This window comes from Salmo salar, chromosome 18 (genome assembly GCF_965601325.2).
Source record: "Salmo salar chromosome 18, fSalSal1, whole genome shotgun sequence".
NCBI lineage: Eukaryota > Metazoa > Chordata > Actinopteri > Salmoniformes > Salmonidae > Salmo > Salmo salar.
This window is the reverse complement of record NC_138308.1, coordinates 15375371-15447459: the sequence shown is the minus strand read 5'-3', so window position 1 is coordinate 15447459 and position 72089 is coordinate 15375371. Positions and strand designations below refer to the sequence as shown.

General features: G+C 42.1%; 2 protein-coding genes across 2 annotated transcripts in view; one reads left to right on the top strand and one right to left on the bottom strand.

Annotated features, from left to right (window-relative positions):
- Positions 1–17567, top strand: part of LOC106576682 (cGMP-dependent protein kinase 2) — a 22025-nt gene extending 4458 nt beyond the window's left edge. The window contains exons 6-19 of the mRNA XM_014153986.3: positions 1353–1416; positions 1513–1590; positions 1782–1876; positions 2267–2335; positions 4257–4355; positions 4540–4690; positions 8138–8274; positions 9704–9793; positions 9914–10055; positions 10151–10314; positions 10619–10741; positions 11358–11420; positions 14471–14537; positions 14645–17567. Of these exons, the coding sequence (XP_014009461.3) occupies positions 1353–1416; positions 1513–1590; positions 1782–1876; positions 2267–2335; positions 4257–4355; positions 4540–4690; positions 8138–8274; positions 9704–9793; positions 9914–10055; positions 10151–10314; positions 10619–10741; positions 11358–11420; positions 14471–14537; positions 14645–14740 (1438 nt within the window). The 3' untranslated portion in view covers positions 14741–17567. The remainder of the gene's footprint in view (positions 1–1352; positions 1417–1512; positions 1591–1781; positions 1877–2266; positions 2336–4256; positions 4356–4539; positions 4691–8137; positions 8275–9703; positions 9794–9913; positions 10056–10150; positions 10315–10618; positions 10742–11357; positions 11421–14470; positions 14538–14644) is intronic.
- An 8921-nt stretch (positions 17568–26488) lies between these two features.
- LOC106576683 (uncharacterized) lies at positions 26489–60158 on the bottom strand. The gene is made up of 8 exons (XM_014153989.3): positions 59711–60158; positions 49051–49886; positions 40651–40812; positions 36470–36635; positions 35494–35627; positions 35184–35305; positions 28560–28664; positions 26489–28380 (listed from the first exon to the last, which is right to left on the bottom strand). The coding sequence occupies exons 1-7, from the start codon at positions 59787–59789 to the stop codon at positions 28598–28600; spliced, it is 1566 nt and encodes a 521-aa protein (XP_014009464.1). The 5' UTR covers positions 59790–60158; the 3' UTR covers positions 26489–28380; positions 28560–28597.
- Positions 60159–72089: the final 11931 nt, after the last annotated feature.

The following is a 72089-nucleotide window of genomic DNA, read 5'->3' as shown; positions in this document are numbered from 1 at the left end:
GTTTGAGTTGCGAACGCATATACAGTCGGGTCCAACATTTTTTGCACCCTTGATAAAGATGAGCAAAAAATACTGTATAAAATAAATAATGCAAACAGTAAGCTATATTGTATCCTCAAAAAAATTGGAAAATTATATTATTTTATCCTAATACAATTGCTCAGAGAAAGAGATTTTGTTATACAAGTTATTGCCCCCCTGTTTTCGAAACCTTTCAATATCTCATCTTGTGAGGATATTGGCACTGAGCCTTTTTATAAAATGTTCTATGAGATTGGAGAACACATTGGGAGGGATCTTCGACCATTCCTCCATACAGAATATTTCCAGATCCTTGATATCCTTGATATCCTTTGTCTGCCCTCTTCAATTCAAACCACAGTCCAAAGACTGAGATGGCCATTGATTTTTATTTTACCTTAATTTAACTAGGCAAGTCAGTTAAGAACAAATTCTTATTTACAATGACAGCCTAGAAACAGTGGGTTAACTGCCTTGTTCAGGGGCGGAACGACAGATTTTTACCTTGTCAGCTCGGGGATTCTATCTAGCAACCTTTCGGTTACTGGCCCAACACTCTAACCAATAGGCTGCCTGCTGCCCACATTTTGATGTGTGCTTGGGGTTATTGTCTTGCTGGAAGATCCGCTTGCTGCCAAGTGTCAGCCTCCTGGCAGAGGCAACTAGGTTATTGGCTAAAATGTCCTCGTACTGGGTAATGTTCATGATGCTGTTGACCTTAACAAGGGCCCCAGGACCAGTGGAAGCAAAATAGCCCCATAACATCAAAGATCCACCACCGTATTTTACAGTAGGTATGGGGTTCTTTCCTCATATGCATCCTTCTCACAAAGCGAAGCCCACCACTGGTTTGAATGGCCAACGAGCTATACTTTCATATAATCTGACCATAGCACTGGTTCCAATCCAAGTGCCAATGACTTTTAGAAAACTCCAGGCGTTTACATTTGTTGGAAGACATGAAAATAGAGCTCGTTGGCCACGCACACCAGTGGTGGGTTTGGTGTCATAAAGTATTGAAAACAGGAGTGCCAATTGTTTTGACCCCTATCTTTTTGAGAAAAAAATCTCTTTCTCTGAGCAATTGTATTAGGATAAAATAATGTAGTTTCCCAATTTTGGGGAGTATACGATATAGCTCAGTATTTGTAATATTTATTTTATACAGTATTTTTTGCTCATCTTTATCAAGGGTGCCAATAATTTTCGACCTAACTGTATCCTATTAACAAGGTTATCTTTGAAGTTGTTGGCACTATGTCACAATGCTAAATCCACATTATTAGCTGCATGTTTTTCCCAATAACTCTCTGTGTACTTATCTTGTACAGTGTATCTCTGCTGAGAGACCTGCCAGAAGAGAAGCTTGCCAAAATCGTTGACTGTCTGGAAATTGTGAGCCTTTGCTGTTTTTCTAACCAGACTTTTTCATAACTGGTGATTTGGGAAGATTTGTTGATGTAAAAAGTGAATATTCTGTCTCATTCCTAGGACTATTTTGATAAAGGAGAGTATATCATTCGGGAGGGCGAGGAAGGGAACACTTTCTTCATTATAGCTAAGGGAGAGGTAAGAGAAAGGACCCAAATGTCATTGTTCATCTTTGTTGCTGAAAAGAGCCACATTCCTCTCTGGCATTACAGAGACGTTAAAGCTCTTATCAAACCATGATAGATCATGCAATCTTATTGCAGACAAGTCAGCCATTTTGGATCGAGGGAAAAAGAGATAGCACTTAACATGCTGTGTTTTCTGCCCAGGTGTGTGTCACCCAGACTACAGAGGGCTGTACTGAGCCTCAGGAGATAAAAACTCTGGGTGTGGGCGACTACTTTGGCGAAAAAGCGCTCATAAGGTAAGATCTATTTACTGATCTCTTTAACCATCTCAAATTATTCAATGGGCAAAATCGCTCTGGCCTGGTTTGTCTTGAGCACCAAGTTCAAACACACTTGTAACATAGTACTTTGGGTTCCCTCTTTCTCCCATGTTAAAATGTATTTGTCCTGCAGTATATCAATCAAATTCTTAAGGCTAGCCCCCTGACTGACAACCCACACATTTTACCACCTCAGTTTCAATCAAATCCTTTCACAATATTGTAGAGTAGTGGGTCGTGGAATGTTAGTCTGGTGACAAAGACATGCATTATCAAACAGCTATTGTATGATTCTGTGGTGAATTTCAATTGGTTTCAGTTCTGTGTAGTTCTGCTGATTAAATGTGTCTGTCTGTCTCTTTCCAGTGAGGATGTGCGTTCAGCAAACATCATCTCCACTGAGAATGACACACAGTGCTTGGTGGTGGACAGAGAGTGAGTAGCTTCATTGCACACACACAGACACATGCACACATACACACACGCGCGCACACACACACACACAAACATTCATACACAAATACTAACATGAAACAACAGTCTTGTGTTGAAAACATTTTTATCGCTTTGGTACTATTTTCACAAGAACGTGGTGAATTTTCAAAACTCTTTGTACAAAACTCTAAACGGGTAACACTTGCAAGGCAGCAAGTCTGTCAAAACCTTTCACTATGCATTCATTTTGTTTGGAGACGTCTTTCACCACACAACCACTGATCCTAAATATCCGTTTACTGTGAAATATAATGAGTACATTGGCTTAATCACCAAAACAACACAATGACATCGTCTCAATTTAGCTGTTATATCCAATAGGGAAAGAATGCAAGATACATGTTTCAAAATTGCCCTTTGAAGTGCTGAAAGTAATATGCTATAGTACTGTAAATTACAGTACATTACACTGTTTTCACATTAGGAAATACACTTGCACTACCCATTCAAATTGATTGAATATCACATTTCCATCATTTCTATCCCATGTGTGATCAAAGGTGGGAAAATTGAAAACACCTTTAACAGTGTAATCAAATGAAAGAAACATCATGTTTAGCAGGCACTGGTTTGCATCAAGCCTGTCTTGAGCATTTGGCCAATGGTTCTCATCCACATTGCAGTGTATGTCCTCATTGTTCATGCACCTGGGGAAAAACCTTTTGGCATGGCGAATCCAAGTCTGACATTGATCAGGGTTGACGTCATCGCATGCCTCATCCATGGCCTGAAGGGTGGTGGCAGGCTCATGTGGCTGGCAGTCATACAGCTTCCACCTCCATGATGATCATAATTCCTCGATGGGGTTGAGGAAAGGAGAAAACGGGAGCAGGTAAAGGCTCAGGAGTCGAGGATGGGCCCAAAACCATGCCTGAACCTGCATGGTGGAACCTGACATTGTCCCACACAATGACATACATGACCCCTTCACCTGGACAGGCCTGCTCAATCTCATTGAGGAACTCAATGAGGTGTGCAGCATTGTAAGACCCAAGTAGAGGCCTACGCCCTACCACACCATCTTCAGATATGGCTGCACAAATGGAGATGTTTCCCCCATGTAGTCCAGGCACTTGAACGGTACAAGTAGTCATTATCTATGATAATCATGTATTGCATTTTAAAGAATGGTATTGTACTTATGTATTGTAGGGGTCCTGTGTGGCTCAGTTGGTTAGAGCATGGCACTAGCAACACCAGGGTTGTGGGTTAAATTTATACTGGGGTTAAATACAAAAATTTAGGGACTTACTGCTGTCACTTTGGATAAAAGCGTCTGCTGTGTAAATGGCATGTATTACAGTACTCTGTTGGCCAATGCAATTTGACTAAATCAGTGTAAAAAACCCTCCGCAGAAGACCCCAACTTAATGTATACTGTATAGGGGATGTATTTGTTACATACAGTACATCTCTGTTCTTGTCAATATCAGATTTTGTTTAGAATTAGTGTAGAGACTAATCATATTAGTCATGATCATAATTGTACATTACACTATATATCATCATGTATATGTTTATACTTTGCAAACATACATTTTAGTTATGTAGTTCTTAAAATCTGTATATAGTAGACAAACCAGTTTAAAATCTATAGGTTTACCCAACGGTTAAGTGATTATCAATTAAGAGCAGTTGGATTAAGTAATAGTAAAAGCTATTTTAAGAAATGAGAAGACAGTCATAGCAAAAGTGATATGAGAATTAAATTGTGAGAGGCAAGTACTTTATATGAACATGTGTTGCAATGCGAAACATGTATTTCTAGATGAAACACTGATTAAGTTTGAAAAAGTACCACATTATTTGTGAAAATTGCACCAAAGCAATTTGGGGGAAAAACCCGATGCTACCTCTCCAGCAACTTCAACCAGATGGTGGGCACTTATGAGGAACTGCAGGCATACCTGAAGGAATACGTTGAAGAGCTCTCCCGATGCGACGAGAGAAGAAATGCACTGTGAGTAGTGGAGGCCACAAAATTACTGTTACCACACATAATTCAAATAAGAAATGGCAGCTACATTTACAAATACCCACCCACCCCAGAAACTTTAGGGCCTCACTGTGTGCAGAAACAGATATTTAGGAGTGCACCATTAAACCCAAATGATTCCCCCTCCCTTTTCCCCTTCCTTCCACAGACCCCTTTCCCCCCTTATCGACTCGTCCCCAGAGGCCCAGGAGGTGTGTCGGCTCAGGGAGAAGATCGCCGTCATCCCTACCCATGACCCCTTCCAGGACTTGGAGGTCATAGCAACACTGGGCATGGGCGGCTTCGGCCGAGTAGAGCTGGTGAGTGCCTGATGTTTGGGTCACACCACCCAAAGCAATGTCGAAAACGACAGCATAGGGCATAGGCCTACAGTTGCTATAAAAACAATTTAACATATTCTGAGTGTACAAAACATTAAGAACACCTGCTTTTTCAATGAAAGCAATGATCCCTTATTGATGTCACTTGTTAAATCCACTTCAATCAGTGTAGATAAAGTGGAGGAGACCGGTTAAAGAAGGATTTTAAAGCCTTGAGACAATTGAGACATGGATTGTGTATGGGTGCCATTCTGAGGGTGAATGGCCAAGACCAAGATTTAAGTGTCTTTGAACAGGGTTCAATTCTCAGGCCGACTCCTTTCTCTGTATACATCAATGATGTCGCTCTTGCTGCTGGTGATTCTATGATCCACCTCTACGCAGACAACACCATTTTGTATACTTCTGGCCAGGGGCGAAAATCTGATATCAACTTTGGAGGGGACAATTACATTACATTTTCTCAAGAGCAATTCCTGAGGGGGACACCAAAAGTAGTGCTGTAACACATAGCCTACGTTTAATATGGTAAATGTATATTGAGGAACCAAAGAAATAAGGTGTTTGCCGTACTCCTAAGTACCGGTACCCAAAACTACACAACTAATCACAACAGCAATACCATTGCCTTTAACAAATCTTAGTTCAGTCACCAGTTTAAGTTGAGAGTGGGGGTATCCATGGCATTTTCCAATTATGTTCCTATTTTACAAGTAAAAAAAATTGAGAACCTTTCATAATGTTGCCAAACAAAGACTCAACAAACTTACCTGAGACTCCCTGTCTCTGCCAGTCTGTCCCTGCATATCTGTCCCCAACTCTGCTGTCTGTGTGCCATCTGTGGCCTGCTCTGCCTAATGACATCATTGTGAAACATTTCCATTAGAATTTCATTTCTTTCTTATGAACATTTTATCAACTAGTCTTTGAGATATTAGGCTACTAGGGTTCTTACTTTGCGTTTTGGTGTACTGAAAAATACTCTGATGTCCGTCTTTTTTCTGCCATTTTTCTGCCATTTTTCTACCTGGCTGGCTACACACACACAGTATGTAGGTTATTTACAGTAGGAGATGGGCTTCTATCATCTTATCTTCTATCATTCTATTTGGGCTTCGATCTAAAAGGTAGCTAGCAAATGTGAAACGGATTGCAGTGACAAGAGTTGACAGCTGTATGAGTTCACCATTTACACAACATATGCTGCAACCTTTTGTAATTTTAATCGTTTGTTTCATATTGGCTGGCTTCTAACAATAGCTGAATTTGCAAAGCTAGCGAGCACCAATTCAGTGGTGTTTGCTATAATCTTTGCTACCCGGGTTAAATAAAGGTGAAATAAAATATATAAATAAAAGTTCCCTTGCGACAATTTAGCTTTTGCAACGAGACCATTAAATATATTTAAAACAATGGTAGAAGAGAGTGTAGTTCTGTTCAGTTTATCGCTAACCTTATCACAGAGACTTTGAAGCACTAACTTACATGCATGCTGATCTTGGAATAAATTGACGATAGCAAAGATTCCATCTTTGACGACGCCACATAAATGGAATAGGTACTAGCTAGCTTAATACTTAATATTTGCGCGCTAGCTCTGCATATTCAGCTAGTGTGTGTGCGCGATTGACTGGATTAACCTCACGTCAGTTACGTGCATTGAGTGCCTTTCAGACAGTAGATACGACCTCTACGTTACCTCTCAAGCTAAGGAACTGGCAGTGGATCAAACCATTGTCAGGCAAAGGGTGGGGGGGTCGCAATCTTTTGAAACTTAAAAACGAGCTATTAAGTGTCTATAATCAGCACAATTGCTTTCATTGCGTATTATTAATATTATTTAAATTACATAGTTATGTTTCAGTGATATATTGGGGGGGACAAATCATATTTTTCCCAGGATGGGGGGGTCGTGTCCCCCCCGTCCCCCCCGGGATTTCTGCCCCTGCTTCTGGCCCATCTTTGGACACTGTGTTAACAAACCTCCAGACGAGCTTCAACGCCATACAACACTCCTTCCGTGGCCTCCAACTGCTCTTAAATGCCAGCAAAACTAAATGCATGCTCTTCAACCGATCGCTGCCCGCACCCGCGCGCCCGTCTAGCATCACTACTCTGGACGGTTCTGACTTAGAATATGTGGACAACTTCAAATACCTAGGTGTCTGGTTAGACTGTAAACTCTCCTTCCAGACTCACATTAACCATCTCCAATCCAAAATTAAATCTGGAATCGGCTTCCTATTTCGCAACAAAGCATCCTTCACTCATGCTGCCAAACATACCCTCGTAAAACTGACTATCCTACCGATCCTTGACTTCGGCGATGTCATTTACAAAATAGCCTCCAACACTCAACTCAGCAAATTGGATGTAGTTTATCACAGTGCCATCTGTTTCGTCACCAAAGCCCCATATACTACCCACCACTGCGACCTGTATGCTCTCATTGGCTGGCCCTCGCTACATATTCGTCGCCAAACCCACTGGCTCCAGGTCATCTACGTCTTTTCTAGGTAAAGCCCCGCCTTATCTCAGCTCACTGGTCACCATAGCAGCACCCACCTGTAGCACGCGCTCCAGCAGGTATATTTCACTGGCCACCCCAAAGCCAACTCCTCCTTTGGCAGTTCTCTGCTGCCAATGACTGAAACGAATTGCAAAAATCACTGTCAGTGCTGCTTACCGATCATTGCACCTGTACATAGCCCATCTGTAAATAGCCCACCCAAATACCTCATCCCCATGTTGTTATTTTTTTTTTTGCTCCTTTGCACCCCAGTATCTCTACTTGTACATTCATCTTCTGCACATCTATCACTCCAGTGTTTAATTGCTAAATTGTAATTATTTCGCCACTATAGCCTATTTATTGCCTTACCTCCCTAATCTTACTACATTTGCACAAACTGTATATAGATTTTTCTATAGTGTTATTGACTGTACGTTTGTTTATCCCATGTGTAACTCTGTGTTGTTTGTGTCGCACTGCTTTGCTCTATCTTGGCCAGGTCGCAGTTGTAAATGAGAACTTGTTCTGAACTGGCCGACCTGGTTAAATAAAGGTGAAATATTTATGTTTTTTAAAAACAGGGTATGGTAGTAGGTGCCAGGCTTACCGGTTTGTGTCAAGAACTGCAACGCTGCTGGCTTTTTCACACTCAACTGTTTCCCGTCTGTATAAAGAATGGTCCACCACCCAAAGGACATCCAGTCAACTTGACACAACAGTGGGAAGCATTGGAGCCAACATTTGCCAGCATCCCTGTGGAACGCTTTCGACACCTTATAGAGGCCTTGCCCCAACAAACTGAGGCTGTTCTGAGGGCAAAAGGGGGGAGGTGCAACTCAATATTAGGAAGGTTTTCTTAATGTTTGGTATACTCAGTGTATATGTAAAAAATATGAGTAATTGTTTTATTGCAGGTGAAACTGAGAGATGAAGACACCACATTTGCTCTGAAGTGTATTAAAAAGAAGCACATTGTGGACACAAGACAACAGGAGCACATCTACTCTGAGAAGAACATCCTTCAGCAGACCAACTCACACTTCATAGTCAGGTCAGCGTCATGTGCTCATGCTGCTCTCTGATCCTCAAGGTTTATCCTCAGACAACAATGCCCATTACAGAGTCCCCAAAGCATTGTAAACATTCGAAGCGTTTTATTCATGCTTTGACCTGGTTTGCCTAGAGTACTTTACATGATACCTGTTTGTAGCAGTGTGAAGGATCTCCAATATACCCATTCATCCAGACTGCTGTCACCTGGAATGAAACAGTGGAAATGGACCTTATGACAATCACGTTCACCCCAAGAGCAAGAGGGAGACAACCCATATTGATGTTTACAAGGCCTCCCATGTAAAACATCTCATAGGTTTTGTACTCTATTTTCTATCACCAATTGCTTTTTGAAAGATGCTCTTGTACTGTTTGAGGAAAACAACACAATATCATGCAATCGCAGTAGGTCGATTTATGCAAAGTAGGACCTCGTGTGTCCGCTGAATGCATAAATGAACAGTTGAGTGAAGGACAAATTCATTGTGGTTCAGATCTATGAAACAGAGAAGGGAGTGTTTGTTTTTAGTCACAATGGAAATTAATAAAGCGTGTATTGTATTCATCTAGTATATGAATAATGCATGTTTAGAGTGCGATTTCAAACAGAAAGTCAAATGTGTAATATAAATGAGGCAGTAGCTGCCTAAATCAGTCTTCCCTACATACTTTTGATTATTTTTAAGATTTGTACGATTTTTTACAAATATTATGCTCATGATCTTCTACAGTTTTTTTATTTTTTTCCCAGGTGATATGGCTCCATTGCCATGACTCCCATGACTTGAAAGTGAAAGGTCTCATTTCACTGAATAGCCAATACAGACAAGCCTTTGTATCTTAGGTCAGCCCTCAGATTGATAGGGGACTGTGGAAGTGAAGGGTGTTGACCTTGAAACAAGAAGTGGTTCATGAAAGAAAAGTTTGAACTTTTCCCTCTTAAGAGAGAGATGCCCCTCTGCATGTTCTATGGTCCGGGAGGAGATGCTAAGGAGTCCCTTTAAACAATGTCAGTTTGTCTGGGGTCTCAACGCTGAGTGTAGACTGAGGTTTGATTTATTTGCCCTCTGACATTCAAGGACAAAAGTCCTGGGCAAACACAGCTTCCAACTGCCACCCAAAAAAGGAAAGTTCCGTTTGATGGTCATAACCATCCTCACACGTCTCTCTTTTCCCTCTCTCAAAATGGTCCTTTCTCTCCGTCTGCTTTCCTAGAGTTGTTCTTTGGGCCTCAATTGACAAACAGATCCAAGGAGAAACAAATGGCAGCTTAACGGCTTGAAAGTACATCATCCAAAGGAATATACTGCAGAGCAGAAGACCTCTGTCAAGCACTCATGTCTTTAAGAACTCCAGAACAGTAACGTTAGTATTGTTCTGGTGGTCCTTGTGCACTAAGTCCTTTTAAATGTCACTTTGTGTTCCAGGTTGTTTCGGACATTCCGAGATGACAAATATGTGTACATGCTACTGGAGGTCTGCCTGGGTGGGGAGCTGTGGAGTGTACTACGGGACATGTGAGTGTAGGTTGTTTTACATCTGCTAAAACACCCAAAAGCCTGGAATCAATAATGCCAATCAATCATCAGTATTAAGTCCTAGTATGTGTCTGAATGTTGGTCTTGACCGTGATACAGGAGTTCCTTTGAGGAGCAGACAGCCCGCTTCTGCATTTCCTGTGTCCTGGAAGCCTTTGACTACCTCCACGCCAGAGGAATCATCTACAGAGACCTGAAACCTGAGAACCTACTACTGGATGCAGAAGGCTATGTCAAAATGGTAATAGACCTTAATTTGATCACTGCTCATTTTCAGTTGTTTGTACATAGTCATATACAGTATGTTCATGTTACAGTATCTGTCTGTTCCCTTAGGCAGACTTTGGTTTCGCTAAGAGGATAGGCCTGGGGAAGAAGACATGGACGTTCTGTGGGACCCCAGAGTATGTGGCTCCAGAGGTCATTATGAACAAGGGCCATGACTTTGGAGCTGACTGTTGGTCTCTGGGGATCCTCATCTTTGAGCTACTGACTGGCAGGTGAGTCACTATGACAGTCTGACATGTGGCTCACAGTACTAGTAAAAATGGTGCTGCTCTTGAATTTGTCTCTATGAACACTTCACTTTGAGAGGAACCATTAGGCATTAGGGCCCCATTCGGCAACCATGGTAACCAGCTTGACATGGAGAGGTTGAGTGCATGAGAGACTATTTGAGATAGCTTTTTGGGCTGCATTGGGCTGTCTAAGTGTTTCCAGCATGTCCATGAAAACATGATTTTTTTCTTCTTCTACAGTCACCATTAACAGGAACCCTAAGTTTCTGTTTTGTACCTCTTTTAGTCCACCCTTTTCCGGAACCGACCCCATTAAGATCTACACCATGGTCCTCCATGGGATTGAAAAGGTTGACTTCCCCAAGAGGATCAGCAAGCGCCCCGATGACCTTATCAGGAGACTCTGCAAGTATGTGGTTGTAGCATCACAAACTGCTGCTTTGCTAGCCAATAGAAGTGCTGTCAGGGACAGCTTACATACACACATACAAACACACACTTTTTGGGGAGATGGGAAATTTTTGATTTTAGGCTATGCCTATTAACCCAGTAGGGGTTTGTGCCTCTGATGATAAGAGGCTGTGGTTGAATGAACTAAGCAGAGTATCTGTCTGTCTACTTTGTTTGAGGTAAACGCCAACACACAAAAAAACAGTACTATGTAGTGCAACCCTTATTTGCATCACCATTTCAGATGACAAAATAACATGTTTATATTGTACCGATAGGCTACTGGATAATGCTAGTGAGCACCATGTTTCAAACCCTTTGGCCAGCTCAGTCACACAGCAATTGGGCCTGTAGTAATTGACCAGACAAAAACCATTGCGAGTAATTGGTCCATGAGTGGCCTGCATTGATGTCTTCAGGAAATCACATGTCAAACCAGACTGCGTCATGTCTACTGTACAATATCAATCTGCTTTCATGTGTATAGGGTATTAGCTGCAATCACATTATCAGCATTCTGTTTGTCCAGATGGTTGTCTACAATAACAGACCCATGCATCATTTCCTTCTCCTAGGCTTAACCCTGTGGACAGGCTTGGTAATAAGAAGAACGGCATCATCGACATTAAGAAACACAAGTTGGTCCACTTCTTATTAATGAAGCATCATTAACACCACTCCACACCTAGACAGATCCAATATCATAGACACTCATCAGCTATTGTGATACTAATTATGCACTATACAAGGATACAAGCACTATTGAAATATATAATTTGTAATTGGTGTTCTTTAACGGATTAATCCATTGATGGATTTCTGGTCCAATGCAATATGAATCCAGCTCAGGTTTAACAGCTTGCTCAGTGGTGCCTTCATAACCAGTAGGCTACCCAGCTAGCACATTTGGTTCCTTGGAAGTTGTGGGAATGTATGTTTTTGGTTTCCCATTGGTTCTCGGAACGAAGTCATGTGTTTCCTGACAGGTTAAAAAAAAAGAAAATTCTAAGAACGGAAGAAAATATTGCTTGTCCTGGGAACAAAAGTTGTAGGTTGCAGGGGAGGTTCTGAGAACATTTTACTATGGTTCCCTGAAAGTTTTCCTGGGAGATTTGTTTTATTAACCTTCCGAGAACAGAAAAAGTAGGTTATTTGAAGGTAAGTAAATAACATTTTAAGAACATTCTCAAAATTTTGTGAATGTTTTGAACAAAATGTTTAAATAACTCCCTTAAAATGTTCACTGAATGTTTCAATAACACTGCTATCTTAGTTTAGCTGTTTTGAACTCCAAGCAGAGAGTGAAATTAATTTGTAATGCAAACACATTTATTTTGTATTGTGACACAGCGTCAGTGAGATTCAAACTTATGATCTTCTGTCCATGGAATTAGTCCCCTGCGCCACCAGGATGGAGCTAACATACAATGTTTTTTTTATTCATACAAAGCTGTTCATTTTAGTCTATTCAAGCAGACCCCATTTTAAAGGAATCAAGCACTCATTAAGATCAGGTGTGGCCAATTAGGGGCGCAGCTAACACACCTGAACACCCTTAACAAGAGTGAGGATAGAGAGAGTTTTGCTGAGAGGGAAATGTATATGTTTTTAGCATTCTTAGAACATTCTTTAGAATGTTACTGTTTTCTTCTGGTTTTTATTGAAAGTTTTCATAAAGTTCTGAGAACGCAATTACTGTTTTTAAATAACATTCTTAGAATGTTCTCTGAACTAGAGATGTGCACGGTTATTTGAATAATCAAATACTCGTGTGAGCATTTTTGTGCCCAAACATGTATAGGCCTATTTTAACACTGAAAAGGCTTTTTCTAAATTAAATTAATATATGCATGTTACATTCAAGGATATATCATGACATTTCAAATGATTAATTTAATAAAACACCAAACTTTTCAATGTAATTTTTATGACATGCACCCCATAAAAAAGACCGGTAGCCATCCGGTAGCATTCACGTGTGTAGCTAGTTGGTTATGTTGGCCAATCAAAGCATAGAAAATGTAGTCAGAGTTCACTAATGCAATGCAAGATGGAATAAAATTACGTAATTAAAAGTTAGCGAAATGAGAAGGAGTAGGCTACAACGAGCAACCAACTGGTTGGCTGTTGTTTTATATGAATGGGGTTGGGGAGAAAGTGCAAAATGTAGCCTCAATCAGGCTGGCTAGGCTACTCCAGTCAATACAGGCACTGTTATATGGGAGATAACTTGTAGCAGCCACACTGTTATTTATCTAGTCTTGGCTGTAGCCGAGTAGCGTCTCGCTCTCTCTGCCGCTGTCTGCTTGCTCCCATTTTACCGGCACTAGAGCGCTAGCCTCTCCTGCGAGCAGCAGTACTCAGGTTAAAAACAAAGTTTCAAAAAACAAGTGTATTTCGAATATCCAGATATCCCCAAAAATGTGTGATGCACTGAAACGTTATTTGAACAATTTGAGAACATTACTTTATATAGAACTGGGAGGACACCTGTAGGAAATGTTAAGCTGAAGTACTGAAATTCCCAAGGAAGAATGTTGTTTCTTAACATTTTCTGAACTATTTGAGAACATTCCCAATGTCGAACTAGTTGGAGAACGTTCCTAGAACATGACCAAATATGAATTTAAATGTAACCATGTTTGAACTTTTAGAAACGTTCTGATAAATTAATGAAATACCAAGAAAAATACTTTTTTGTTGTAAAGTTCCTTAAATTTGCTGAGAATGTTCCAAAGCCAAGCAAGTGTCCTGCACCATTCCCAGAACGTTGTGAGAATGTTGTATGCAAAATAATCATAGGACAACCACACTCTCTAAGAAACATATGGTTCTCAGAACGGTAATGGATCATTCAGTCACTTAGAGACATTGGGTTAAATATATCAGAACCATATTAAAACTTCCATTGATGTCAAATTCTCTCTGCACTGTGCAATAATTGTGTGATGAGCACCTTTCCCTCCCTCTTCGGTATCGTGTCACAACAGGCAGTATTGCATAACAAACAGCACTTTCACCTGGGAGCAATTAGCTGTGAGAATGGGGGGTGCAGTTGTCCCCCCTACTCAGCAGAGTAGAGCCTTAATAGACCATAGGACTGGCAGAGCTGGCTTCTTCTCAAGTCATCAAAGCACTAATGTTTGAAGCAGGAGGAATATGGTTTTGTTTTCAACTCACTGAGCAAATTATAAAATAGCGAGTGCCATTTTGACTCATGTTTGGTATTTGGACAGATGTTCCAGTTCTGTGTAGGCGAATGATGTTTGTTAGAAATGGTATGAAAACATTAGTGACCCTATTAGCAGACTGACGTCATTCTGTTTTTGGTGTTGCTATGATTGCATTCTCCTGTGTGTGTGTGTGTGTGTGTGTGTGTGTGTGTGTGTGTGTGTGTGTGTGTGTGTGTGTGTGTGTGTGTGTGTGTGTGTGTGTGTGTGTGTGTGTGTGTGTGTGTGTGTGTGTGTGTGTGTGTCTTCCTGTAGAAGAATTGTATTTTTTCCCCACTGCTTGAAACAGGGTCCTGTAGGGTGAGCGCTGTCCTTGTGGAGTAACTAGTGCATGTATGCAATATCTACAGTATACAGACTGCTATATTGTGTTGCTTCTGGTGTAGTGTGTGGGCACTGGGGGCTGATGGGATCTGTAGTTCTGACAGAAAATGATGCCTCTTTGTGACATCCTGCAGGTGGTTCCAAGGCTTTAACTGGGAGGGGCTGAGATGCCAGAAGCTCGTATCGCCACTGAAGAGAGAGGTGATGTGTAATATTACATTTACCACAAAAAAAGACTACATGACCGCTGAAGAAGTGCTTGAATGTGACTGTATCTGACCGGTGTTCTTTGACGTTCCTCTTCCCAGCTGAAGGGGCCGATGGACCACAGCCACTTTGACATCTTTCCCCCAGAGCTGGAGGAGACACTGGACGAGCTGTCAGGCTGGGACAAGGACTTCTGAGGTGCCCCTGGAGCCTCTACACCCTAAAGCCTTGTGTCCATATAGGTGGTGTAACTCTACTACCTGACGCTAGCGTTCCGCTAGTGCAGTGAACTGTGCTATCTGCCTTAAAAACAATAAACTCCACAGAAGCAGCCATGACTGAATACTGTAATCCCATCTCTTCCCTGTGGATGCCGTACTTGCCATACATTTGACATAATGACTGCCTGCCTGTTACTGCCTTTCTGGCCTGCAGACGAAGAAGATTGCCTCTTAAGAATTGCGTTTTAGGCTTTTGGCCGGAAGAACAGTGTGTGAAGTGCCACATGAAACTCTCATCAGACAACAAGGACATTCATCAAGTGATTGAAAGACTGAGTGCCAAAAACCCTAATCTCAGTCCATTGGGTTATTTCCCTCAGACAGCAACTGATGGAGGACAATGGAAATAAATAGAAAGCTTATTTATTGTTACAATTAAAACCAATGCGTTTTTGCTTTTGGCTTTCTTCAAGGTTTTTACAGAAGTGAACCAAAATTAGGTTTTATACATTTGGGTAGGACCAATCACAATGAGAAAAGCTAAACAAAATATGATGTGATTAAATAAGTAGCAGAAATCAGACCAATTGTCCTTGCCATATTGCACTCAATACATACCACACACAATACTTCTGTAAAAACCCTGAAGAAGGCCAAAAGGCAAAACACGTTGGTTTGACAATAAAAAAGCTTTTTTATTTACTTCATCAACCAAGAGTTGCTGAATCTCCTTTCAACTTCAGTTTGCACCTCAATTCATGCACCTTAGTTGGCGAGCGAGGTAGTGGCAGTGTTCCCCTCCCTTATTTCCCTCAGACAGAGTGTTGTGCCTAATTTGTGTCCAAAACAATAACAACAACCTTTAAGGATGTTCTCTACCTTCCAAAATGTAGATACACTACATGGCCAAATGTATGTGGACACCTGTTCATCGAAACATCTCATTCCAAAATCATTGGCATTAATATGGAGTTGGTCCCCCCTTTGCTGCTATAACAGCCTTCTTGGAAGACTTTCCACTAGATGTTGAAACATTACTGCAGGGACTTGCTTCCATTCAACCACAAGAGCATTCGTGAGGACGGGCACTGATTTTGGGCGATTAGGCCTGGCTCGCAGGCGGTGTTCCAGTTCATCCCAAAGTTGTTCGATGAGGTTGAGGTCAGGTCTCTGTGCAGGCCAGGCAAGTTCTTCCACACCGATCTCAACATACCATTTCTGTATGGACCTCGCTTTGTGCACAGGGGCTTTGTCCTGCTGAAACCGGAAAGGGCCTTCTCCAAACTGTTGCCACAAAGTTGGAAGCACAGAGTCGTCTACAATGTTCCCTTCACTGGAACTAAGGGGCCTAGCCCAAACCTGCCCAGGGACAGTGGTTGAAAATTAGCCGGCTGGCTAAAACCGGCACTTTTGCTGAAACGTTGATTAATGTGCACTGTCCCTGTAAAAATAAAATAAACTCAAACAATGAAAAACAGCCCCAGACCACTATGCATTGGGGCAGGTAATGTTCTCCTGCCATCAGCCAAACCCAGATTCATTCGTCGGACTGCCAGATGGTGAAGCGTGATTCATCACTCCAGAGAACGGGTTTCCACTGCTCCAGAGTCCAATGGTGGCGAGCTTTACACCACTCCAGCCAACGCTTTGCATTGCGCATGCTGATCTTAGGCTTGTGTGCGGCTGCTCAGCCATGGTAACCCATTTCATGAAGCTCCCGACAAATAGTTATTCTGCTGACGTTGCTTCCAGAGGCAGTTTGGAACTCGGTAGTGAGTGTTGCAACCGAGGACTGATGTTTTGTTATGCACTACGCGCTTCAGCACTCAGCGGTCCCGTTCTGTGAGCTTGTGTGGCCTACCACTTCACGGCTGAACCGTTGTTGCTCCTAGATGTTTCCACTTCACAATAACAGCACTTACAGTTGACCGGGGCAGCTCTAGCAGGACAGAATTTGACAAACTGACTTATTGGAAAAGTGATAGTGCCACATTGAAAGTCACTGAGCTTTTCAGTAAGGCCATTCTACTGCCAATGTTTGTCTATGGAGATGTAATGGCTGTGTGCTCGATTTTTATACACATGTCAGCAACGGGTGTGACTGAATTTGCTGAATCCTCTAATTTGAAGGGGTGTCCACATACTTTTGTCCATATATACATTTTTGAAATTGTGCTCTAAATGTTGATCAAATGTATAATCAGACTTCTACACATGCTTTGTCCTTCGATCATGCCTTATCTGCCTGGTGTGGTCTTATCAAAAGACGTAATGTAATTTTTCTTACTAATCCTCAGGACAGCCATTATTATGTCGTTATATAATAGGTTTGATCCAGCTTGGTTGGGAAAACGGGCATTAAGTCATGAATCCACTTTATTCCCAAAGGGGCCAGTTTAGGGAATTAGTAGAGTTAAATTTCACAAAATACACTATGGCATGTGTACAATTGTATCACTAACTGATGGAAGTCATTATGGTTGTAAATGATCTGTAAATGAAAATGCATTGTACTATAGATACAAACAGAAAGATGGGCCCTATATTTAACCGAGACAATAATTAGGGTCACATTGCATTGAATGTACTGGAAATTTGTGAGGATGGATATATTTCCCTTCCATTCATGCTAAACAGTTGTTGGTACTAATGCAGCCATTACTGTATTTTACATAACTCCTAAACTAATGTGCACTCTTAACTTATCGAGCAAAGCTCTATTGCAGTATATGGTTTTGTAGATGTTACCAAAATGAACCCAATATTTATTCTGTTTATAATAAAACATATTTTCAATACCTGATACCTCTTTAAATTTTACAAGGTTGTTGTTGCTCTTGGATGTAGTCACATAGCCATGGCAATGACATCATAATCAATTGAAAAAACAATAAATATTTCAGATGCATGACAGACTGACAACCTTTCACAGCAATATCATTGCATGTCATTTGGGGTGGGAAATGACTTGTAATTTCGTCATGGAATTGGCATTATTTGAAAATGTGGCTTTGAAGAAATATCTGTTGTTTTGTAAACCACTCAAATTATACTTTACAAAGATTTTAGGGAAGCAATGACACCCTCATCTGACCAGCTTCCTGAATCGCAGCCATCAGAGGTCCAGAGCCAAGAGAACAATGCCTCTAAACAGGTCGTCAAAAAGAAAGATTTCAACCTTTCTTTGGGCGAAAAGATATCTGTGTAAAATTGTAACATCTAAAATGGAAGAGAAATCAGGGATCCACAAATAGAAAACGGTGACCTGTGATTGATGTTGTTTTGTGTTGCTTTGAAGGGTCCCAGAGACAGGCCCGTGGTGCAGGCTCTATGGCACATGGCCCTGAGGGGAGCTGAGGCTCTCTGCAAGACTCTGACTGGCTCAGAAAGAGAAGGTATTGTATACAAGGCAAGTCCTAATACCTTTCGGAATGTAAGGAAGATATGAGTTCTCAGGTAGTGTGGTCCTTCCCAATACATACAGGTTCAGATGAGGGGATGCCCCAGCAAGACTCAATCTCAGAGGAGATGTATTTCCCTTGCTATGAGGTATGAGGAGTCAGAGTTGGTCCATAGACACGTTATACTGGATTTATTCAGGGGATGTACTGTTGTGACCTTGTTAAACGACTGTACCTCCAGAGCAGTGGGTGCTTGGAGAGAAGCTTCTCTTTGGGCGACACAGATGTGAGAATGTACCCAAACTCCTGGAGGTGAGCGTTCTGCCAAGAATTTAATCAATAGAGCTCAATATGTCCAAAGATGATATACTACCTTGTCTCTTTGGCAACCAAGCTGACAAGCCAAACATGACTCAGGAACATTTACACTTGGTGAAACGTCCCGTTGTACTCTTATCACAGACCCTACCTTCCAGAAAGTGAGGATGATGCCTTCATCAACATCAAGCTCAGTGCGATCCGTCAAGCATTTGAGGTAAGCAATCCCCTGACTGGTCATTTGTCAGCCAGAGACACATAGAGCTGAACAGCGCGTCGCTCATCCATGTCTGTTTCCTGTACCAAAGCTCATTCTCAGAGACCCAGAGGCCAAACACTTCCTGAAGGAGACAGGAAAGAGCCTGATAGGAGGGCTACTATCTTTAGCAGGGAAGGTATGTAGCTTGTAGTGTACCCACCACACCCTCTTGAAATATACTGAACAAAAATATAAATGCAACATGCAACAATTTCAACGAGTTACAGTTCATATAAGGAAATCAGTTAATTGAAATAAATTCTATGGGCTCTAATCTCTGGATTTCACATGACTGGGCAGGGGCGCAGCTATGGGTGGGCCACCCACTTTGGAGCCAGGCCTAACCAATCAGAATAAGTTTTTCCCCACAAACAGGCTGTATTACAGACAGAAGTACTCCTCAGTTTCATCAGCTGTCCGGGTGGCTGGTCTCAGACGATCCCGCAGGTAAAGAAGCCGGATGTGGAAGTCCTGGCACTGGTGTGGTTACACATGGTCTGTGGTTGTGAGGCCTGTTGGACGTACTGCCAAATTCTCTAAAATTACGTTGGAGGCGGCTTATGGTAGAGAAATTAACATAAAATTCTCTGGCAACAGCTCTGGTGGACATTCCTGCAGTCAGCATGCCAATTGTGCGCTACCTCAAAACTTGACCCATCTGTGTCATTGTGTTGTGTGACAAAACAGCACATTTTAGAGTGGCCTTTTATTGTCCCTAGCATAAGGGGCACCTGTATAATGATCATGCTGTTTAATCAGCTTCTTGATATGCCACACCTGTCAGGTGGATGGATTATCTTGGCAAAGGAGAAATGCTCACTAATAGGGATATAAACTAATTTGTGCACAATCGTTTAGAGAGAAGCTTTTTGTGCATATCTAAAATGTATGGGATCTTTTATTTCAGCTCGTGAAACATGGGACCAACACTTGTTGTGTTTACATGTGGTGTTTATATTTTTGTTCAGTATAGATGTTCCTGGAGAATAAAGGCTTCAGTAGGTATTCAATACTTGCATCCATTATATTAGCTGCCATCTACTGTAAGAGCTTGGCATTTATCGAGACAAGCCCTGCAGTGTTTGGACAGTAGTTGTAACTCTCCCTGCTATGTGACCTTGTGGGTTTAATAGGCCTGTATGTCTCTCAGTGGGTATTGCACATACTTCTCTATGCATCGCACATTTGTTCCTGAATTCTTCTGTAGGTGGACATTGGAAAACAGCCTATTTTCCTCAGAAACCCCACACAGTGAATATGAGATCTGTCCCATGTTGGAATCATGCCATTAGAAGCCTCTGAGTGTTTGTTTGTTTGGTTGTGTGTTGATCTCTGTAGAGCTCGGAGGGCTTTGGTCTGGTATGGGAAAAGCTCATGGCATTCACTGAAAATCCAACAAACTGGCCGGACATCGTTGACGAGTGCCAAGAGGCAGGGGTAAGCTGCTGCCGTGGAGACACATTATATCAGTACCATCCAAGCTCTCACTTTTATAGGACCATATGCAATCGTAATCATGTTATAACATGAATACCCACTTTCAATTCTTCTCTTTTTAATATTACTGCTAAGTTCTATTTTGTTGTCCATCCCCCACATAGCGATGCATCTGGCTGTATATGTCAGTAAAATATTGTTCATCACAGCACCATGTGAACCAGCATAATACTAAAGCTATTAAACCTACCTGTATTGTTGAAAGAGTCTGTGGAAACCTGATTTAGACGCGAAGGGAACAGTACGATTTTCCCTGCTGTTTATCATCCGTACCAGAGAAAATGTCCCTCCTTATTTCACTGAACAATGGCTCTGCTCCCTGCTTGCTATCTCTAGATGCACACCGTTGGCTTTTATGACATATTTTACGAGTCCATTGTGCTGAAGGTGCTGGAATGCCAGGAGTACATTCCAGCCATCTTAAAGCCAACTCTACGCACCCCATGGATCTCAGAGGGCACTAAGAAAACAGTACGCTTTTTTTTATTCTCATAATCAATAGCACATAAATGTTTAAATGATACGTGTACTCAGCAATGTTTTATAATGAGATTACCAAAGACGATTTAACATACTATCACAATGATATACCGTGGTATTATGGTAAATGTGTGAAGGTAAAATCTTTATGTTATGTTCACGTTCAACATGTAATAAGGTGAACCCACCCCTACAGTCACTGTCTGTTTTAAAATGTCTTCACAGACTGTGATGTTCTATGCCTGGTCCCAAATTAAGAAGAAGAGGGAGTGTTTAATGGTAGGATGAAAACAAAACTGTTGCATGGCTGTTGTCTGTATTTTTATTATCAACACCGGGAAGATGTGGGCAAAATACATTCAAGTAGTATTCATATTTTTCATTTAACGTACATGAATTACCACATATTACCAGGAGATGTCAGCTTGGGTCTGATGTAATGTATCCGTGTGTGTCCGTAGAGGCCTGATGCGCTGTACCACCATCTGTATGAGGTGTTTGACTACACAGACCCAGAGATCATGTGGGCAGCCTATGGACCACAGAGCAAGACCAAAGAATTCTACATCCTTCTTAGGGTATGTGACTTGTCATTCGGTATTTTATTAGGATCCCCATTAGCTATTGCGAAAGCAGCAGCTACTATGGAGTCCACACAGAACAAGACATAACACAGAACAGTACAGATCAGAACAGCTCAAGGACAGAACTACATACATTTAAAATAAGAATATAGAAATACAAAAGGTCCTGTACTGACAAAATACTGAGAAGACCGAGAGACCGTATATGACAGTGGTTCCCAAACTTTTTATAGTCCCGTACCCCTTCAAACATTCAACCTCCAGCTGCATACCCCCTCTAGCACCAGGGTCAGCGCACTCTCAAATGTTGTTTTTTGCCATCATTGTAAGCCTGCCACACACTACGCAATACATTTATTAAACATAAGAATGAGTGTGAGTTTTTGTCACAACCCTGCTCGTGGGAAGTGACAAAGAGCTCTTATAGGACCAGGGCACAAATAATAATATAATAACAATCAATAATTTTGCTCTTTATTTAACCATCTTACATATAAAACCTTATATGTTCATCGAAAATTGTGAATAACTCACCTGAAAGAACTTAATTTGACTCTATGCAAACTGGAAACCATATATCCTGAGGCTGCATTTATTGTAGCTGGGGATTTTAACAAGGCTAATCTGAAAACAAGGCTCCCTAAATTTTATCAGTATATCGAATGCGCGACCTGGGCTGGCAAAACCCTGGATCATTGTTATTCTAACTTCCGCTACGCATATAAAGCCCTCCCCCTCCCTCCTTTCGGAAAATCTGACCACGACTCCATTTTGTTGCTCCCAGCCTATAGACAGAAACTAAAACAGGAAGCGCCCGTGCTCAGGCCTGTTCAACGCAGGTCCGACCAATCGGATTCCACGCTTCAAGATTGCTTCGATCACGTGGACTGGGATATGTTCCACATAGCATCGGACAATAACATTGATGAATAAGCTGATTCGGTGAGCGAGTTTATTAGCAAGTGCATCGGTGATGTTGTACCCACAGCGTCTATTAAAACATTCCCCAACCAGAAACCGTGGTTTGATGGCAGCATTCGCGCAAAACTGAAAGCGCGAACCACTGCTTTTAATCAGGGCAAGGTGACCGGAAATATGACCGAATACAAACAGTGTAGCTATTCCCTCCGCAAGGTAATCAAACAAGCTAAGCATCAGTATAGAGACAAAGTAGAGACGCAATTCAACAGCTCAGACATGAGAGGTATGTGGCAGGGTCTACAGTCAATCACGGACTACAAAAGGAAAACCAGCCCCGTCGCGGACCACGATGTCTTGCTCCCAGACAAACTAAACAACTTCTTTGCTCGCATTGAGGACAACACAGTGCCACTGATACGGCCCGCTACCAAAACCTGCGGGCTCATCCTTCACTGCAGCCAACGTGAGTAAAACATTTAAATGTGTTAACCCTCTCAAGGCTGCCGGCCCTGATGGCATCCCCAGCCGCGTCCTCAGAGCATGCGCAGACCAGCTGGCTGGTGTGTTTACGGACATATTCAATCAATCCTTATCCCAGTCTGCTGTTCCCACATGCTTCAAGAGGGCCACCATTGTTCCTGTTCCCAAGAAAGAGAAGGTAACTGAGCTAAATGACTATCGCCCCGTAGCACTCACTTCCGTCATCATGAAGTGCTTTGAGAGACTAGTCAAGAACCATATCACCTCCACCCTACCTGACACCCTAGACCCACTCCAATTTGCTTACCGCCCCAATAGGTCCACAGACGACGCAATCGCAATCACACTGCACACTGCCCTAACTCATCTGGACAAGAGGAATACCTATGTAAGAATGCTGTTCATCGACTACAGCTCAGCATTTAACACCATAGTACCCTCCAAACTCATCATTAAGCTCGAGACCCTGGGTCTCGAACCCGCCCTGTGCAACTGGGTCCTGGACTTCCTGACGGGCCACCCCCAGGTGGTGAGGGTTGGTAACAACATCTCCACCCCGCTGATCCTCAACACTGGGGCCCCACAAGGGTGTGTTCTCAGCCCTCCCCTGTACTCCCTGTTCACCCATGACTGCGTGGCCATGCACGCCTCCAACTCAATCATCAAGTTTGCAGACGATACTACAGTGGTAGGCTTGATTACCAACAATGACGAGACGGCCTACAGGGAGGAGGTGAGAGCCCTCGGAGTGTGGTGTCAGGAAAATAACCTCACACTCAATGTCAACAAAACAAAGGAGATGATCGTGGACTTCAGGAAACAGCAGAGGGAGCAGCCCCCTATCCACATCGATGGGACAGTAGTGGAGAAGGTGGAAAGTTTTAAGTTCCTCGGCGTACACATCACGGACAAACTGAAATGGTCCACCCACACAGACAGCGTGGTGAAGAAGGCGCAGCAGCGGGGACCGAGAGACTGAAAAACAGCTTCTATCTCAAGGCCATCAGACTGTTAAACAACCATAACTAACATTGAGTGGCTGCTGTCAACATACTGACTCATCTCTAGCCACTTTAATAATGAAAATTGATGTAATAAATGTATCACTAGCCACTTTAAACAATGCCACTTTATATAATGTTTACATACCCTACATTACTCATCTCATATGTATATACTGTACTCTATACCATCTACTGCATCTTGCCTATGCCGTTCGGCCATCGCTCATTCCTATATTTTTATGTACATATTCTATATTCATTCCTTTACACTTGTGTGTTTAAGGTAGTTGTTGTGAAATTGTTAGGTTAGATTACTTGTTAGATATTACTGCATGGTCGGAACTAGAAGCACAAGCATTTCGCTCCACTCGCATTAACATCTGCTAACCATGTGTATGTGACAAATAACATTTGATGTTAATGAGAAGGGTGTGCTTGAAAGGATGCACATAACTCTGCAATGTTGGGTTGTATTGGAAAGAGTCTCAGTCTTAAATAATTTTCCACATAGTCTGTGCCTGTATTTAGTTTTCATGCTAGTGAGGGCCGAGAATCCACTCTCACATAGATACGTGGTTGCAAAGGGCATCAGTGTCTTAACAGCGCGCTTTTCCAAGGCAGAATACTCTGAGCGCATCCTAATCCAGAAATCTAGCAGTGGCTTCTGATTAAGTTACATTTTCACAGAACCGCTTGTTGCAATTTCAATGAGGCTCTCTTGTTCAGATATCGGTAAGTGGACTGGAGGCAGGGCATGAAAGGGATAACGAATCCAGTTGTTTGTGTCCTCCATTTCGGGAAAGTACCTGCGTAATTGCGCACCCAACTCACTCAGGTGCTTCGCTATGTCACACTTTACATTGTTCGTAAGCTTGAGTTCATTTGCACACAAAAAATCATACAATGATGGAAAGACCTGTGTGTTGTCCTTGTTAATGCAGACAGAGAAGAGCTCCAACTTCTTAATCATAGCCTCAATTTTGTCCCGCACATTGAATATAGTCCCTGTAATCCTAGATTCAGACATTCAGGTGAGAAAAAACATCATCCAGATAGGCCAGTCGTGTGAGAAACTCGTCATCATGCAAGCGGTCAGACAAGTCAAAATGACGGTCAGTAAAGAAAACTTTAAGCTTGTCTCTCAATTAAAAAACGTGTCAATACTTTGCCCGTTGATAACCAGCGCACTTCTGTATGTTGAAAAAGCGTTACATGGTCGCTGCCCATATCATTGCATGGTGCAGAAAATACACGAAAGTTCAGGGGCCTTGCTTTAACAAAGTTAACCATTTTCACTGTAGTGTCCAAAACGTCTTTCAAGCGGTCAGGCATTCCCTTGGCAGCAAAGCCTCTCGGTGGATACTGCAGTGTACCCAAGTTGTCAAAGCGGTGGGTGTAGCTGGTGCATGGAAGTCAGGCGCAGGAGAGCAGAGATGAGTGGACAAAGCACTTTACTGAGGCAATATAGAAAACAACACAACCGCGTCACAAATACAAATGCCCAAAGCACAAGTGAGGCAGCACAACGTACAAATACAAAGTACAAAGTACCGGCTGCCACAAAGCACGGGTGTAAAACATAACCCGGCGCAAACCAGCCGGAAGCGTGCCACCCTGACGATAAACAATTTCACACACAGACATGGGGGGGAATAGAGGGTTATATATACGACAGGCAATGAGGGAATGTAAACCAGGTGTGTGGGAAAACAAGACAAAACAAATGGAAAATTAAAGGTGGATTGGCGATGGCTAGAAGACCGGTGACGCCGAACGCCGCCCGAACAAGGAGAGGGACCGACTTCGGCGGAAGTCGTGACACAAGTGGCATCATGAGCAACAACTTGCACGTGCATTACCACTCCACTATGCCTCTCTGTCATGGCTTTTGCGCCATCAGTACAGATACAAACATGAACAGCAGCTACATACAGACCATTAGTGGAATTCCCATGAGAGAGTAATGGTTAATGTGATTGGATGTTAATTATTTGACTAGGCTACCTGTATTTGACATTGTTGTTATTTCGATGAACACTAGATGGTTTAATGATATTTTTGGCAGTGAAATGAGGCTACTCAGGTGAGAAAAAAACATAACCCAAATGTATATAAATGGACTGTTTGAAAATGTGAAGGAATTTGTATTAGCAAAAATGTGAATCACATTTTTTTTTGGCGTACCCCAGTTTGGGAATACCTGCTATAGGCCTATTTGTTGTTGTCCTTCTCTCAGCTGTGAGTAAGTCAGCTTGCTTTGCTCCATATGTTGTAGTCATTTAATACTGTATAGTATCCTTTCAATACCCATAGATCCAGTTAGAATTTTTGTCTTTGATACAGACCTACTTTACCACGATGTGGCGATCAAGGAGTTTCCCTTCATCTTCACTATAGTGACAGATACCCTTCTGTGTTTCCAGGGTCGGATTCTGTCTTTTATCCAGCAAATGTTCAGCCTGGACAGAAAGAGGTATGAATCTCCCGAGTCACTGGCTGTGAAGGTCCTCTCTAATTGGAAAAGGCTGGTCCGCTTCCTGCAGTTCTACCTGGATGAGAATAAGTATTCATTACTTATTAGTATGAATCATAAAGAGAGGGGAATCTCTGTCTAAGGACACACAGTTGAGTGTTCCTTTCCACTTATTTGCAAGATCAGCTAGTTTCTAGTGAGGTAGTGCTCTTTACGTCCTTCTTTCTATGAGAAACATGATTTGCTTCATATCCTGTGAGTGGGAGTGAGTGATCTAAAAGCACAGAAGCACAGCACACATTTCATGTCTTAGGAAATGTCAACTTTATTTTGAAAAATAACTTTGAATAATGATGCAATATGCATATTGAGATTTTTCATCCATTGCAGTAAATTGCACAATATACAATATACAGATATCACTATCTTTTGTCTTTAGTTACCAGCCCGACAAATGTATCATACATATTGACAGCATTTACTGCCTCTCAGTTGCAACACATTTATATTCTACTTGATTAGAGTATTTAGAGGTACATTAATTCAGTATGATACAGTTAGAGAATGAGTACATTATTATTTTAGTAGGACTACATGATGACATTATGTAGAACTCATTAGTGTTGTACTACACTCTAGTTCACGTTGCTGAAGTACATACTGGATAACTAACTATTGTTTGTGTTCTTTCTGTGGGATTAGTGTCTTGTAAAATTTGATTAACTCCATTCCTGTCATTAACACAATGGACAGTTTTGAGCAGTTGAAATGATCTGCTGCTGTATTTCAGGTAGGTGTCAAGGCTTTAAAGCCAATTTAATAATCCTTTCCAAAGTTTCTGTGTGAAACTTACCTTCTCTAGTTACCCAGTGAGATTTCCAAGGCACCGTGGCACTTGTTTCGCCTGTCTGTTATCAAATGACCTCATAGTGATGTAACAGTGGTGTAGAAAAGCTAAATCACTGTCAGCTAGTCAAACCAGACTTGCATGTCCCGATCAAAAACAATATATATCTTGAAGATGAACAAGAGCAACAGCAGACTCTGATAAATCACACCTTGTAGTGATATCAATTGATATAAAAAAAATATTGACTGTTTTTTTTAACATAAATGTTTGACAGGAACATTAAAATACCTTAGGGCAATGCATCACAAACGTCATCGTAACATCTGACAGCAGTTTTTAACTTTAGGGATCTTGAACCTCTCTCCAAAAATGATAACTTTCCATCATATAGACATAGGAATTTACAGACATAACTCCTCTCCTGTACATACATACTGACTGTACACACACTACATGAACATGTGTTATATACAGCACAATCACACAACATATACACCACAATCTGTCATCCATGTATGGTACATATTGCAAACACCTAGCCTATATAGGCCTACACTCAAAACAAGAAGATAAATCACACTAAATATGTTGTATAGATTCTGAAAGTACAATTCTGGAATATGTACGATATGTGTATGTTTCACATTTGTTCAAGGGAGCATGATTTGTCTTACTGTAGACTTCTCTCTCACATAATGGATCACCAGACAATTGTAAATAATATTATTATGCAGCCCTGTTCAATCGGGGAGCAGACTTTACCATAGACGAAAGCAAGATACAACAAGCAACCTTTTCTAATGCACTGTATTTAATCACTGTCAATATTATTCAGATTAAGTTACTGATAATCCAAGTCTTTATTTCCACCCCAGAATATTGTCTATTTCTTAGATGAAACTACCATATCAAAGAGTTATTGTTTGCTCCATCAACACAGTATTGAAATGTCAGCCTGAATGAATAAAATAAATTTAAAGACATTAAGCTACCATATGAATTGTATAGAAAACGAGTATAGTACAAGATTAAATAATTTATATCGTTTTCATGTACATTGTGGAGTAAATGCATCTCTATTCTCATATACATACCAATGTTCCCTTATTTGAAACAATAAAATCCCTTATTTTAGAATTGTATCTCAAGAGAGATAGATGTCTATCACCATCCATCTTTTTGTTTTCTTTTCACTCCTCACTCAAATTTTGTCATCCATCACAAGTGTTCTTTCTCTCATCCCTCCTTTCACACTCATCCTATCCCAGTCCAGTCAAGAATCTGTTCAACTTCACTTTGTCCTCCTCTTCAGGGCTGTCTCTTCCCACTTTGGGCCATCTGTTTCGTATCTAGGTAGAAAACAAAGACGTTCGGTGTTTAAAAAGTGTTGCCTCTTCACCTCTATGGATAGCTTTAAGATACGCTGACCATTAATCATATGATAGCTGCTATATTAGTTGTACTTGTACGTTCACAGGGTGCTTCCAACATGTTAGCAATATTTTGAATGTTTCCGAACTTTGTGTACCTTCTTTGTTATTGGGGCCACTGGAAGTCCAGTTTCTTCTAATGGCCCAAGGCGACCATGGAGTTCCTGTTTCTTCCTGATAGTTCCACTGGTCCCAGGTCAGGGCTGTAGGGAAATTGGGCATTGTTATTGGTGTGCTCCAATGCTGTTACAATGAGCTGGTTGAGACCAGGATGTTTTTTTTCCACATGCATTTATTTCCAAGAGAGGGTCTCCCTTTAGATAAATTATGCATAGAATCTCTATATCTCATTGGACCACTGTGAAATACATTGGGAATTCTCCAACTCCTCCCAGCATACCTCAAACCTGACACGGCAACCCCTCCGCTAATCGTCTGGGTCCGTGCCAAGCTCCCACCCTCTGTCTGAGGAGTGCCCCATCCAGCATGTGGAATAGGTTGAAGGGCCAAAGAAATAGCTGTTCTTTCCTCAAGCCCTGCAACTCCCACCAGATTCCTGTGTTCTACAACCTTCAAACAACAGAATACCACAATTCTTCCACTGACTCGCATTAAAAAAAGAAATCTGAAATGATTTGTCAAGAACCTGTCATATAGTTTTGGTTCTTCCAACATTTTCTAACCCAAAATATCTACCTCTTTTTTTTAAGTACTCCAATTATGTTGACGTAGATTCCTGTGTGTTAAAAAAAAAGCTGACACATGAATTCAGCATGATGCAGTTAGAGAATGAGTACATTGTTATTTTAATAGGACTACATGATGACATTATGTAGAACTCATTAGTGTTGTACTACATTGTGTTTTGTTCAACAAATGAGGTAGGTTGGAGCCACATTGGGTATATATCTGATTTAAATAGCAATATTAAAGTCATTTTATTTAAAGATGCACTATGCTGAAACGCTCCACCATTTCCCAACCTGGTCTCAGAGCATTTCACATTATTCTCTACGTAAATCCGAGACACTCCATTTAGTATGATATGCTACGTTTCGTATGGTATGTATTAATTTGTGCATGTCCATCACCCATTTCGTATGAAATATTGTGAATTATAATTTGTGTTAAAGTTACGTATTTGCAAAACGTACAATAGGTTACGAATTTTCTAAAAGTATAATATGTTACGAATTCTACCTAGGTGGCTAGGAGGCTAACATTAGCTGGGCTAGGTGTTAGGGTTAGGGTTAAGTTTATTAGTTTATTTTAAAGGGTTAGGGTTACGGGAAGATATAACTTGCATGCTAAGTAGTTGCAATGTAGCTAAAAAGTAGTAAGTCATTGAAAAGTTTTAAATGAGCTAAAATGCTAAAGTTGTCCGAGATGAGATTTTAACTCGCGATCTTTGAGTTGCAAGACATTCAATTTATACGACAACTTATCCATCCCGTAAAACCACCCTCCTTTTGTTCTTGCCTTAAGTAAGCATCTGTCTTATGTAACCATACCAAACATGGATTTTACTTACAGAATAATACGAAATGCTCTGAGACCAGATTGCATTTCCTGGTTGCTAAAGTTCTATTAGTTTGCCTAATTTCCGTTTATGTGACAAAACAAGCAAGTATAGTATAGAGAGTTGTTGTACCATCGAAACCGCTGTGAAATATATTTTCCATAAGCAAAAATATTGTATTTTGTACAAAACCGAGGGTAAAAGACGCAAAAACAAAACTTAAAAACGGGCAGCATAGAAATAGCACACACAGAGCAGATATACAACTTCCCTGTGGCTCAGTTGGTAGAGCATGGTGTTTGCAACGCCAGCATGGTGTGTGCAACGCCAGGGTTGTGGGTTCGATTCCCACGGGGGGCCAGTACAAAAAAATTTATGAAATGAAATGTATGCATTCACTACTGTAAGTCGCTCTGGATAAGAGCGTCTGCTAAATGACTGAAATGTAAAAATAGACTTGCTTTCAATGAGAATGACAGATTTACAATACCAGTCAAAATTTTGGGCACGCCTCCTCATTCCAGGGTTTTTCTTTATTTGTACTATTTTCTACATTGTAGAATAATAGTGAAGACATCAAAACTATGAAATAACACATATGGAATCATATAGTAACCAAAAAAGTGTTAAACAAATCGAAATACATTTTATAATTTGAGTAGCCACCCTTTGCCTTGATGACAGCTTTGCACACTCTTGGCATTCTCTCAACCAGCTTCACCTGGAATGCTTTCCAACAGTCTTGAAGGAGTTCCCACATATGCTGAGCACCTGTTGGCTGCTTTTCCTTCACTCTACTGTCCAACTCATCCCAAACCATCTTAATTGGGTTGAGGTCAGGTGATTGTGGAGGCCAGGTCACCTGATGCATCACCATCACTCTCCTTCTTGGTGAAATAACCCATACACAGCCTGGGGGTGTGACATTGTCCTGTTGAAAAGCATATGATAGTCCCACAAAACGCAAACCAGATGGGATGGCGTATCGCTGCAGAATGCTGTGGTAGCCATGCTGGTTAGCCTTTCTAGGGGGTGTGGGACGGTAGCGTCCCACCTGGCCAACATCCAGTGAAATTGCAGGGCACGAAATTCAAAAATACTCAATTCAAATATTTAACATTCTTGAAAATATATGTGTATTACATCAAAATAAGGCTTAACTTCTTGTTAATCCAGCCACCGTGTCAGATTTCAAAAAGGCTTTACGGCGAAAGCAAACCATACGATTATCTGAGGACAGCGCTCAGCACACAAAACATTACGTACAGTTACCAGCCAAGTAGATTAGTCACGAAAGTCAGAAATAGCAATAAAATGAATCACTTACCTATGATGATCTTCATATGGTTGCATTCACAAGACTCCATGTTACACAACATAAATGTTTGTTTTGTTCGATAAAGTCCCTCTTTATACTCAAAAAACTCTTGTTGGCGCATTTTGTTCAGTAATCCAATGGCTCAAATGCGGTCACTAGCGGCAGACGAAAATTCCAAATAGTATCCGTAAAGTTCATAGAAACATGTCAAACGATGTTTATAATCAATCCTCAGGTTGTTTTTAGCCTAAATAATCGATAATATTTCAACCGGACAATAGTGTCGTCAATATTAAAGAAAAACAAGAAAGGCGCGCTCTCGGTCATGCGCACTAACCAGCTCTGAGGACATCTCAGTTTCCACTCACTCAATGTTGTCATTCTCCCTAATTTTTCAGAATAAAAGCCTGAAACAATGTCTAAAGACTGAAACAATGTCTAAAGACTAGTGGAAGCCATAGGGAACGGAATCTGGGTCCTATCCCTTTAAATAGTGGATAGGCTTTCATTGGAAAAACAGCCATTTCAAAGTAATGGCACTTCCTGGATGGATTTTCCTCAGGTTTACACCTGCCATTTCAGTTCTGTTATACTCACAGACATTATTTTAACAGTTTTAGAAACTTTGGAGTACTAATTATATGCATATCCTAGCTTCTGGGCCTGAGTAGCAGGCAGTTTACTTTGGGCACGCTTTTCATCCGGAGGTGAAAATAGTGCCCCCTACCCTAGTGAGGTTAGGTGTGCCTTGAATTCTAAATAAATCAGTGTCACCAGCAAAGCACCCCCACACCATCACACCACCTCCTCCATGATTCACAGTGGGAACCACACATGCGGAGATCATCCGTTCACCTACTCTGCGTCTCACAACGACACGGCGGTTGGAACCAAAAATCTCAAATTTGGACTCATCAAAAGGACAGATTTCCACTGGTCTAATGTCCATTGCATGTGTTTCTTGACCCAAGCAAGTCTCTTCTTCTTACTGGTGTCCTTTAGTAGTGGTTTCTTTGCAGCAATTCGAACATGAAGGCCTGATTCACACAGTCTCCTCTGAACAGTTGATGTTGAGATGTGTCTGTTACCTGAACTCTGTGAAGCATTTATTTGGGCTGCAATTTCTGAGGCTGGCAACTCTAATGAACTTATCCTCTGCAGCAGAGGTAACTCTGGGTCTTCCTTTCCTGTGGCGGTCCTCATGAGAGCCAGTTTCATCATAGTGCTTGATGGTTTTTGCGACGGCACTTGAAGAAACATTCAAATTCCTTGAAATGTTCTGTATTGACTGACCTTCATGTCTTAAAGTAATGATGGACTGTCGTTTCTCTTTGCTTATTTGAGCTGTTATTGCCATAATATGGACTTGGTCTTTTACCAAAAAGGGCTATCTTCTGTATACCAACCCTACCTTGTCACAACACAACTGATTGGCTCAAACGCATTAAAAAGGAAAGAAATTCCAAATGTTTACTTTTAGCAAGGCACACCTGTTAGTTAAAATGCATTTCAGGTGACTGCCTCATGAAGTTGGTTGAGAGAATGCCAAGAGTGTGCAAAGCTGTCATCAAGGCAAAGGATGGCTACTTTGAAGAATCTCAAATATAAAATATATACACTGCTCAAAAAATAAAGGGAACACTAAATAACACATCCTAGATCTGAATGAATGAAATAATCTTATTAAATACTTTTTTCTTTACATAGTTGAATGTGCTGACAACAAAATCACACAAAAATAATCAATGGAAATCCAATTTATCAACCCATAGAGGTCTGGATTTGGAGTCACACTCAAAATTAAAGTGGAAAACCACACTACAGGCTGATCCAACTTTGATGTAATGTCCTTAAAACAAGTCAAAATGAGGCTCAGTAGTGTGTGTGGCCTCCATGTGCCTGTATGACCTCCCTACAACACCTGGGCATGCTCCTGGTGAGGTGGCGGATGGTCTCCTGAGGGATCTCCTCCCAGACCTGGACTAAAGCATCCGCCAACTCCTGGACAGTCTGTGGTGAAACGTGGCGTTGGTGGATGGAGCGAGACATGATGTCCCAGATGTGCTCAATTGGATTCAGGTCTGGGGAACGGGCGGGCCAGTCCATAGCATCAATGCCTTCCTCTTGCAGGAACTGCTGACACACTCCAGCCACATGAGGTCTAGCATTGTCTTGCATTAGGAGGAACCCAGGGCCAACCGCACCAGCATATGGTCTCACAAGGGGTCTGAGGATCTCATCTCGGTACCTAATGGCAGTCAGGCTACCTCTAGCGAGCACATGGAGAGCTGTGCGGCCCCCCAAAGAAATGCCACCCCACACCATGACAGACCCACCGCCAAACCGGTCATGCTGGAGGATGTTGCAGGCAGCAGAACGTTCTCCACGGCGTCTCCAGACAGTCACGTCTGTTACATGTGCTCAGTGTGAACCTGCTTTCATCTGTGAAGAGCACAGGGCGCCAGTGGCGAATTTGCCAATCTTGGTGTTCTCTGGCAAATGCCAAACGTCCTGCACGGTGTTGGGCTGTAAGCACAACCCCCACCTGTGGACGTCGGACCCTCATACCACCCTCATGGAGTCTGTTTCTGACCGTTTGAGCAGACACATGCACATTTGTGGCCTGCTGGAGGTCATTTTGCAGGGCTCTGGCAGTGCTCCTCCTGCTCCTCCTTGCACAAAGGCGGAGGTAGCGGTCCTGCTGCTGGGTTGTTGCCCCCCTACAGCCTCCTCCACGTCTCCTGATGTACTGGCCTGTCTCCTGGTAGCGCCTCCATGCTCTGGACACTACGCTGACAGACACAGCAAACCTTCTTGCCACAGCTCGCCTTGATGTGCCATCCTGGATGAGCTGCACTACCTGAGCCACTTGTGTGGGTTGTAGACCCCGTCTCATGCTACCACTAGAGTGAAAGCACCGCCAGCATTTAAAAGTGACCAAAACATCAGCCAGGAAGCATAGGAACTGAGAAGTGGTCTGTGGTCACCACCTGCAGAACCACGCCTTTATTGGGGGTGTCTTGCTAATTGCCTATAATTTCCACCTGTTATCTATTCCATTTGCACAACAGCATGTGAAATGTATTGTCAATCAGTGTTGCGTCCTAAGTGGACAGTTTGATTTCACAGAAGTGTGATTGACTTGGAGTTACATTGTTTTGTTTAAGTGTTCCCTTTATTTTTTTGAGCAGTGTATTTTGATTTGTTTAACACATTTTTTGGTTATGTATTTCATAGTTTTGATGTCTTCACTATTATTCTACAATGTAGAAAATAGTAAAAATAAATAAACCCTGGAATGAGTAGGTGTGTCCAAACTTTTGACTGGTACTGTATACCTCACGTTTCGATGCAAATTTTGCCCAAAAAATGACGTATTGTAGCTTTAAGTAATTATCTCTAGATGGCAACATGATATCAGTTGGTCGGACATTTTCAGTGTTTTTCTTTCTAGAAAGCAGGAGTTGAGTCATTCTACAAACACAACCCATGACCTACTGCCAATGACAGTCTGAACTCCTCTTTCTACAAAGACTAAAGGATTTAAAAGATGATGAAACTAAAGAGAGCTGTGATTAATTACAACTTGACCTCTGTTCTTGTATCATGATCAGTTCAAGATGTTCACACAACTTTGAAGGACCAACAAGCTCCAACTGTTATCTTTAGTGACCTTTTTTTAGTTTCTTCAGCTAGAACAGACAATCTCAAATAGCCGACAAGTTGAGACAACAGCCAAGTACTGATTGTTATGTTTTGTGCACATTTCCAACGTGGTAATCCTAATGTTTCTTTGTGTGTTTAAGAAATACTGTACTGTAAATACTGTAGTAAGAAATACAGTATTTTTAGAATAGACTTCAGAGTTTCTTGAGAGGTCCTCACCAGTAGAGCTGTGGACAGGATCTCTTCAGGGAGGTAGATGTCTGTCCCAGTCTGCTCTGGTTTCTCAGCTTGGTCTTCTTCACCAGATCCTTCACTCTGCCCCATGTGTAGTTCTCACTCAGCTACACAACCAAACACACATATCTCAGCGTTAAAAAATAGGTTATTTCCCCACTGTTTGGATAGGACAGTGTGTTTTTAAATATACTGTAACATTGTGTTGTGCAGATGTACATATTTGGACCGCAAACAGGGGTTGAGGCTGTTGTGCACAGCCCAGTGAGTCAGAGGAGGGATGTTTGTGACTCACCCGTCTGTGTGGGGCAGAGAGACCCTCTGTACTGTCAAAGAGATAGGAGCGTGTCTCTCCCTCTGTGTAGCTCCTCCGATTCAGGCCACTCCTACAAAGGGGCACCAGGGGCTGGCATCCACCCTGGTCACTCTCTATAGAGAGAAGGAGAGAGAGATGTGATATGAATTAGTGTCATGAGGGCTGGAACCACTGAATACTCATCGTGGGGGAAGACTACTATGACACATGGTGATGTGAATCAGCTGTCCCAGAGGACCCCCTGTTTTCGCCCTGGCACCACTTCCCACTCAACCTCCCCACCCCCTCAATCTGTTATCGCAGTACAGGGAGGACCATTTGCCATCCCCCTACTTCCCAGCTCCAGTTTCCAGAATCCTGTCTATTGGAGGAGCAATAAATTCCTAAATCCATGGTACGTTATATGTTCCTTCCATATGCAGAATGCCAGGAATTTCCCTCTCCTGCTCAAGTAAGAATTTAGCGGTCTTCTCTGGACCACCGTACTGTCACCCGCCAACCTGCGGGAATGTGACCCTCACGAAAACAGGAGGGTAAAAACATTTGGCGAAATGACTCTGTTGCTGGGTGACTAGCATTGCTTGGAATGTTATGTGAGATGATGAGAAGGCGAAAACACACCTTGGGTGTCACCCGGTCACGTTTTGAAACCTAAGATTCACTAATAATGTTTTAATAAACCCATTAGATCTGGGGAAACATTCATTTTAATTCGGCCTTATGTCGTTGTGTGTGACTGAATGAGGCGTGCTAATCTACCTGCCAATGAAATAATACACTGTGGTTTTAAGAAGGGAACGAAAGGGTTGCGTCGAAAACATCTGATGAAATGACTGTCGAACTGCGACAAAAACACTTTTTGAGAATGTATGGAATATTTATTGGATTTTGAGTGAGGAGAGTTGACTGGATGTTGATTATGGGTTGTTATTGTGTTATTAAGCAGTTAACTCACCTCTCATGGCTGTGAGTCCTGTGGGACGTGTGACCTCAGGGATGGTGGAAAGGTCAGAGAGGGTGCCACTCATGGAGGTGGTCAGGAACTCACTCCTGGAATGTCTTTTCTGCTCCTGAAAGGCCAGGTCGGCCATTCCACAGCTACAGTGCTGCAGGAAGAAGTCCTGGTGGACAGACAGGAAGAGAGGGTACAGGACTGTGAGTAGGAGGGACAAACCACCACATCAAAACAATGATCTTGGAGAAAACACTGCATATTAAATGTATTTGCAATCAGAATCTTGTTTTACTGTTTTTCTCGCTCGTGGGTCAAAGGTCCTCCAACAGTACTTACTTGACTCAGACAGCAACCACCTGTTACAAAGACTGAAAATGTGCTTTGGCCATCACAATCTTGCAGTTTTGGGCCTTCTATGCTGCCAAAATGTTATGTGATATCTGAGTATGTTTTACTATTTTAAACTTACTTTAACGTAATAACCTGATTTGTTGTTTTCATACATAGTGTGTATTTTCCTATTTCTTTTCAAGATTGAGTTGGATTTATGGCAACCTAACCTAAAAAAAAATGTACTTTAAAACTCTACATCAACTTATCCAAAGTAGGCCTAGCTATTTTTACTCGTAAGCCTACGACATGTGCGCTATACATGTATGTTAGTTCATAGAAAAATCAGAGAGACTTTCCGAGTCATTGTTTAGAGTTGGAAAATGTTCTCATCCGTTTATCCCAGCTGAGGAAACTCTGGACGTCACATCAACGCTACCGTAAAATCCTGTTGAAGTTCAAACCACGCAGATGCCTGGCAGTAGCATAAATGGAATAAGATAAAAGCCTGGAGACGAGAGTTGTTTTTTCCTGCTTCATTGTTAACAATCAAACTTGCAGTGTCACTTTTACAGTAGGGGGATTTTTCATCACGTGAATGTTACACACTCGCCACCTGCACAACTTCAGAACCCAGAGCTGTAACCCAAGTGACTCATTAGATGAAGTCATTTCCTAATCTGGTGCAAAATAATTTCATTCTCCGCACTGAAGTTACCTCTACCCTGGATACATGGTGCAAACTCTACACTAAAATAACATAATCTCTGGACAGTGCTCTCTCCCGGAATTCCTTATTTGGACTCTGAATGGCCTGTTATGCAACCACTGGACGTTAATAGCGAAAAATGGGTAAGCATGGCATGATGAATGACCACTGAAGTCCTGCTCCACTGCTTTGTTTTAGTTTTTACTGAACTTTGACCACAGTCTGATATCCCCGCTGGACCCACAACCACACTCTCCCCTCTGTGAAGACACCCCCTCTACTGAGAAGGGGTGGTCTTTGCCCTCTCCAAGGACCACCCCATCTGTGTGTACTTAGCCCTTAGAAGGAGGCAGCTCCCACCTTTGGGGACTCAGAGGGCCGCCCACACCAGGCATTTGACCTCTGACCAACAGAAGAGGATTAAACTGTTGGAGGCATTATGTCTCTGTGCACTCAGGGGAAAAGGGAAGGTCCAGAACACTCCGGCTCTGGAATGTTCCCTTCATCACATCCCGTTTCTCAATAACCCAGGGACAGCCTTCGGACGGCTCCTTTGTCTGAGGTAGTACTTATTTTAGAATAAGGAAAAGGGGAGCTTGAGGCCTAACAAGTGAGCTCACATTCATTGCTCACATTAGAAACTTGATTAAAGTTTTCTTCCACTCTAGCATTTATTCTAGATATGTTTTTGTGCATCTCAGTTCATCTGACTGATCGTAAGAAACCCCAAACCACCCTGGTTGGGGTAGGTTGGCTCTAATACAATTGTCTGGGTCTCTGTGTTTATAATGAGCCCAGCAGTGACCCTGGTGCTGATGTGAAAGGTCAGGTAGATGGGCCTAGGCACAGGGAACCATAGGTGTCAGCACCACCATTCATGGGGCTTAGATGTGCCCCAGCTGACTTGCTCATCCTTTTGATGTGTCATCTACATGTTTCAGCTTGTGGCCTAAACATAGAAACACTCACAGCAGGGGAAATTATTACTAAACGCTTGGGAGGACAGCTGGGGTGGTCCTCAAAACCATCTGAAAATCGTGTGCACATCTTTCAAGACTGGATTGGGCCCAGAGAGAATGACACCCACATTATGTCCGTGTATCTTACATTTGAATGGAAAATTATAATCATCGAGGTAAAATCATATCAGAATTTGGTGACCTTAAAGAATTGTAAGTCCTGCTAAGATTGTTGAAGAGGGTTTTTGTTAGAGAGCATGTAGTTGTTTTTGAATGAGCACTTTTTGGGATCTCTCTCACTGTCCCTCTCTCAATGCCCCTTTCTCACTGTCCCTCTCACTGTCCCTCTCTCACTGTCTCTCTCTCTCTCTCTTTGAAGACTTTGAAGTGTAGGCTCCTGCTGGGCTCACCCTTTGCTTCAGTGGAAAGCTTTTCCGGCCCCCAGGCCCAAACTGACAGAGCTAGTTTGGAACAAGCACTCTGAAACCCCCTGAACGTAGCCGCTCCGGTATTGTGCCAAAGTCTCAAAAGGAAAGCGAGACATCCACACAATGCCAAAGTACTTTTCTTTAGAAGCACAGGCAAATGTCACAAGAGAGGGGGCAAAGTTGAATACAATGCAATAAGGTGTCACCCAAATCTAGTGCCTGGGTTGTTGTTTTTCAAATCCAAGTTCAGGTTTTTTTCTTGTGTTGAGCTGATTCCGAAAGACTAACTATGAACACTTGTTGAGTTGGGTTCAACCGATACTGAAACATAAAATTGAGGTGGTGTTAGGACTCTAAACTCTACATTCCTAATTTTCTATTCTATTAATTTCCACCCATGTTCCCATGTTATTACCATACAGATTCTTTAAAACAACGGCACAACTTTTTTTTAAATCCATAAATAACCAATGGTATTTTCTCTCTCTGGCGTTGGTAAGATTACATTCAGAGCCAATTTATTCATCCTGTTTGGGAACGGAAAGCAAGAGTGAGGAGAGCTGGCCTGGGGATTTTATAGGTTATACATTGTTAACTGAGAAGACTTTTAGCTATTTTATGAGAGTTTACTGGAATGCTACTCTAAATGGTGCTTACTACAGAGAAACAAAAAAACAGAATCTGCCCTATTTTAATGCTGACGTTGGCCTTGCCTTTGTGCATTTTCATAGCCACATTTGTTTGAACCTTTATCTATATCTAATTTTGAATAGCTGTGATATTACAGCTACAGAATATGATTAGCTAACATGGACATCATTTCAGATATAAACTGATAAATCTTTATTTATTTTTCAATTCTGGTAAATCATCTTGTTTGTATGATGTTGCTGTGGTTCAGATGTTGATTTTTCAGGTGGTCTAGTTATCATCATGAATGATGCGCCATTGTCCCAGCCACAGACCCAAACTCCTCTGCTCTCTCTTTAAACAGGTGGCAGGAAAAGCCCCTGACGCTTGTTATCAATTACATTGATATAAACATAAAGGTGTCTCTGTGCCATGCTATAAGGACTTTCCTAAATGTGTGCCTCAGATGTTTGAAGATTGCTGGACCCAGCTGTTCTATTTATTAAGTACACTTTCATCCACTTTCATCCCACTGCCATTCTGGAAACAGCTAAATGTACACTGGGACAGCATGAGTGAGCAAGGACGTACTGAGACCAGAAATCGTCCGTGGCATGTCTAACACACCCCTAATTTATTTTCCTTGAGGCCCTCATACCGGACCATTATTTTTGTCTCGAGGCCCCCACATCGGCCAATTCATTTTCCTTGATGCCCCCATTATAGGCCCAATAATGATCGGTCTGCACTAAAATCCCAATTTAAACAGGCCCGCTGGGCTAAAGATGGACCAAAATTGGCCAGTCCGTCCCTGTGGGTCATAATCACTCACTTCAAGGCATGTATGGCTATCTCTGCACCAGCTGGACAGCAGTCAACTCCAAATCAAAGATCGAGGATCTTGGGTCTGTCCTACACTACCTACAGTGGCCTTTTACAATGTATGGCGGAAGCCTATTTTTGATAAGACGCCATTTTTTTGTATTTTTTAAGACAATAAATCCAATCTAGATGCTTTAACCTAATGGAGATTCTTCTCAGGGTGCCCACCAATGACCAGCACTCACCATGTGAGTATGCTGATGATGATACTGTATAGTACTGTCTGTACAGTATGTGACTCACCTCTTTGTTCTTAGTCATCTTTCCATCCTTCTGCAGACCACAGATCTGCTTCTGCAGCCTGAGGTTGTGCTCCTGGAGCTGACCAATCTTCTCGATGAGCTGGCAGATGTGCTCCAGGTAGCCCAGTCCGGAGCCCAGGGGGTTGGAGCTGGCCTGGTGGACCTGAGGAACCAAAGGGAGGAGGGTTTGGTGAGCTTAGTGAGGTCATAGGGCTCTGTAGGGCTGCCAATTTAACTTTTACGGTTGAGAACTAGATGTGAAATGTACAGATTTTGTTTCAAGACACTACCACATGTTCTCTGAGGAAAGGTTGTAAGAATGTGTTGTTTGTATAGTTCCTTATCTTTACAATGTAAACCAGTAACCAGTAAGCAATGGGATTTACTGGGCTACTGCTTGTAGGTAATTGAACTGAGTGTTTTTATGAGGGGAAGAGAGAGAGAGAGAGCTGTAATCTATTGTTGAGGTAAACGGTCAAATGATTCCAGTGGTTTATATCACTCTGTCATTCCTTTGTCATGCCTGATAAAAGGCTAAACCATTGACTGGTCCCTAATCCACCCAAAAAGTTAATGTGTGATTAAAAAAAAAAACATTCTTGGGTCCAGTCATAACATCACCTTAAAGGTGCCGCATCATATGCCTGAGAGGATCAGTGGATTTAACAAGAGGGTGACGTTAGATGATGTAACCTGCTGGGGAGGGTATCCGTCCTCTCTGGTATTCAACACATTTTTATTTCATTACCTTTTTATCTAAACAGGAATGTTCCTATGGGATATTTTACGACTTGTTACCTGTTAACCATATCGTTTGAGTTTGTTTTACTACTAAATGCATTCCCCTGCTGCCGTGGGCCACTAAGTCTTTCCCGAGCTTCATGTCAACATTGACCAGGAGGAGTCGAGTCTGGAAGGGATTATGCGACTCATATGTATTTATCTTAGGGTCTAGCCTCATCCTGACTGTATTGCATAATCTCTCGTCATACCATAGTGGCAGTGCATACGTTTGTAGTCGTTTGATTGATGGCAGTGGCGGCTGGTTGTTATATTCCCATGGTAGTCACGAAGATGTTCATCTTAAACATGGTGATGTCAACATATTGCTTACGAGGCCAAATGGAAATAGGTAAGTAAAAGGTCTGGGAAAACAGACGCAGTGCCTTTTAAGAGGGTTGGAGCAGAAGTTAAGTGATTGCCGATTTTGTTCAAACTTATGACCGCACTGGTGTGGGAACACAAAGACATGGCTGTGTGCCATTGTTTGTATGTTTGTTTTATGGTGTGACCGTTAGCCCGAGAGGCGCAGATGTTCACGTTTGCAGAAATATGAAAAGGACATTTTGAGCAAATATTTATACAATCATCCACATTTCACACAGTGTCCCAACAAAAGCAGGAAGTAAGCTCAGTTCGAAGCCTTTCTCCCCCCAGAAGACTTTTCCGTGCAACTTCTGTGAAACTCCAGTAAGGAACCTGTCCACTAATGGAAACGCAGGCCAAACAATGGGACACAAATTCATAACAGTCAGGAGAACTGAAATCACTCCTTTCCTCTGACGGAAATAGGAACCTTCTGCCCATTACACACAGTCTTGACCGGCTACTCATGACAGTGGTTTTAAAGCATTTGTCAATGACTCATGGAGAAGTCCAGTACTGTCCTGGCTCTCCCCTTATCTCCCCAGACATGCAGGTGCCTGACCAGGGCCTCAGCGATGATCAGTCGGGTGGACAGTGATCAGGTGCCTGTTCCTTTAGTCTGGCCTGTAGCCTGGCCATCCCAGCTCTGTTTTACAGGGGCTCATTAAGATAAGGAGGAGATTCCTCCTCACACACAGTAAGTCATGGGCCGAGGATATGAGACAGGTAGCAGTCTTCAAATCAATTTTTATTTGTCACATGCTTTGTAAACAATAAGTGTAGAATAACAGTGAGTTGCTTACTTACGGGGCCTTTTTTAACAATGCAGTTAAAGATAAAAAATAATTGAAATAGTGGCGTGAGGAATAAATACAGTGAATAATGAATAACAATGAGGAGTAAAAATAACATGGCTATATACCGGGAGTACCAGTAGCGAGACGATGTGCAGGGTAATGAGGTAATTGAGGTAGCTATGTATACAGTTATGGCCAAAAGTTTTGAGAATGACACAAATATTAATTTCCACAAAGTTTGCTGCTTCAGTGTCTTTAGATATTTTTGTCAGATGTTACTATGGAATACTGAAGTATAATTACAAGCATTTCATAAGTGTCAAAGGCTTTTATTGACAATTACATGAAGTTGATGCAAAGAGTCAATATTTGCAGTGTTGACCCTTCTTTTTCAAGACCTCTGCAATCCGCCCAAGCAGTTGCCATACCAAGCAGCGATGCAGCCAGTCAAGATGCTCTCAATGGTGCAGCTGTAGAACGTTTGGAGGATCTGAGGGCCCATGACAAATCTTTTCAGCCTCCTGAGGGGGAAGAGGCGCTGTCGTGCCCTCTTTACAACTGTGTGGGTGTGTGTGGACCATGTTAATTCCTTAGTGATGTGGACATGAGCACACACCCCTGAGGGGCCCCGGTGTTGATGGTCAGCATGGCAGATGGATTGTTGTCTACGCTCCGCCTGGGGGCGGACTGTCAGGAAGTCCAGGATCCAGTTGCAGATGGAGATATTAAGTGCCAGGTTCCCCAGCTTGGATACTGAGCTTGGAGGGACTATGGTGTTGAATGCTGAGCTGTAGTCAATGAACAGCATTCCTACATATTCCTTTTGTCCAGGTGGATGAGGGCAGTGTGGAGTGCAATAGAGATTGCATCATCTGTGGATCTGTTGGAGTGGTATGTGAATTGGAGTGGGCCCAGGGTGTCTGGGATGATGGTGTAAATGTGAGCCTTTCAAAGCATTTCATGGCTATAGATATGAGTGCTACGGGCGATAATCATTTAGGCAGTTTACCTTGGCGTTCTTGGGCATGGGTACTATGATGATCTGCTTGAAACAAGTTGGTATTACAGACCGGGTCAGGGATAGTTTGAAAATGTCAGTGAAGACACTTGCCAGCTGGTCAGCGCATGCTCTGAGTAAGCGTCCTGGTATTCCGTCTGGCCCCGTAGCCTTACTCAGATCGGCTACGGCGGTGATGGACGCAGGGTGGGACTGATTTTTATCACCACTCGGGGTCCAGGAATGCCCCCACCCTTTTTCAGAGCTTCTTCTGGCCCCATAGGTTGTGAGGGGGTAACAATGTTTCAAATGTGGGAATCGCTGGCTAGCAGATAGAATGCCAGGCTTTGGCCTAGTTAGAGAATGAGTTCTCACTTGGCACCTTTCCTTCAAAGTTGTGAAAGTGTGACGTAGAGAGAGAGGAGAGGTGCATTTGTTAAAATGAGACCTATGGACAAGTATTTTCCGAAGCCAATACACAAGACCAACCGTTGCCTTGACAGTGAGAAACATTTGAGGAGTTTGAGGATTTTCATATTTTTCGAGCTAAACATAGAAAATGTGAGCACGATATGCTGATATCAAAGATTGTTGTGAAGAACTGAGGCTCTCCTCAGGCCTTGGTTCTGGAGATTTCCACTGTGTCTGCCACATCAAAAATACTTTCCTAAACATGACAGTGTTAGAAAGGAATGTGGTCTCAGATGTGAGGTACACACAGAGATAGGGAGAATGATACGTGCTGTACACGTTTACTGGTTTTCTGTCCGGAAGACCCATTTGTTTTCAGCACACACAATCTAGGGAGAGAGTTGTATATCTCCATTGGCACTCTATGGGGAACACACTGTGTGTCTGTGCTGACAGGAAAAGGGGGTCTTGAGGATTTACAGAGAGACAGAATGTATGGCATAATGCCAATATGGGTCAGTGATGAGATTAACAACCCCAATGATGCTAGCTACCTCTCTTTGTTAGCCCCCAACAACACCTCACTAAGACTCTGGTCTACCTAAGTTTGTCTTACTACCTGCCAACAATAACCCATGGAAGTACTTGGGTGTCTACCATAAATTCAGCAGCTATATCAGTAATGTATGGCCCATTGCAATCCCTGGCATTGGGCTTAAATATTATTTACAGCACCTATCACATACTCTACAGATGTCTTGAGCACCACGATAAACACAGGTCAGTAAATCATAAATAGATGAATCAGTGGAATGAATATGAAGCCCATAGAAAGTGTGTTTAGTACTGTATATCGTGTGCAAGCTTATGGGCTGCAGCTGTGGAATTCGACAGGACCACCATTTCAATTAGCAGGGCTTGCCGTCTTTCCCCTCGTCTTCATTCTTTTATGACATCATATTTCCCAGTGTTCCACACAGCCTTCAACAGAGGGGGAAATATAGCCTGACGACTCAAACAAAATTCTTTCCGCTGCTCTGTTGTTCGCAACATACTTCCTGGCTGTTCTGCCACCCCTAGGGGAGAGAGAAAAATGTGCTGCCCTCGTATTCCCCACATATATAGAATATTCACAGTAAGCAAAATGTTGTTGAAAAGATGTCTAAAGCAAGTATTTTCCAGACATTTAGGTTCTGAATTAAAGGTGAAAATACATATTTTCCGGATGTTTAAAATATACATTTTCCAGATGTTGAAATCAGGTTCATTTTCAGTTCTGAATGAAAGTTGAAAGACGTCATTTATAGATGTCTATTTTTGGACCAAATCAAGGCCTGTCCAGACCGGACCAAATCTGAGCCAAACATTGATGTCTATGATTGGTTAAGATTTTGTCCAGACCGGAACAAAAATCACAGTCCGTAGACGTTTAAATCAAGTCTGGTCTGACCACACCAAATCTGAACCAAACATAGACGTCTATAATTGGTTCGAGGCTGGTCCTGAACGCACAAAAAAAGACGTCCGGACAGGATAAAAAAAAGACATCCAAAAGATGTTGGCATCTGTTGGCATCTGTCTGTGCTTATTATGTTTTGGGGCAGAATTATGTGAGGTTTTATGTGTTGTTGAAGGTGCGTCTTGGTCAGTTTAGCTTAGAAAATGCCTCCCCCGTCAATCTGCCGCCATAGACGGCTGCCTAATTTTGCTTACTGGGCAGGCCGGCCCTGGTCTGAGACTCCCATCATTGAAGTAATTTGTGGTGACAAGGGGCACTAGGGGGGGTTGTACAAAACAAAGTCATCAGCGGTGGATCGTCTCTAACCAATCAGAGTATCAAAGCCAATAATGAATTTCAAAACCTCCGTGTTCTGGCTCTGGCCCAACCCATCGGTTTCTGTACCAATCAGACAGCCCTGAATGTGTTCGCATTCAGTGAAGGGTCAGGGAGGTACTCAGATCCATACTCGGTGTGGAGAAGAAATGGAGAATAAACTAACGTCCATGGGCGTGGCATAGAGTTTGGCCAGAGGAAGGAGTCTGGGTAGCCAAGCAAGGGGAAATATGCTTTGAATGCCCTGTGGTTCCCCCTAAGGATAGAGGCCTGCACGCATGAGATCAGACGGATAGCTAAACACATCCATATGATAAACGTTTTCTCTTTATGGTGAAATACAGTCAGTTCCAAAATGATTGGCACCGTTGATAAAGTTGTAAATATTACAAATACTGCCCGACATTGTATGCAAAGAAAAATATCTTATTATATTGTTTTATACTAATACAGTTGTTCAGAGAAAGAGATTTTGTTTAACAAGTAATACAAAAAATCTCAAAGATAGGGTTCAAAATGATTGGCGCCCCTGTTTTCAATACCATTCAATACCTCACCTTGCGAGGATAACGGCACTTAACCTTTCTATAAGACGTTTTATGAGATTAGAGAACATATAGGGAGGAATCTTAGACCATTCCACAGAATCTTTGCAGATCCTTGATATCCTTTGTCTGCGCTTATGGACGGACCTCTCAATTTGAATGACAGGTTTTCTGAGATGGCCATTGCAAAATGTAGATTTTTATGGTCAATTAACCTTTTCTTTGTGGATGTTGATGTGTGCTTGGAGTTATTGTCTTGCTGAAAGATCCACTTGCGGCTAAGTTTCAGCCTCCTGTCAGAGGCAACCAGGTTTTTGGCAAAAATCTCCTGGTACTCGCTAAGGTTCATGATGCCGTTGACCTTAACAAGGGCCCCAGGACCAGTGGAAGCAAAATAGCCCCATAACATCAATGATCCACCACCGTATTTTACAGTAGGTATGGGGTTCTTTCCTCATATGCATCCTTCTCACAAAGCGAAACCCACCACTGGTTTGCATGGCCAACGAGCTATACTTTCATATAATCTGACCATAGCACTGGTTCCAATCCAAGTGCCAATGCTGTTTAGCAAACTCAATGATGATGAATAGTTTTACCACCGGACTGCCTGTCAGCAATGCACCCCTAAAGTAGAGCACGGATGGGCCCCGCAAAATAATCGCCACCCGCCGGCCAGTCGACTGGTCCGTTAAAGGGGCCCTAATGACTATCAAAGGGGCTTTATCTGGGTAAATATGTGAGTAATTGGAGCAATTTGACACCTGTGTGATGCGTCTAGGTAGGACGTCCGGCCCTGGTTCCAGGGATTGGCAGGAACCAGATGAGAGAGAAAGGGGGGAGCTGGCTGGTTATCCAGGACAATATCCCCACAGCCAGATGAACAGGTGCTGTGTGACATGCGGCAGTATGAAACAAAGCCCCCGCACTGTAACACATGCTCTCTCCACCTTTCCTTTCAGCCTGTATGCAACCGGGCTCAGTGTTTAGATTCCCCTACTGTATGCCATAATACAACCTTGTCTTGACCGGGTCTTTTGAACGTGACGTTGTTGTGAAAGGTCTTTTGAGGGAGTGATGGGGAAGTATCTGTTAAGAGATGTGGGGTTTGAAGTCCGGCCTAGTTTTTCTAGTTTGGCCACCTCAAATTCTATAACTGATTAGTTGGCTCATTAATTAATATTGGATTGATGAAAATGGTATGTTTCATTTAAAGGATTTGAGATCAACTACCAGCTCTGGTGTCATCCAAGATATGATCTGAAGAGATAGCCATCTGTGTCCTGGGAAATTGTCAAAAGGTCATAGATGTCATGGGCATCACTTTCACCTTGGCTTGCTTGAGAAGGCACACCAAACTGTCCCAGGCTTACTCAAGCCAACAAAAATGTTAACTTTTGTTGCACATAGTATCACTTATTGCCTCCATTAAATCCATGACTGGCCTTCTCACAGTAATATAAATGTTATGCAAACATTCAAAAATGAATAACACTTTTTTTGGATCAACATCAAAGTGTTTCAGTCAGATGAATTGTTTCACTATCATGATTCTCATTTCCACTCAAAACCAAAATCAGCAAGACATTCAGATGAAGGTGCATTTTGACGCCGTATGAAAGACATTGCTGAGAGCTGATAGTGATGAGTTGAGCAGCACATCAAACAGGTTATTATGGGTTGGCAAAGCTCCACAGCTGTCAGGTGCAGCACCGCAAGAGGACACTGTTTTCTCATTTGAAACATGAAAAATATGTTGTTTTTTTTCCAAACATGAATGAAAACACCGCTCTCGTTGGCAAGCTTTCGTTATGGGAACATGCCTCTACTGGCCATTATGAATGGGTAAAGTAGCGTTTTGTTGCTCAGGTATCTCACTAAGGACTAAATTGAGGTCATAGCCGTCATGGAGGTTCAGTATGAGAATACTGTATTTCTTTTTTTTACCCATAAAGAGGGGTTTAAGATGAGTTATTGTTCCCTTTAATCTTATAACAGTATGACATTTTCATATTGCAATAATGTGATGCGGTCTACACCTTTATTGCCTAATTTAGTGTCTTTTAGAGGTTTGAGTCACCTTAGTTTTAATCTAGCACTCTTTTGAAATCTCAAAGAGAATGTTGATAATTTGTCTCGAAAATAAACACAATTTCCCCCTTTTCCTGCCCATAGAGAGAGCTTCCTAGAGACTTGTTGTCGTTAGAGGTTCTGTGATTAGCTGGTGACATAGAGGCTGGGAAGGGTTGGTAATTAGGGATAATGACAGGGAGTGTAAAGACGTTTGTTGTCCACCACCTAAAAGGGGCCTTTCCTCAAGTCCCTGCCGATTTTGGAGGAAGTCAAAACAAGCCCTGCTAATTGCCGTCGCTCACTGACTTTGTAAGCACAAAGACAGCAGGAAATGTGTTAAATATAAATAAAAGGAAACACAAGGTACCTGCTTCTGTTCAACAGACCTAATGTTGCAGATGGAAGTACACAGATGGCATAGCTACAACAGCACTATGGCATCGCTCTGTGTCAGGAATAGTTTCCCCATAAATAACACTTTATGGTTACTACATAAAACAGAATATAAAACATTAGGAATATCTTTGGGCTTACATGCAGCCCTGGGAGAAGCCAAGAGGTTGTGAGTAAATAACAAGTGGGCGGGGGATATCTTTACCTCACTCAGTCTGCAGCATTCCTCCATATACTCCTCCAGGCTGTCACTCGTCGTGCCTTTCCTCAGAGGCCGCTGCTCAAAGTCAACCCCTGTCATATCGTCACAGGGCCCTGTAGAGCACTGTCTCCTGGGCTTTGTGTTCTCTGAGTTGACCCCCTCAGTTACAGCCTTGTTCTCACCCAGCTGCTCTGAAACCCCTTTACCGTCCTCAGTGGGGTCCTTCAAGGCTGTGTGCTGGGCCCTCTCCATGTCTATGTCCTTCTCAGTTATATGAAGGTCTACCCTCTCAACTTCTGTGTTGAGTTCAGCTCCCGACTCCACCATATCACACTCCTGCACAGCACTGTCTGCAGTCATACATGGTGTGTCTCTCATATCCTCTGTTTGTTTGGTGTCAGAGCACTGGTCAAACGTGGGGAGTGGATCTGGGGTAGGGACAAGAGTGTTGAGGTTACAGGAGTCATAGGAGGGTTCCCGGCTGTGGACCACAAAGCTCTGCTCCGAGCCGGTGGGTGTGGAGGGAGAGTTGGTTCCACTGGGCAGTTCCACCCCAGAGTCCTCTGACTCGAACTTGTACAGCCTGGAAAGCTGAGAGTTTGAGAAAATGTTTGACAGGTAGTCTGAGCTTGACTCCATCAGGGACTGTCCAGGCATGTTATCCAAGTCAGCATTCCCCTCCAAGCCTTTGACAGGCTCTGAGATGTCCTGCTCAGAAACTGACATGGCGATAGTGGATGAAGAATCAACAGCGTTGTTGAGGAGCTTCTCATGGAAGTTGTTGAAGAGCTTCATCTTGGTCAGGATAACCTCATTTTCCAGCACATTGTCCCCCTTTCCTGTGAATAATGAGAAGCACAATTAGTAAAACAGCCTTTTTTGTGCATTACCAGAGTTGCCTATTTCGAATGTTCCTACAAGTGACTTGAATTTCACTCAGTTATCCCCAATGAAATAAAATACTAAATAAATACTTGAGTGAATGCCAGTTTTCAAGTTTTGCATAGCCGTACCCTAAGGGCTTCGGAATACCATTATGTCAGAAAGCTAACTCTTTCAAAGTTAACTCTTTCAGATTAAAAAAATTTACTTTTATTGACAACAGAATATCTGGGAACATCCCTAACACCTAATTGCAATATCTCTTTTCTAAGGAGAGTGGATGTCAAAGAGTAAAATGTAAGACACAGTTGAGAGGGTAGACTCAAGCGTTTGAAAAATTCTCTCTTCTTGTGTAAGCGGGACGATGGTGTTTTTATTCCAAAAGACTCACAGTTGCATGTCCAATTCCTGTGACCATCAATGACACAGATGTACTGTCAAAACATAGATCCAAGAGGTTTTTGAGGATCTTCCTGTGAAACCTGAGGACTGGTTTTATACCATCCAGCATTCTTCAACTCGGAGGTACACAAATACCCTAGGGCACGTTATTTGTCAGTGCTCCACACTGGGCTGTCCAGCTTTGATCTTAAGATCCAGTTAATACCATTATGGGGCACTCGTATGTGACATCTCCGCTTTCTCGCCACGTGCAATCTGATACTCATCGCTGTCAATCAAACATTCTTTTTTTCACTTACCTTGAATTCCAGAACAACAAACATACATATCACCATATCCCTGAGCAGCGAAGAGGTTTTAATTTAAATATTGGTATTACTTAATTAAAAATGTTTAGTCCTGTGCTGCAAATCTGACCCATAAACCTTTCTGGTATAACATAATAGTAGATTGTTAGATCAAACTTCAACAATAAAGAAGGTTTGGGGAATACCCACTGTTTAAATTGAATGTCTGGCCCATGGACATTTGAGATTAAAAAGTTAAAAATCCAGTGATTACATTCACTTTAGAGGGAACTTTATTAAGGGGGTGGGGGTTGGAGGACATGTTTGTGAAAACTAAAAGACTAGTAAAACTAAAGTATTTTGAGTATCAATATAAGTTGAATCCCAGTACCACTCACAGAAACAAAACAAAAGGTTCTAACATGATGCCTACTTAAGGAGTTGTGCCGGGCCATTTAAGTATAAACACCAATAGGGTAATTGCATCTCTGATTGTTAGGAAATGAGGCAGGCGGACATTGTGATTGGAGGGGAAGAGACATGGGTAGGATGATAAATAATGAAATTCACAGGAGCTCAGGCTGCGTTATATACCCGAAACCTATTTGGCAGGAAATGAGTCATTGAGCTGAGCTGAGTAAACAAAACTGATTGGAAGTAGGTGTAACCACCACGATTTATTAAAACATCAACTGCCAAACTATTTGGAGACGGTGATGTGTCAGATTTAAAAGCAGCCAGTCAATTACGTTGTAATAAATCATGACAGTGATACTGTTCCCTCCTTTTGAAGTTTTAAATGAATGAGTTATTGCTTTATTTAATGATTTTAGTATGGAATTAAGTTTGAATTTCAGAGGGGTATGTGAGGTGGAGATACCGCTACCATGTTTGTTTGCAGCTTTTTCTCACAAAACAAAACCCATCGTTTTTTGTTTTTTTTCACTGTGAATAAAATCCACAAAAATCAAAGCACACCCATGTTTTTCATAAGAAAAAAAATCTGTTGGGATAATATTGTTTTGGGAATGGATAGCGGCTCTGCCAAAACAATGATAGGACCAAATAAGATTAAAATGCTATCAGACTTGGTTCTGGCTCAGGTCTCTTCCCATTCAACATGTCTGTATTTTCCCAATTATTTTACATGTACCGATATTGGCCAAAGCTAGTGAATCAAGGTATTATGGAAAAGTTATGTGGGGTTTTCCAGATCACAAAGTTAGCCTCTTGAAAAGATTAATAAATGATACTGTTGCTCAGTGCTGTCAAGGTGGGCATTAACTTTACCATTAGTATCAGAAGACAATACTTGCATTTACATTAAACCGTAGCCTACATGTGTCGTCTCATTCGAATCCCCAGTTTTGTGTTCAACTAAAGTACATTCATTCAAAATCCCAATGTTTATTTAGCTACATATCATGAATTCATATGAATCCCCATAATTGCATGTGTTGTGCATGCGTCATTCTGGTATGGCTCACTTGATTAGAATGAGGTGTGTATTTTCTTCATGCCACTCCCATAGTGCTAATGTTACATGTGGAAAGAATTGCACTAGCTCAACTCAAGACATCGTATTCCCAAAACAAATTCTTGCAGAGGAGACAAGGAAACCTATTTCCTGTTTTCTTCAAATGGCGGGAAAATGGAGCACATTACTGATTCCACTGTGGTCAGAGCATAATTACAACTACTTAGACACTGTTCAGGCCCTATTGTGCCCAAGATGACTTAACAACATCAGATTAAAGACTAGTATCAGTGTGGGTTATTTCTGAGGTAAGTCATTCTTGAACATGTCCCTGGAGTATACAGCCTTTGATCCAGCATGTACACTAAGTCCCAAACCAAGCTCATACAGGATCATATGGTGCTTTCCTGAATAAAATAATAACAAATAAAAACACACTGAAAGACACGTTTAACCCAGCCATGTCGCTCCCAGAGGAACACACAGCATGGACACTCCTGAAACCTCAGCAGTCCAATCAGAAGTATGTAAATGGTTGTCTAGGATGGTCCTCAAGGTATGACTGTACTGTAAAACAACTAAGAAATATCATATGTATACCCATTTACAGCAGCTCCCTAAGCCTTGATAAGGCTGTGGTCCCTTGGGGGAGATACGAGAGACTGCAGTCCATGTGTAACTCTCCAGCAGCACAGCCCTGACTATCTCTTAATTGGCTTTATCAAGTCAGTCTACAGTCAGTCGTGTTATCAACAGGAGTGTAATGGGAACTGGTGTATCTCACACAGTGGTAACAGATAAGAAGGAGTAGATAGTTAAAGAGCAACACTAATGATCCCCTGCATAACAACTACTGTACTGCACTTCATCTTATACACACTCAGAAAAAAAAAACTTAAAGGGTTCTCCGGCTGTCCCAGTAGGAGAATCCTTTGAAGAACCCTATTTGGTTCCAGGTTGAACCCTCTTGAGTTCCATGTAACCTGGAACCTAAAAGGGTTTTCCTATGGGGACAGCCGAAGAACCCTTTCGGAACCCTTTTTTCTAAGAGTGTAGACAGACATACTGCACAATATGTAGGCTGTTGTATTTTGGGTTGAAAGTTACAACATTTTTGTATTTACTATACTGTAAACTAAAGCTCCCCAACTGTCCCCCAAAAAAGAACTAATCCGAGCTTGCATTAACATGCAATAAAATTGTAAACTACATTGCCTTAATGTTTAGCAGCTAATGCATTACTCCCACAAGCAGTCATTTTTTAAATCTTATCTCTGCTCGCTGGTCACCCTAGCAGCACCCACCCGTAGCACACGTTCCAGCAAGTATATCTCACTTGTCACCCCCAAAGCCAATTCCTCCTTTGGCCGCCTCTCCTTCCAGTTCTCTGCTGCCAATGACTGGAACAAACTACAAAAATCTCTGAAACTGGAAACACTTATCTCCCTCACTAGCTTTAAGCACCAGCTGTCAGAGCAGCTCACATATCACTGCACCTGTACATAGCCCATCTATAAATAGCCCAAACAACTACCTCTTCCCCTCCTGTATTTATTTAGCTCCTTTGCACCCCAGTATTTCTACTTTGCACACTCATCTACTGTCAAATCTACCATTCCAGTGTTTTAATTGCTATATTGTATTTACTCCGCCACCATGGCCTATTTATTGCCTTTACCTCCCTTATTTCACCTCATTTGCTCACATTGTATATAGACTTATTTTTCTACTGTATTATTGACTGTATGTTTGTTTTACTCCATGTGTAACTCTGTGTTGTTATATGTGTCGAAATGCTTTGCTTTATCTTGGCCAGGTCGCAGTTGTAAATGAGAACTTGTTCTCAACTTGCCTACCTGGTAAAATAAAGGTGAAATAAAATTTAAAAAAATAATAATAATTTACTCTATACTTAAAAGTTCCCTGACCTCCTAGGTGGGTCGTTCCACAAAATATGTGCCCTTTGCGTCCTTTTGATATTGTATGTAGAAATTGTGCACAAATATTACATTTTAAAAGCCTGTTATATTAAATGAAGTGCCCTTTAATATAGACCACATGGAAAATTCTATAAATCAGATTTTGAATATGAATAAAGACTTGCTAAAGTGCCAAAATTCTGTATTTTGACTTGTCCCTCTGTACATCCTACTGTATGTGAATTCTAGGAGGATTTTAACCCACTTAACCCCAACATTTCTCCATGTTTTCACCACCATTGTAAAGCCCTAGGTATTTTGTTGTGAGTTAAAACAGGTGAGCTGGTTCTACTCTTTTTGGCCATTTTCTGGTATTTTGTCGAGCATAACACATTAACCCTGTTACCAATAGATAGACAGGCTAGAAATGTTTTTGTGAAGTTTGCATTCAATTGCCTCTCCCTGTTGCACACAAAAAGCTTCCATTCTCCCCGTCACAACGGGATTTATGGCTGATTTAAGATAAAGTCATCAACCCTGTTACTTTGTTTGGTACTTACTATAGTCATTTTTAAATGTAACTTCTTGAGATGGGGAAACTCGTTTTTTATTAAGTGAACATGTGCTCTTTATGATAGTATATTAAAATTAGGTGAAATAAAACCTTATTTTTTCACCAAGTTACAATACTGAAAAGGCACCTAATTGGTGGAACAACCCAGGTATTGATATCCACTAGTCTTTAAAGCAGTGCTGGGCTTGTAATTGAGCAAAGGGGTTTGCTGAAGAAGGGACATGTTTGCTGTTGGCCATGAGGAGAAAACAATCTGCATCCAAATCCCCCTGGATATTCAATTAAGAAACTAGAGACCTGGTTCCCTGTTCAGAGAGATCAAACAGCACCTCACCCAGCTCCAGGCAGCTTGGAATGTGAATACTGCAATCTATTGTAAGTAAACAGGAGTATGAATATAGTGGAGTTATGTGTTTTGTAAAATACAAACAAGATACATTTGTGTAGAGACCCTATTTTCCATTCCGTTTTCTTCCATAACCTCGACCACAAACTCTTTATTCAAGAACTTATCTTTCAGAAGAAGTATTGGAATGGCTGAGTTGGAGAAGTTTACCAGGTTTTGGTCAACTGGTTTTGGCTATAGGTTTTCACTCAATAGCCAACTGAAGTGGTAGTGTAGTGGTTAAGAGCGATGGGCCAGTAACGGAAAGGTCGCTGGTCTGAATCCCTGAGCCGACTAGGTAAAAAAATATGTTGACGTGCCGTTAAGCAAGGCACTTAACCCAAATTGCTTCTGTAAGTCACTCTGGATAAGGGCGTCTGCTAAATGACTAAAATGTAACATCAAACATGCAAATGTTGCTCTGTTTCAGGTTGCCTACACAGAATCAGCTTAGAGTAAACCATTTGTGAAGTCCCTTTATCCAAGCCATCTTTTCTCAATCAACAACATTAAGAGGAAACTGATCTATTTTTCTGTGACTGAACACACCAGGAATTTATATTCAAAACATAAGAATGTGGAAATTAATACAACTTGGAGATGAATTGAAAACATTCTGTAATGGATTAAAGTTAATAGAGAAATGTGTTCAAGAAATGAGAATAACAACAATCTTTCTTTGTGAGAATATACTTTTTTTCTATTTTCTGCTCTGCCTATGCGGTCTTATCGTAACATTTTAAAAAATGCAGTAATTGCCAGTTCCTCTGAATTAGCAGCAGACAGAAACATGGGACCAGATTGACTTTAATTACACGTTGAAGTCACCTTGCTTATTCAACCACGTAATCCTACTACTGCCATTGTGACACAACCTGCTTGGTTTGATCCCACAAATCACGAGGTCGTACACCCAAGCAGGTGTCAACATCTTCCAGGTGTCATCATAGGAAAGACAAAACAGATCTGTAATCCTACACTGTAATTGAACAGGCTCAGTGGAGTCAGCCCGTTTCCAGCAAGGCTGAGTAACCCCACACATATAATTAGGCTACACACTGTCCGCCCCTCTAGACTCGTATTTAGCTTCCTTTCTGTCAGAAATGACAGAGTCAGACGTTTCGCCGCAACATTCATTTAACATTCCAGACGTGTAGTATAATACTGTCGTTCAGGTTGGCCAACCAAAAAAAGTCTTTTGAAAATCAACTTTACAATGATCTCACTAAAGGAGAGTTTCGATAAAGCGGATGGATTGCCCTGCTGCCCTCCCAAATGCCTGGAGCCTCCACTCTGCTGTGAGAACAAAGGTTTAAGCTCCTGGGTGGCTGTCACTCCCTCACAGAGCAAAAACACATCCAGCCAGCACCAGTGTGTTGCCAGAGGCTGGTGGGATCGGGAGTGGCTAAAATATGTGCTGTAAGGAGAGGTGACATCCGTCCCTCTCCTCTGCGGTGTGGGTGTGTGATGTGGGTGTGCGTGTATGATTGTCTCCTCCATTAGATATCACGGATCCTCCCTGAGGTGTGTTGACCTGTGTACGTGCAGACTCAACATTCCACTACTGCTCTCTCCCTCAAGGGTAGAAGCTGGAATCCCAACAAACAGATGATTTATAACTAGAGCATGACAGATTGTTGTTAGGCTAGCATGTACATTTGAACTGAACGTCTCCCATTGCTTCAACTAGGCCAAGAAGAGCTACAACTGAAGTTGTTTTCCACTCACTGAAAAGTGCGTATTCCTCAATAACTTTATCTACCCAAGCAAGTGTACTCTTCCTAATGGAAGGGCAGGGCACATTAGCTCCCCACTGGCAACACACTGGTTGAATCAACGTTTTATCCACCACAATTGAATGAAATGACGTTAAACCAACGTGGAATAGACGTTGAATTAACCCGGTGGGTCAGGCTCTGGGCGATGGCATGTGTAAGCCCTGGGCTAAACTGTTCATTCAGTAAGTTCCTTGGATTCTAAGTGGAAAGGTCATAAACAGGCTGAGACAAGCCTGCGATCTTCACAGCCGGGGGGTTTAGCAGAATGTCCATTCTCTGTTAGCACTTTGGGTGGTCACAAACCTGCTGGTAGACCTTCATGCCCACTACTTGTCATTTAGTCACTATCATATTTTTTGTTGTTGTTGTTGCAAGTTTCACCCTTAAGTTGTTTATGAAGTAATGGTAACTGGAGGTGAATCCTCAAGAGCCACATTTTTAATTCTAGGACAGCACAATTATAATTCAATTGACCCATAGAAAACATTTTCCAACATCATTTCCACTGCAGTTCAGGTGACAGAAACCATATGTCCTATCTGATGAGGTGTGAAATAACGCCACACAACTTCCATCTCAGTCCTTCCCCCCATCTCTTGCCCATCCTATACCCAAGGAAACCAACCAGGTCTCTTCTCAGCTGCATGTCTCTCAACGCACAGGCCTGGTATCTTTTCTCCCTTTCCACCTCTTCCTTGGACTTGGCGTCGACCCTGAGGAGGGATCCCAGACTCCCTTTATCAATGTGAGCTAGGAGGTAGCAGGGGCCCCGCTCCCCACTCCCCACTATCGGACGCCCTTAGGATAAGACAAGAATGTGCAGGAGAGCTAACGCAAGCAAAGTCTCCTTGGGGCCAGTTCCCGCCGACAGGAGTTATGGAGTTTGAGTCCCCCTCACCAACCAACTCAGTTTACCTCTTAGTTGAACGCAAATCAACATGAATATGTTTTAATAGGTAATTCCCAATTTTGTTGGATGAATGAATCCTAAATTGACACGGCAATTGGCTTTTTAACCTCTTGAAAAAGAAAAGGATGATTTTGCTGACCATCCATCCTCAAAAGTAATCCACGAAATGCAGATTTGTATGACAGATTACCCTATGAAATGGCAATTCATCCAACCACTAACAGGCATAGGTGTGTTGTCATTATTGTGATCATCATTCATTATTGTGGCAGGATCACGCCGGAAAAAATAGGGCATCAAGACACAGTTCATACATATTTGAAGAAAATGTGTAGAGTACTCTCTCACTCCCTTCAGGTGCTCAAATTCCTCAGGATCTGAATCATTCCTGTCACCCTTTCCAAACAGGATGATTCCATACAGCAGTGAATTCCACTACGTGCCGTTCTGCCTGTTTCTGAGTCAGGGTGATGAATATGGGGAGAGGAAGAAGGGACACTTGATTTGTGGAATGCTACAATGTAAAAAAAAATGTCAAACATTACTTAGTATTTATTTGCTCAGGGAAACTATGCACAAAGATAGAGCCAAGGACGTTTTCTCATTGTTAGCTCCTTTTTCCCGAGAAGAATTACAATGTCATTGTAATTCACAATCAGTTTTTGAGACAATCCTCTTGCTGTGAACTAAACAGCGATCAAATGACAACAATAGGACATCACGAGAATAGACCAATAAATGCCTTGTCTTGATGTACTGTTCACAATGTGAGTGTTATCTTTACAATGGGCCTTTTCTTCCAACCCAAAGATCATGACAAACAACGTGATTCCTGCCAAGGAGGGTCTAAGCTCTTTCACATCTACAACAATGCCGGGAATTTTCTGTCTCAGGACAAAACAAATGGAGGATCTGGGGGGAACAATCCTTCCCAACAGGTGTGGAGGACATACTGTACATAAGCTGAGATCGTTATCTGATAGAGGCGGATTCTTGGAATGCAGAGAAATGAGGAGTGGAAGAAGAATGAGGAGTTGCACTGTATCACAAGGGCTCCATAGATTCTGTGACTATCAACAGGTCCTAAAAATCACTTTGTTTTTGTGTCAGGATATTTGACACTTTTTTTTTCCTGAAACACGCAACATAAAGCTTTTAGTCTGCTGATTACCATATGTAATGTAATATAACATTCTCCAGACACAAGGATGAGGGTGGAACGTGTTTCACAGTCCTGTTTAGAACAGATCCACAGCACAGACTTTTAATGTCCCTTTTCCGTTAGGTTTTGTTATTTCATGACCCTGCTCAGTCTTGAAGAGTCAAACCTACTTGTTCGTGGCACGTCTGTACAAGATGCCTCGCTTTAGCTTGGGGCGTATATAACAAACAGATGGTACACAAATTAGGATTTTTTTTTAAATGTCACTCCCCCATGGTAGCAATTACATTTATTGACATTGGAAAGCAAAAGTCATTGTTTTGTCTGGGCTTCAAAATAGAACTATGCTAGGCTATGTAATGAAAGAGCATACTGTTGCTTATTCTAATCAAGAGAACATTTATACTGTATCAAGTCCAGTTCTCTTCAGTCAGTAAAGTTCTGGATTTAGCACCTGCAGATTCACAGCAAAGCAAATGTGTTGTCTTGTCCTTGCCACCTTTTAAGTCTACCCCAAAATGCATCCTTAGTCCGTAATAGAACTACCAAAGAGGTAACAAGACCACTTTACTCTCCTCTCTTTACTGAGAAAAGTCCATGTGGATGTGAGTCAATACATGTTTGCTTTTGGATATCAGGAGTTGTTCACGTGATGAGACAATTAAGTCTCCTAAAATCCAGACACCATAAAAGCCCACTGCTGTTAACTAAAGACACCCTCTACCGTCAGGCTGAAATTACACCTCTGACTCCAACCACAAAAACACATCCAGCAGACACTCAAATTACAATTTGTGCTGGCAAATCCAGCTGCTATAGACAGTTGGTAGGATGAGACATCATGATGGCATAAGAGACAGAGACAGGTTACATGAAGTGTACTATACCTTTCCTCCAGGGGGTCAGAATGGCAAAGGACTTCTGCCAGCTGAATACCATGCTGGCTTTAGTCCTCCTCTGGCTCATGAATGGAATTCCACAGGTTCGGAAACTGCAGAAAAAGTTAGTAAAATACTCCCTCCTCCTCAGCCTAAAAAACAGCAGTCAAGCACTCCTCATCCCGTCTTGTTATTTGTCTTATTTTCTGCTTACTCCAGCTCCTCTGAGGCTCTCAAAGTAAACTTCAGTGTTCAGTTCTGTGGTTGGCATCTGTTGTCACAGGTCACAGAGCTGAGGCTGTTCCCTGTTTGGGTCATGTTGCCTGACTGCTGCCTACCTGTCTGCCAGTCTGTCTGGTAGCCTGCCTGCCTGCCTGCCTGCCTGTGGCGTGTTGCGTCTGTATGTGAGTGTGTGTCAGTGAGCTTCACTCCTCCATCAGAGGAGAGAGAGGGGGCCGGCCTCAACCAACAACACACACAGAGTCGCTGGGAGGAGTGGCAGCCAGCCAGAGGGAGGAGGGAGGGAGGGAGGGAAGAAAGGGAGGAGGGAGGGAGGAAAGAGTGTGAGCAGGGGGGAAGAAAGGGAGGAGGGGGGAGAGGGAGGATGGAGAGAAGAGAGGGAGGAGGGGGGAAGAAAGAGAGGAGGAGGTAAGAATGGAAAGAAGGAGGGGGAGAGAGGGAAGAGAGGATAGGGAAGAGAGGGAGGAGGGGGAGGATGGGAAAAGACTAGGGAGAAGCCAGGGACTCCAATTTATCCTGAGGGTGAATGTGAGAAAATAATAACAGATGGATAGGAGAGAGATAAAGGTAGAGGGGATCGATTGGCAGATGAAGTATTATTCACTGAAATATATAGAAGGATGGAAATTTTCTTAAGTGTCCAATGCAGCCATTTTTATCTCAATATCAAATAATTTCTGGGTAACAATTAAGTAACTTACTGTGATTGTTTTCAATTAAAATGGTCACCACTTTGTCATAGGAAAAGTGAGGAGGGGGGGATTATGCTATCATAAAACAGATCTGTTTCACTTTTGTTTCTCTGTATAGAGACAGAATGGAGAATGTGCTTTTCTGTCTTTCATTATTAACTCTCACATGGTCCAGGAAATACCAAAGCAAATGAATATGGATTGGATGATCCAGTCTGCCTCACAGTAGAGTTCCTAATCTTCTTTGACAGCAAAAGAATATCTGCTAAAAGATTCTTCATTTTATTCCACTAGCTAAGTTTCCACCCAATTGGTGACAGACTTGTTGCGGATAAAAGGCTGTGCGTGATGACATAGTGCAGATAAAAGTACCTTTTGCGGTTAAATTCCCATGTACCGAATAAAAAATACAAGTTAAATGGGGTTCCATCACATTTTCAACTTTACTGATGGTTTTCTCACAAAAATGTTTTGCATTATATAGAGAGTGTACCCACTCTGGTATTGGCATGTGTGCTTTAGCCAACAGCTCGCAGATACAGTGCAGATATAGCCTACATGATGAGATTAGTATGGACAAAAGAACAACCTCATTTTTATTTGTCAAATGGCAGCCAAGCATCGATGATCATGTCACCAGAAAAAGACCCTCGATATTTATTGGAAATAAAATAAAATCCAATTGTATTTGTCACATGCGCCGAATACAACAGGTGTAGACCTTACCATGAAATTGTCACACCCTGATCTGTTTCACCTGTCCTTGTGATTGTCTCCACCCCTACAGGTGTTGCCCATCTTCCCCATTATCCCTTGTGTATTTATACCTGTGTTCTCTGTTTGTCCGTTGCCAGTTCGTCTTGCTTGTCATGTCAACCAGCGTTTTTGTGTCTCAGCTCCTGCTTTTCCCAGTCTCTCTATTTCTCGCCCTCCTGGTTTTGACCCTTGCCTGTCCTAACTCTGATCCCACCTGCCTGACCACTCTGCCTGCCCCTGACCCTGAGCCTGCTTGCCGACCTGTACCTTTGCCCCACCTCTGGAATGTTGACCTCTGCCTACCCTGACCCTGAGCCTGCCTGCCGTCCGGTACCATTGCCCCACCTCTGGTTTACTGACCCCTGCCTGCCTTGATCTGTCTATTGCCTGCCCCTGTTGGAATATTAAACCATTGTCAATTCGACATGTCTGCATCTGGGTCTTACCTTGATTCCTGATAGAAATGCTTACTTACAAGCCCTTAACCAACAATGCAGTTTTAAGAAAATAGAGTTAAGAAAATATTGACTAAGTAAACTCAAGTAAAAAAAATATAAAAATATAAAAAGTAACACAATAATGAGGCTGTATACAGGAGGTACCGGTACCGAGTCAATGTGTGGGGGTACAGGTTAGTCAAAGTAATTTGTACATGTACTGTAGGTAGGGGTAAAGTGACTATGCATAAATAATAAACAGTGAGTAGCAGCAGTGTAAAAACAGGGGGGGTGTCACTACAAATAGTCCAGGTGGCCATTTGATTCATTGTTCAGCAGTCTAATGTCTTGGGGCTGTTAAGGAGGCTGTTGGACCTAGACTTGACACTCCGGTACCGCTTGCCGTGCAGTAGCAGAGAGAACAGTCTATGACTTGGGTGTATGGAGTCTTTAACAATTTTTGGGGCCTTTCTCTGACACCGCCTTGTATATAAGTCCTGGATGGCAGGAACCTTGGCCCTAGTTATGTACTGGGCTGTACGCACTACCCTCTGTAGCGCCTTACGGTCAGATGGAGAGCAGTTGCCATACCTGCGGGGATGCAACCTGTCAGGATGCTCTCAATTGTGCAGATGTAGAAGTTTTTGAGGATCTGGGGACCCATGCCAAATCTTTTCAGTCTCCTGAGGGGGAAAAGGCGTTGTCTTGCCCTTTTCACGACTTTCTTGGTGTGTTTGGACCATGATAGTTTGTTGGTGATGTGGACACCAAGGAATTTGAAACTCTTGACATGCTCGACTACAGCCCCATCGATGTGAATGGGGGCATGTTCGGCCCTCCTTTTCCTGTAGTCCACGATCATCTCCTTTGTCTTGCTCACGTTGAGGGAGAGGTTCTTGTTATGGCACCACACTGCCAGGTCTCTGACCTCCTCCCTATAGACTGTCTCATTGTTGTTGGTGATCAGGCCTACCACTGTTGTGTTGTCAGTGAACTTAATGATGGTGTTGAAGTCGTGCTTGGCCATGCAGTCGTGGGTGAACAGGGAGAACAGGAGGCGACTAAGCACGCTCCCCAAGGGGCCCCCATGTTGAGGATCAGCCTGGCAGATGTGTTGTCGCCTACCCTTACCACCTGGGGGCGGCACGTCAGGAAGTTCAGGATCCAGTTGCAGAGGGAAGTGTTTAGTCCCAGGGTCCTCGGTTTAGTGATAAACTTTGTGGGCACTATGGTGTTGAACGCTGAGCTGTAGCATTCTCATGTTCCTTTTGTCTCATGTTCCTTTTTGTCCAGGTGGGATGGGCAGTGTTGAGTGCGATTGAGATTGCGTCATCTGTGGATCTGTTGGGGTGGTATGCAAATTGGAGTGGGTCTAGGGTTTCCGGGATGATGGTGTTGATGTGAGCCATGACCAGCCTTTCAAAGCACTTCATAGCTACCGACGTGAGTGCTACGGGGCGGTAGTCTTTTAGGCAGGTTACCTTCACTTTCTTGGGCACATGGACTATGGTGGTCTGCTTGAAACATGTAGGTATTACAGTCTCGGTCAGGGAGAGAGGTCTTGTGAATGTTGACCTGTTTAAAGGTCTTGCTCACATCAGAGGAGAGCGTGATCACACAGTCGTCTGGAACAACTGGTGCACTCATGCATGCTTCAGTGTTTCTTGCATTGATGCGAGCATAAAAGGCATTTAGCCCATCTGGTAATTGCGTCACTGGGCAGCTCGCGGCTTTGTTTCCCTTTGTAGTCCATAATAGTTTGCAAGCCCTGCCACATCCGACAAGCTTCAAAGCTGGTGAAGTAGGATTCGAACTTAGTCCTGTATTGATGCTTTGCCTGTTTGATGGTTCATCTGAGGGCAAAGCAGGATTTCGTATAAGCATTGGGATTAGTGTCCCGCTCCTTGAAAGCGGCAGCTGTAACCATTAGCTCGGTGCGGATGTTGCCTGTAATCTATGGCTTCTGTTTGGGATATGTACGTACGGTCACTATGGGGATGATGTCGCTGATGCACTTATTGATGAAGCCGGTGACTGAGGTGCCATTGGATGAATTCCGGAACATATTCCAGTCTGAGCTAGCAAAATAGTCCTGTAACATAGCATCCGTGTCATCCGACCTCTTCTGTATTGAGCGAGTCACTGGTACTTCCTGCTTTAGGTTTTGCTTGTAAGCAGGAATCAGGAGGATAGAATTATGGTCAGATATTTCAAATGGAGGGTGAGTGAGAGCTTTGTACGTGTCTCTGTGTGTGGAGTAAAGGTGGTCTAGAGTTTCTTTTCCTGTGGTTGCACATGTGACATCCTGTTAGAAGTGAGGTAAAACTGATTTAAGTTTGCCTGCATTAAAGTCCCCGGCAACTAGGAGCGCCGCTTCTGGATGAGCATTTTCTTGTTAGCTTATGGCCTTATACAGCTCGCTGAACGCGGTCTTTGTGCAAGCGTCGGTTTGTGGTGGTAAATAGACGGCTATGAAAAATGATCTTGGTAGATAGTGTGGTCTACAGCTTATCATAAGGTACTCTACATCAGGCGAGCAATACCTCAAGACTACCTTAATATTAGACATTGCACACTAGCTGTTATTGACAAATAGGCACACACCCCCACCCCTCGTCTTACCGGACGTAGCTATTCTGTCTTGTCAATGCACGAAAAACCCAGCCAACTGTATATTATCTGTGTTGTTGTTCAGCCACGACTCGATGAAACATAAGATATTCAATTTTTTTATGTCCGGTTGGTAGGATAGTCTCGAATGGAGCTCATCCAGTTTATTCTCCAGTGATTGCTCGTTGACCAATAGAACGGGTGGTAGAGGTGTGTTACCCACTCGCTGACAGACTCAATAAAGAACAAATCTTTGTCCAGTTCGAGATGAGTAATCACTGTTCTGATATCCAGAAGCTCTTTTGGGTCATAAGAGACGGTAGCATCAACATTATGTACAAAATAAGTTAGAAACAATTTGAAAAAACACCCAAAATAGCACAATTGGTTAGGAGCCCATAAAATGGCAGCCATTCTTGAAAGGAGCATCACCGTGCACTTTCACCTCCCTGTGAAGTTCATCGTAATTTATTTCATCTGTAGCCTAATAACCCAATGTCTATTCCACGTTGGTTCGATGTACTTTCGTTGAAATTACATGGAAACAATGTTGATTCAAGCAGTGTTTACCCAATGGGAAACTGCATGCTTTCCCGACGAGTCGTAGTGGGAGGACCACACAGCATGTCATCATGTGACTCCAAGTTTACTTTGATATGATGGTTATTATATCAATATTTGCGCATAAAAGCATTTCCACTGACATTTATTGTATAATTAATTTTACAGACACAAAGAGATCCCACTTTGTCTATCCTATTTTGTTTGATCAACGTTTGGAAGGTTTACCGACAGATTTCCTGTTTCCATCAGGCCTGTCATGACATTTTTTATCCAACATGTACTTTACTCACATAAGAAGGTTGAATGGAAAGCTGGTTAATGTTAAAGCCAGACTGTATTGACATCCGCTAACATATAACATCTCAACAAAACAATGGATCCGTAAATATTTTACTACACTTCAAGCCTGCTACTGTACCATTGTTAATCAATGATCAAGTGAGACATTTGAAAACATTCCAGAAATATATGTATGAATTTCCAGTCTTGTCGTTTGTTGCTCCTGTCCTGATGTTATTAGATTATCATATTACTTAGAAATATTATTGACACATTTGGATACCATCCAGTCTCCCCTTATTAAAACAAGTCTTATCCTGTTTTTCTTCTATCGGAAAACGAAACAAGGTGATGGAATTCAGACACACCCATACACTTGCTGCAGTCAGCTAGGCCACAATACAAGACTTATCCTTTAAACTTTTCTCTCTCTTTCGCTCTCTCTGCATAGGGATGAGGGGGTGGATTAGCTTTTTGTCTGTTGAGACACTAATGATACTTACCATGAAGCTTTTCTTTGTTCTGGGTTGAACAAACTAAAGGCTTGTAGTTGTTGGGATAAATAAGCCAAGCATTTGAGTGATTGTTGGGAGGGAAATGTTGAGTAGATTCTAAATATACCAAATTCCTTTTAGAGACAGATTAGGCCTTTGTGTTCTGACATTTTTGCTCCAGTGCTGGCCATTAACAGTGTTTTGGTAAGGGACAGGTGGAGAGGTTAGAGGAGAGACAACACAGGGGTGAAATCCCTCCAGGGTGTGGATGGAAATGAGTGGGTGAGTACTGATAAAGCTTGTATTACTGGATAAGGATAGCCCATCCTTTTCCACCCTTTACCATACCTTCTCAGAAGCTGTGATTTGCATCAGATGTTAAGGAAGGGGATGCAATGCAATCTATATCCTACAGTAGGCTAAGTACTCATTGACCTTATAGCATTTACACACTGGGGTCACCTACATAACTTCTGAAGTCACACTGTCATCAGTATAAACCATGTAATTGCTGGGCAGATTTCTTATGATGATGTAATTGATGACTTTGCATCAGGGAAGGCAGAAAGGTCAGGGTTTAGATGGCAATTGTGCAATTTAGTTTGTGTGTTTCTTGTTTGAAGTGCAATAGTGTAATAATCAGGTTCGTTTCTTTATAAGTGTGTTATTCTATTTGTGTATTTGTGTGATATAGGATTTGTGCAATTTAGTTGTATTTGTGTGTTTTTTGTTAGCAACAGGGTAATAGTGTAATAAGTAGTGCCTAAACAGGAATACTTTCCCACATACATTATTGTGATGGGAAATCAGGCATACCCATCTTTCCCATGTCCTCATCCATCCTCTGTGATATTTTTTAACACGTGGAAAAACAAAAGCGCTCCACTCACTGTTGGGGACATTGTCACAAGTGAAATAATGAGATGTACAAGCGAGTGTTGGAGCCAATACAAATAAGATTTTGTTCATGGTGTCCACAAGATAAAACTATTTATGCATACTGATGCAGAGTTTGCAAAAAAAATGTTTGCTTGGGATTTTCTCGACTGGACTTTTGCGAACGGTCTTGTTGGTCTTGGATCTGAATGGGAACTTTCTCTGCAGGCTCGATACTGATCCTTTCCATGTGTTATATAATATAGACTTTTAAGAATTTGCACAGGCTTATCGCATGCTGTTTTGGACAATCTTATGCATTATTTTGAAATGTCATAACAGGGGTTCCTTTTCAGTCAGCAGATGAAGAAAAATACAAACAACATCAACCTGGGGCCTCGTTAACACCTCAGAGCCAAGTACAGAGCAAGGGCCATGTTCAGTCCACCTAAAGTATATTAGACATGATTTTTTTTATTTCACCACTGTTGATACGTGTGCTACTACAGATGTAGGATCTTAATTTGATCACCCTGTTGCAGGAGAACTTGTAGTGTATTCGAGATTTCAAAAGGTATCTGAAGTTTGTAATTTCCACTTTGACATTTCAGACTTAATTTCCCCTTACGAAAAATGTATCAACCCCCTATAAAAATGTTAATCAATTATAATACACATAATGCTGCAGGATCATTTTTCTGCTGTAGCAAACCGGCTCAAATTAAGATTTTCCATCTGTAGGCAATCACATGGCATGTTATTGTTCTGATAGCCTACAGTTACTATATTAGTCACGTGTCGAATTCTGATGACACATGGTAAAGGAAATGAAGACTAATTCTCCAAAGCAGAGGTTAATAATATTCAGGTTTCAGCAGTGACACATTCAACTGTTGTTTCTTCCTGCCAGTTTCATTCCAACCATGACATCACACGGATCAGGTTGACTCAAGCATTAAAACATATATCTCACTCCATTCCCTCAGACTCTTCTATCCTGAAGAGCTTAGACAGGTCTCTCTGTTCCTTTTGGCTAAATGTTGTACCATGTGGGTTTGGTTATCACTGTTACTGTTATGTAAAGTTCAAGACACTTGCTTTACGGTATGAAATGGCCTGATTAAAAAATGTAAGGGGGAAGAATTGTCAGATTCACACTTCCGAATTATTCCTAGTGCTGTTTTTAATACAATAACATGAGAAGGGATGAATAATATACAATTCGAATACAAAACACGTTTCCCGTATTTGCAGACTCAGTTGGAGCCATTGAGCATGCCACTCTCCAGACATGACTTATCTGAAGGGCTTGTCAGAGCTACAATGTGGGCCACTGATAAACTACACTGACGGTCAATGGAAGTTGGGGTAACATTGTAGATACTGAGAGTCTATTGAAGAAAGACCTCCTGTTATAAGAGAATTGACTTTCCAGGAGAAAATCTGTTCCTTCGCTATATTGGCGCAGGGAATTAATGGGCAACAAAGTACAAAGGTGAAGACAACGTTCTACTTTTAAATTGCATGAGCTTGTCTGGCTAGGTATTCTGTAATTAGGTGTTGAACCCCGGGAACTGAAGATGTCTGAGGGGATGCCAGATATCTGAGAGGATGCCAGATATCTGAGGGGTTCCAACAGAGATGTGATTCCAGGAAAGAGGATCTAAATGAAAGAGTAGAAGAGCGCAGCCCCAAAATGTAGGGTTTTGACGAATCACATTCTCAGAAATGCTGCCATCGTGCTTATCTTCATAATGAGCCGCCAAAAATGGTGACATCTCTAAACTGTCTAGCTCTATCCTTATTTTGCTGTTTTCCTCCAACTAGTCAGCTTTAACAGTCTGTCCTCTGGTAACACTAGCCCACGAATAAATAGTTTTCATTAAGGTTGGCGTGAGAGGACGACAGGGCAAAGGTTCTGTAATATTGTTCAAGTTAATCCGTACTTCTGAGAATCCTACTTCTGAGAAAACACTAGAGACATTAAAGTTTAGAAGCTGTATATCTTGGCGTTTCTATAAAATGATTACAGTCGGAGAAGATTCTTGGATAAATAAAACCACATGGGTCTCTAAATGTGCCCTGTTCTTTTGAATGAATACTTCTTTAGCTGATGAAATAATACAGGCCCATCTGGGTCGGATCAAAAGGGATGATTTATTCAATTAGACCTGTCTCCACCTTTTTTCCAATCTTTTTGTTTCTGTGTTATCCCTGAGTTTGGTGTAGGACTCTGAAGCACACACCATGAAGAGGATACACAGTGTTCACAGGTGGCATGGTTGAAACTTGTACACATTTAGTCCCACAAGACCCTGCCATTGTTTCACTGTGTTGCTCTTATTGTATAATTTCCCTTTTTCCTCAGATCTTTCCTACATGAGGTCAGCACACCAGCTACTGCGGAAACGTATGGTGGACAGCACGTTCACTGTTCCAGACCCCCGGCTGCCCTTTTCATCACGAGCAGAGAGCCGTCCTCCCACCTGATCCACGGCTTTTGTCTATATTTCCTTTGATTGAAAGACTTTGACAAAGACATCAATGGGACAGACACCAAGTGAAAGCATAAGGGCACACTCATTCACCTCCACTCCTGCAGTATGCCAATGACATGGCCTTCCCCACACACATCTAAGCCTTTCGCTTTGTCACTAACATTTTGTTCCCCCCCCCCCCCCCCCCTCGTGTTTGGAGGACGAGGGAGAGACATCATCTGTGATCATATCTGCTTGTTAGAGTCCGACTGATTTTCTTGGGAGCGCTTTTGGACAATTACTGGATGGACATAAAAGGATCTGAATGCTGACTAACCTAAGAATGACCCATTTTAGGGTAATTTGCTTCTGGTGGTCAGAGGATCAAAGAGAAGGGCCATTGAGTTGTTTTAACGAGCCCCCAACCCATCAACGTTTCCACATAAACTCTGTTTATTTCAATTTACTGTCAATCCCCGATTACCTTCTTGGATGTCCTTTTTTTTTTGGTGTTGACTTAAATTACTATGTTTGGCAGAAACTTACCGGAACTGGGTCAAAGAGGGGGGGTTTGGGGGAGAGGGAGGGTTGGTTTTATTCCAGATCACGCTCTTTTGAGTAGGGGGATGACCTCAGTAATCTGATTATTGTCTCTGTTATCATAAGGCATTCCGACTACTTTTAATAAATCTGACTGCGTGCCTGCAATGGCTTTGCAGCTAAACAAACGTATTAGGTGTGCCTGAACTCTAGTAAAGTCATAGAGGCTAAAAGCACTGGGGTGCATTGTTGGACAGTGACGCACCTTTAACCTGAAGCAACAGGATATGGGCGTATTATTGTAGATGTCAGTCTCATATGTGACAATTCATTGTGAGGGTAATGGTATTGGCAAATCATCACTAAAGAGGTATGACTCATATGTCAATCAAGGCAACAACCTTAATCAGATAATATACTGTGTGTTGTTTGATTCATGATTTTATGTGAACAAAATGAGAAATGGTCATAATAGCGCCCACATATTCTTTAGTGGAAATGAAAAAGGTCTCTCTTTTTGACAGCACACTTGGAATTGGACACAGTTTTGTATTTAATACCCACTGATAAAAGTGTGTGTTGATTTGGAATTATAGCCACTTCTGCCCAAATACCAGTTCAAGTTCTGATCCAGCCCTGTTTTGCCTTGAACTTTACACGGCATTTTGAACTGCATGTGGCCTTTATGAGATTAGGTTATGCACATATGATAAAGATTACAAATGTCAACAAAAGAATGGTTGTACTTGTTAAGGCGTGTGTGACTTGTGCTGTGTCTTTCAAAGTACTTATAGTGCAGTGTTTTCCACATGTGGACAGTTGTAATTCATCATTGTCACTACCATTATCATTATCACTGGGAAATAATTGGTGGTCTGACACTCAAAAAAACAAAAGTCCTCAGCTTTATCAATGAATGATAGGGCAACATTTTGATCTCTGGCCGTCTGTGGCCAAGAGAACATGGTCTTAGTTCAATTCTATGAAATGATTTAGTATTTTGTCATGTTGAGAGCTCTAGAATATCACAGCGGGATGAAACTAGTATTGCTGCATCCGTTTCATAAGTTTCACAGACACAGGAAATTGTTTATTTGTCTAGATAAGCCAGAAAATGTGACGTGTCATTCCCTATGCAAATGTGGGGTCTGAAACCTGACACTTCAAGTCAGCCCAGCTGGGAGAGTGGGAGTGGAGAGCAGCTGGGAGAGTGGGAGTGGAGAGCAGCGAGATGGGGCTTTCTTGTACTATAAGACACGAGACCCTACGATGTTCACAGAGCGCTTTGTACCAAAATGTCAGTCGGTACCAGTCCAGAACCGCTCAATGTCTCCCAAACAGGGAACATAACATCTAAGAGGTTTTAAAGTCTTTATAAGCATAAATAATTTGACCTAGCTAAACATTTTAATGCATTAACAGCTAGCACTCTCTTCGATACATTTGTTTTATTCAGATTTTGTGAGACATTAACGATATGACCTGAGAAATCCTTCAACATGACATATTTTAGGAGATATCCCATCAGAGAAACAAACAGTGACTGAGGAAGCAATTGTAATAATTCGCCAGGGTACACCAAGGTCAATCCCCATGATTCACACAGTGAGACACTGGCAAGGAATCTTATGTAATACTGTCATGTATAGATTACAGTGTATTTACTCCTCACACCTTGAATATCACATCGCCACATGAACACTCTCCCCTGTCATTTGAGCCTGCTCAACTCTCAGACAGTGTCTCTCAGACAGTCTATACTTACTGTGGTTGACTTGATGGAGGAGGCTTGCTTCTTAGCCTCTAGATTTATGATGAGGAGGGATGGCCTTGATGTGTCCACAACAAAGACCCAGACAAGTCGTTTCTTGCATGTTGCTCTCTTGGTTGAGTGTACAGCGAGAAAAACTATGTCAAAATGAATGCACAATGAGCCTTTGATGAAAGTCATTGCAACATGACGGGTTGTAGGAAACTTGGTGTTAACGACATTTGGTTATATTTTTAACAGTAAAGCTGAGAAACAGTAGCTCCATAAAGTCTCAAAGGGTATAGGAACATGTACAGGCCTTTTTATAAAGCAGAAAACGTCCCACACTAAGGAACAAAAAGAAAACATAGTTGAGGAGCCTTTTGCTAAACTAACAGATGGAGAGATGAAATGGAGGAAATGGGTTAATGGGTAGTTTCCATATGTTTACAGCTAGCAGAGTCTCATTGATGACCTCACAGATAACCCAGGCATATTTGTGTGGGCCTGAAGCCTACACGTGCTGACCCAAGGTTAGCGTGGGGATTGTAGTCTAAAACTGCCAAGACATCCTGGGGTTATAGTATTGTTTCACAGTTGATTTCTTGTCCTTATCCCACACTGGCATGACTCACCCCGTGATATGAATATAGGCCAGAGTGTGATGTGGGGG

Excerpts from the sequence above, each read along its gene's own strand:
- LOC106576683 (XM_014153989.3), bottom strand. The coding sequence starts at position 59,789 with ATGAGCCAGAGGAGGACTAAAGCCAGCATGGTATTCAGCTGGCAGAAG. Across the intron at positions 40,813-49,050 it reads AATGCTGCAGACTGAGTGAG|GTCCACCAGGCCAGCTCCAA; the intron begins GTAAAGATATCC and ends TTGGTTCCTCAG. Across the intron at positions 36,636-40,650 it reads AGATGACTAAGAACAAAGAG|GACTTCTTCCTGCAGCACTG; the intron begins GTGAGTCACATA and ends TCTGTCCACCAG.